Raw genomic sequence first — 61,059 nt, forward strand, 5'->3', positions numbered from 1 at the left:
GCTCGGGGTTACTTTTCAGCAGTAGGGGTCGGGCTTTGGGCTAGGGTTTGGTCTAGGGTTAGGGTTCAGGTTAGGGTTAGGGTTAGGGTGTTCGTGTTTGGGTTAGGTTTAGTGTGGGTTAGGGTTAGGGTTCAGGTTTGGTTAGGGTTAGGGTTAGTGGGTTCTGGTTTGGGGTTAGGGTTTGGGTCAGGGTTCAGGTTATGGTTTGGCTTCGGGTTAGGGTTAGTGCTAGGCTTAGGGTTAGGGTTCGGATTCGGGTTCGGATTTGGGTTAGGGTTCGGGGTTCGCTGTTCGGGCTAGGGTTCGTGTTCAGGGTTCGGGGTTCGGGTTAGTGTTAGGTTTAGGTTTAGGGTTAGGGCTCGGGTTGGGCTTCAGGTTAGGGTTCAGGTTAGGGTTAGGGTTTGTGTTGGGGTTGGGGTTAGGTTTAGGGTTACTCTTGGGGTTAGTGTTAGGGTTCGGGGTTAGGGTTCAGGGTTAGGGTTATGTTTAGGGCTAGGGTTTGGCTTAGGTTTCTGGTTCAGGGTTACTTTTCGGGGTTAGGGTTCGGGCTTCGGGGTTCGGGCTAGGGTTAGGGCTAGGGTTCTGGGTTAGGGTTAGGGTTTTGGGTTAGGTTTAGGGTTTGGGGTTAGGGTTCGGGGTTAGGGTTTTGGTTAGGGTTCGGGTTAGCATTAGGGTTCGGGTTAGGGTTCGGGCTAGCGTTAGCCTTCGGGTTAGGGTTAGGGTTATCAGGTTCGGGTTTGGGGTTAGGGTTTGGGTCAGGGTTTAGGTTGTGGTTTGGCTTCGGGTTAGGTTTAATGTTAGGCTTAGGGTTAGCGTTAGGGTTTGGGCTAGGGTTAGGGTTAGGATTCAGGTTAGGGTTGGGGTTATGCTTAGGGTTGGGGTTGGGGTTAGGTTTAGGGTTACTCTTAGGGTTAGGGTTAGGGTTAGGGTTCGGGTTTGGTTCGGGTTAGGGTTAGGGCGTTCTGGTTTGGGGTTAGGGTTTGGGGTTAGGGTTTGGGTCAGGGTTCACGTTATCGTTTGGCTTTGGGTTAGGGTTTGTGTTAGGCTTAGGGTTAGGTTCTGGGTTAGGGTTAGGATTCGGGTTCGGATTTGGGTTAGGGTTCGGGGTTCGCTGTTCGGGCTAGGGTTAGGGTTAGGGTTAGGGTTAGGTTTAGGGTTAGGGCTCGGGTTGGGCTTCGGGTTAGTGTTCAGGTTAGGGTTAGGGTTTGTGTTGGGCTTGGGGTTAGGTTTAGGGTTACTCTTAGGGTTAGTGTTAGGGTTCAGGGTTAGGGTTCGGGGTTAGGGTTCGGGGTTAGGGTTATGTTTAGGGCTAGGGTTTGGCTTAGGTTTCTGGCTCGGGGTTACTTTTCGGTGTTAGGGTTCGGGCTTTGGGCTAGGGTTTGGTCTAGGGTTAGGGTTCAGGTTAGGGTTAGGGTTAGGGTGTTAGTGTTCGGGTTAGGTTTAGTGTGGGTTAGGGTTAGGGTTCAGGTTTGGTTAGGGTTAGGGTTAGTGGGTTCTGGTTTGGGTTTAGGGTTTGGGTCAGGGTTCAGGTTATGGTTTGGCTTCGGGTTAGGGTTAGTGCTAGGCTTAGGGTTAGGGTTAGGATTCGGGTTCGGATTTGGGTTAGGGTTCGGGGTTCGCTGTTTGGGCTAGGGTTCGTGTTCAGGGTTCGGGGTTCGGGTTAGTGTTAGGTTTAGGTTTAGGGTTAGGGCTCGGGTTGGGCTTCAGGTTAGGGTTCAGGTTAGGGTTAGGGTTTGTGTTGGGGTTGGGGTTAGGTTTAGGGTTACTCTTGGGGTTAGTGTTAGGGTTCGGGGTTAGGGTTCGGGGTTAGGGTTATGTTTAGGGCTAGGGTTTGGCTTAGGTTTCTGGCTCGGGGTTACTTTTCGGTGTTAGGGGTCGGGCTTTGGGCTAGGGTTTGGTCTAGGGTTAGGGTTCAGGTGAGGGTTAGGGTTAGGGTGTTAGTGTTCGGGTTAGGTTTAGTGTGGGTTAGGGTTTGGGTTCGGGTTTGGTTAGGGTTAGGGTTAGTGGGTTCTGGTTTGGGGTTAGGGTTTGGGTCAGGGTTAGGGTTAGGCTTAGGTTTAGGGTTAGGTTTGGGCTTCAGGTTAGGGTTCAGGTTAGGGTTAGGGTTTGTGTTGGGCTTGGGGTTAGGTTTAGGGTTACTTTTGGGGTTAGTGTTAGGGTTCGGGGTTAGGTTTCGGGGTTAGGGTTATGTTTAGGGCTAGGGTTTGGCTTAGGTTTCTGGCTCGGGGTTACTTTTCAGCAGTAGGGGTCGGGCTTTGGGCTAGGGTTTGGTCTAGGGTTAGGGTTCAGGTTAGGGTTAGGGTTAGGGTGTTAGTGTTTGGCTTAGGTTTAGTGTGGGTTAGGGTTAGGGTTCGGGTTTGGTTAGGGTTAGGGTTAGTGGGTTACGGTTTGGGGTTAGGGTTTGGGTCAGGGTTCAGGTTATGGTTTGGCTTCGGATTAGGGTTAGTGCTAAGCTTAGGGTTAGGGTTAGGATTCGGGTTCGGATTTGGGTTAGGGTTCGGGGTTCGCTGTTCGGGCTAGGGTTCGTGTTCAGGGTTCGGGGTTCGGGTTAGTGTTAGGTTTAGGTTTAGGGTTAGGGCTCGGGTTGGGCTTCAGGTTAGGGTTCAGGTTAGGGTTAGGGTTTGTGTTGGGCTTGGGGTTAGGTTTAGGGTTACTCTTGGGGTGAGTGTTAGGGTTCGGGGTTAGGGTTCAGGGTTAGGGTTATGTTTAGGGCTAGGGTTTGGCTTAGGTTTCTGGTTCAGGGTTACTTTTCGGGGTTAGGGTTCGGGCTTCGGGGTTCGGGCTAGGGTTAGGGCTAGGGTTCTGGGTTAGGGTTAGGGTTTTGGGTTAGGTTTAGGGTTTGGGGTTAGGGTTCGGGGTTAGGGTTTTGGTTAGGGTTCGGGTTAGCATTAGGGTTCGGGTTAGGGTTCGGGCTAGCGTTAGCCTTCGGGTTAGGGTTAGGGTTATCAGGTTCGGGTTTGGGGTTAGGGTTTGGGTCAGGGTTTAGGTTGTGGTTTGGCTTCGGGTTAGGTTTAATGTTAGGCTTAGGGTTAGCGTTAGGGTTTGGGTTAGGGTTAGGGTTAGGATTCAGGTTAGGGTTGGGGTTATGCTTAGGGTTGGGGTTGGGGTTAGGTTTAGGGTTACTCTTGGGGTTAGTGTTAGGGTTCGGGGTTAGGGTTCGGGGTTAGGGTTATGTTTAGGGCTAGGGTTTGGCTTAGGTTTCTGGCTCGGGGTTACTTTTCGGTGTTAGGGTTCGGGCTTTGGGCTAGGGTTTGGTCTAGGGTTAGGGTTCAGGTTAGGGTTAGGGTTAGGGTGCTAGTGTTTGGGTTAGGTTTAGGGTTAGGGTTAGGGTTAGGGTGTTAGTGTTCGGGTTAGGTTTAGTGTGGGTTAGGGTTAGGGTTCGGGTTTGGTTAGGGTTAGGGTTAGTGGGTTCTGGTTTGGGGTTAGGGTTTGGGTCAGGGTTAGGGTTAGGCTTAGGGTTAGGGTTAGGGTTGGGCTTCAGGTTAGGGTTCAGGTTAGGGTTAGGGTTTGTGTTGGGCTTGGGGTTAGGTTTAGGGTTACTCTTAGGGTTAGTGTTAGGGTTCAGGGTTAGGGTTCGGGGTTAGGGTTCGGGGTTAGGGTTATGTTTAGGGCTAGGGTTTGGCTTAGGTTTCTGGCTCGGGTTTACTTTTCGGTGTTAGGGTTCGGGCTTTGGGCTAGGGTTTGGTCTAGGGTTAGGGTTCAGGTTAGGGTTAGGGTTAGGGTGTTCGTGTTTGGGTTAGGTTTAGTGTGGGTTAGGGTTAGGGTTCGGGTTTGGTTAGGGTTAGGGTTAGTGGGTTCTGGTTTGGGGTTAGGGTTTGGGTCAGGGTTCAGGTTATGGTTTGGCTTCGGGTTAGGGTTAGTGCTAGGCTTAGGGTTAGGGTTCGGATTCGGGTTCGGATTTGGGTTAGGGTTCGGGGTTCGCTGTTCGGGCTAGGGTTCGTGTTCAGGGTTCGGGGTTCGGGTTAGTGTTAGGTTTAGGTTTAGGGTTAGGGCTCGGGTTGGGCTTCAGGTTAGGGTTCAGGTTAGGGTTAGGGTTTGTGTTGGGGTTGGGGTTAGGTTTAGGGTTACTCTTGGGGTTAGTGTTAGGGTTCGGGGTTAGGGTTCAGGGTTAGGGTTATGTTTAGGGCTAGGGTTTGGCTTAGGTTTCTGGTTCAGGGTTACTTTTCGGGGTTAGGGTTCGGGCTTCGGGGTTCGGGCTAGGGTTAGGTCTAGGGTTCTGGGTTAGGGTTAGGGTTTTGGGTTAGGTTTAGGGTTTGGGGTTAGGGTTCGGGGTTAGGGTTTTGGTTAGGGTTCGGGTTAGCATTAGGGTTCGGGTTAGGGTTCGGGCTAGCGTTAGCCTTCGGGTTAGGGTTAGGGTTATCAGGTTCGGGTTTGGGGTTAGGGTTTGGGTCAGGGTTTAGGTTGTGGTTTGGCTTCGGGTTAGGTTTAATGTTAGGCTTAGGGTTAGCGTTAGGGTTTGGGTTAGGGTTAGGGTTAGGATTCAGGTTAGGGTTGGGGTTATGCTTAGGGTTGGGGTTGGGGTTAGGGTTAGGTTTTGGGTCAGTGTTTGGGTTAGGTTTATGGTTAGGGCTCGGGTTAGGCTTCGGGTTATTGTCCCGGGTTAGGGTTGGGGTTAGGGTCAGGGGATAGGGTTAAAGTTAGGGTTAAGGGTTAGGGTTCGGTTTAGGGTTAGGGGTTAGGGTTCAGGTGAGGGTTCAGGTTAGGGTTTGGGTTCGGGTCAGGGTTCAGGTTAGGTTTAGGGCTAGGGTGTTAGTGTTCAGGTTAGGTTTAGGGTGCGTTTGGGTTAGGGTTCGGGTTTGGTTAGGGTTAGGTTTAGGGCGTTCTGGTTTGGGGTTAGGGTTTGGGGTTAGGGTTTGGGTCAGGGTTCACGTTATCGTTTGGCTTTGGGTTAGGGTTTGTGTTAGGCTTAGGGTTAGGTTCTGGGTTAGGGTTAGGATTCGGGTTCGGATTTGGGTTAGGGTTCGGGGTTCGCTGTTCGGGCTAGTGTTAGGGTTAGTGTTAGGGTTAGGTTTAGGGTTAGGGCTCGGGTTGGGCTTCGGGTTAGTGTTCAGGTTAGGGTTAGGGTTTGTGTTGGGCTTGGGGTTAGGTTTAGGGTTACTCTTAGGGTTAGTGTTAGGGTTCAGGGTTAGGGTTCGGGGTTAGGGTTCGGGGTTAGGGTTATGTTTAGGGCTAGGGTTTGGCTTAGGTTTCTGGCTCGGGGTTACTTTTCGGTGTTAGGGTTCGGGCTTTGGGCTAGGGTTTGGTCTAGGGTTAGGGTTCAGGTTAGGGTTAGGGTTAGGGTGTTAGTGTTCGGGTTAGGTTTAGTGTGGGTTAGGGTTAGGGTTCAGGTTTGGTTAGGGTTAGGGTTAGTGGGTTCTGGTTTGGGGTTAGGGTTTGGGTCAGGGTTCAGGTTATGGTTTGGCTTCGGGTTAGGGTTAGTGCTAGGCTTAGGGTTAGGGTTAGGATTCGGGTTCGGATTTGGGTTAGGGTTCGGGGTTCGCTGTTTGGGCTAGGGTTCGTGTTCAGGGTTCGGGGTTCGGGTTAGTGTTAGGTTTAGGTTTAGGGTTAGGGCTCGGGTTGGGCTTCAGGTTAGGGTTCAGGTTAGGGTTAGGGTTTGTGTTGGGGTTGGGGTTAGGTTTAGGGTTACTCTTGGGGTTAGTGTTAGGGTTCGGGGTTAGGGTTCAGGGTTAGGGTTATGTTTAGGGCTAGGGTTTGGCTTAGGTTTCTGGTTCAGGGTTACTTTTCGGGGTTAGGGTTCGGGCTTCGGGGTTCGGGCTAGGGTTAGGGCTAGGGTTCTGGGTTAGGGTTAGGGTTTTGGGTTAGGTTTAGGGTTTGGGGTTAGGGTTCGGGGTTAGGGTTTTGGTTAGGGTTCGGGTTAGCATTAGGGTTCGGGTTAGGGTTCGGGCTAGCGTTAGCCTTCGGGTTAGGGTTAGGGTTATCAGGTTCGGGTTTGGGGTTAGGGTTTGGGTCAGGGTTTAGGTTGTGGTTTGGCTTCGGGTTAGGTTTAATGTTAGGCTTAGGGTTAGCGTTAGGGTTTGGGCTAGGGTTAGGGTTAGGATTCAGGTTAGGGTTGGGGTTATGCTTAGGGTTGGGGTTGGGGTTAGGTTTAGGGTTACTCTTAGGGTTAGGGTTAGGGTTAGGGTTCGGGTTTGGTTCGGGTTAGGGTTAGGGCGTTCTGGTTTGGGGTTAGGGTTTGGGGTTAGGGTTTGGGTCAGGGTTCACGTTATCGTTTGGCTTTGGGTTAGGGTTTGTGTTAGGCTTAGGGTTAGGTTCTGGGTTAGGGTTAGGATTCGGGTTCGGATTTGGGTTAGGGTTCGGGGTTCGCTGTTCGGGCTAGGGTTAGGGTTAGGGTTAGGGTTAGGTTTAGGGTTAGGGCTCGGGTTGGGCTTCGGGTTAGTGTTCAGGTTAGGGTTAGGGTTTGTGTTGGGCTTGGGGTTAGGTTTAGGGTTACTCTTAGGGTTAGTGTTAGGGTTCAGGGTTAGGGTTCGGGGTTAGGGTTCGGGGTTAGGGTTATGTTTAGGGCTAGGGTTTGGCTTAGGTTTCTGGCTCGGGGTTACTTTTCGGTGTTAGGGTTCGGGCTTTGGGCTAGGGTTTGGTCTAGGGTTAGGGTTCAGGTTAGGGTTAGGGTTAGGGTGTTAGTGTTCGGGTTAGGTTTAGTGTGGGTTAGGGTTAGGGTTCAGGTTTGGTTAGGGTTAGGGTTAGTGGGTTCTGGTTTGGGTTTAGGGTTTGGGTCAGGGTTCAGGTTATGGTTTGGCTTCGGGTTAGGGTTAGTGCTAGGCTTAGGGTTAGGGTTAGGATTCGGGTTCGGATTTGGGTTAGGGTTCGGGGTTCGCTGTTTGGGCTAGGGTTCGTGTTCAGGGTTCGGGGTTCGGGTTAGTGTTAGGTTTAGGTTTAGGGTTAGGGCTCGGGTTGGGCTTCAGGTTAGGGTTCAGGTTAGGGTTAGGGTTTGTGTTGGGGTTGGGGTTAGGTTTAGGGTTACTCTTGGGGTTAGTGTTAGGGTTCGGGGTTAGGGTTCGGGGTTAGGGTTATGTTTAGGGCTAGGGTTTGGCTTAGGTTTCTGGCTCGGGGTTACTTTTCGGTGTTAGGGTTCGGGCTTTGGGCTAGGGTTTGGTCTAGGGTTAGGGTTCAGGTGAGGGTTAGGGTTAGGGTGTTAGTGTTCGGGTTAGGTTTAGTGTGGGTTAGGGTTTGGGTTCGGGTTTGGTTAGGGTTAGGGTTAGTGGGTTCTGGTTTGGGGTTAGGGTTTGGGTCAGGGTTAGGGTTAGGCTTAGGTTTAGGGTTAGGTTTGGGCTTCAGGTTAGGGTTCAGGTTAGGGTTAGGGTTTGTGTTGGGCTTGGGGTTAGGTTTAGGGTTACTTTTGGGGTTAGTGTTAGGGTTCGGGGTTAGGTTTCGGGGTTAGGGTTATGTTTAGGGCTAGGGTTTGGCTTAGGTTTCTGGCTCGGGGTTACTTTTCAGCAGTAGGGGTCGGGCTTTGGGCTAGGGTTTGGTCTAGGGTTAGGGTTCAGGTTAGGGTTAGGGTTAGGGTGTTAGTGTTTGGCTTAGGTTTAGTGTGGGTTAGGGTTAGGGTTCGGGTTTGGTTAGGGTTAGGGTTAGTGGGTTACGGTTTGGGGTTAGGGTTTGGGTCAGGGTTCAGGTTATGGTTTGGCTTCGGATTAGGGTTAGTGCTAAGCTTAGGGTTAGGGTTAGGATTCGGGTTCGGATTTGGGTTAGGGTTCGGGGTTCGCTGTTCGGGCTAGGGTTCGTGTTCAGGGTTCGGGGTTCGGGTTAGTGTTAGGTTTAGGTTTAGGGTTAGGGCTCGGGTTGGGCTTCAGGTTAGGGTTCAGGTTAGGGTTAGGGTTTGTGTTGGGCTTGGGGTTAGGTTTAGGGTTACTCTTGGGGTTAGTGTTAGGGTTCGGGGTTAGGGTTCAGGGTTAGGGTTATGTTTAGGGCTAGGGTTTGGCTTAGGTTTCTGGTTCAGGGTTACTTTTCGGGGTTAGGGTTCGGGCTTCGGGGTTCGGGCTAGGGTTAGGGCTAGGGTTCTGGGTTAGGGTTAGGGTTTTGGGTTAGGTTTAGGGTTTGGGGTTAGGGTTCGGGGTTAGGGTTTTGGTTAGGGTTCGGGTTAGCATTAGGGTTCGGGTTAGGGTTCGGGCTAGCGTTAGCCTTCGGGTTAGGGTTAGGGTTATCAGGTTCGGGTTTGGGGTTAGGGTTTGGGTCAGGGTTTAGGTTGTGGTTTGGCTTCGGGTTAGGTTTAATGTTAGGCTTAGGGTTAGCGTTAGGGTTTGGGTTAGGGTTAGGGTTAGGATTCAGGTTAGGGTTGGGGTTATGCTTAGGGTTGGGGTTGGGGTTAGGTTTAGGGTTACTCTTGGGGTTAGTGTTAGGGTTCGGGGTTAGGGTTCGGGGTTAGGGTTATGTTTAGGGCTAGGGTTTGGCTTAGGTTTCTGGCTCGGGGTTACTTTTCGGTGTTAGGGTTCGGGCTTTGGGCTAGGGTTTGGTCTAGGGTTAGGGTTCAGGTTAGGGTTAGGGTTAGGGTGCTAGTGTTTGGGTTAGGTTTAGGGTTAGGGTTAGGGTTAGGGTGTTAGTGTTCGGGTTAGGTTTAGTGTGGGTTAGGGTTAGGGTTCGGGTTTGGTTAGGGTTAGGGTTAGTGGGTTCTGGTTTGGGGTTAGGGTTTGGGTCAGGGTTAGGGTTAGGCTTAGGGTTAGGGTTAGGGTTGGGCTTCAGGTTAGGGTTCAGGTTAGGGTTAGGGTTTGTGTTGGGCTTGGGGTTAGGTTTAGGGTTACTCTTAGGGTTAGTGTTAGGGTTCAGGGTTAGGGTTCGGGGTTAGGGTTCGGGGTTAGGGTTATGTTTAGGGCTAGGGTTTGGCTTAGGTTTCTGGCTCGGGTTTACTTTTCGGTGTTAGGGTTCGGGCTTTGGGCTAGGGTTTGGTCTAGGGTTAGGGTTCAGGTTAGGGTTAGGGTTAGGGTGTTCGTGTTTGGGTTAGGTTTAGTGTGGGTTAGGGTTAGGGTTCGGGTTTGGTTAGGGTTAGGGTTAGTGGGTTCTGGTTTGGGGTTAGGGTTTGGGTCAGGGTTCAGGTTATGGTTTGGCTTCGGGTTAGGGTTAGTGCTAGGCTTAGGGTTAGGGTTCGGATTCGGGTTCGGATTTGGGTTAGGGTTCGGGGTTCGCTGTTCGGGCTAGGGTTCGTGTTCAGGGTTCGGGGTTCGGGTTAGTGTTAGGTTTAGGTTTAGGGTTAGGGCTCGGGTTGGGCTTCAGGTTAGGGTTCAGGTTAGGGTTAGGGTTTGTGTTGGGGTTGGGGTTAGGTTTAGGGTTACTCTTGGGGTTAGTGTTAGGGTTCGGGGTTAGGGTTCAGGGTTAGGGTTATGTTTAGGGCTAGGGTTTGGCTTAGGTTTCTGGTTCAGGGTTACTTTTCGGGGTTAGGGTTCGGGCTTCGGGGTTCGGGCTAGGGTTAGGGCTAGGGTTCTGGGTTAGGGTTAGGGTTTTGGGTTAGGTTTAGGGTTTGGGGTTAGGGTTCGGGGTTAGGGTTTTGGTTAGGGTTCGGGTTAGCATTAGGGTTCGGGTTAGGGTTCGGGCTAGCGTTAGCCTTCGGGTTAGGGTTAGGGTTATCAGGTTCGGGTTTGGGGTTAGGGTTTGGGTCAGGGTTTAGGTTGTGGTTTGGCTTCGGGTTAGGTTTAATGTTAGGCTTAGGGTTAGCGTTAGGGTTTGGGTTAGGGTTAGGGTTAGGATTCAGGTTAGGGTTGGGGTTATGCTTAGGGTTGGGGTTGGGGTTAGGGTTAGGTTTTGGGTCAGTGTTTGGGTTAGGTTTATGGTTAGGGCTCGGGTTAGGCTTCGGGTTATTGTCCCGGGTTAGGGTTGGGGTTAGGGTCAGGGGATAGGGTTAAAGTTAGGGTTAAGGGTTAGGGTTCGGTTTAGGGTTAGGGGTTAGGGTTCAGGTGAGGGTTCAGGTTAGGGTTTGGGTTCGGGTCAGGGTTCAGGTTAGGTTTAGGGCTAGGGTGTTAGTGTTCAGGTTAGGTTTAGGGTGCGTTTGGGTTAGGGTTCGGGTTTGGTTAGGGTTAGGTTTAGGGCGTTCTGGTTTGGGGTTAGGGTTTGGGGTTAGGGTTTGGGTCAGGGTTCACGTTATCGTTTGGCTTTGGGTTAGGGTTTGTGTTAGGCTTAGGGTTAGGTTCTGGGTTAGGGTTAGGATTCGGGTTTGGGTTTGGGTTAGGGTTCGGGGTTCGCTGTTCGGGCTAGTGTTAGGGTTAGTGTTAGGGTTAGGTTTAGGGTTAGGGCTCGGGTTGGGCTTCGGGTTAGTGTTCAGGTTAGGGTTAGGGTTTGTGTTGGGCTTGGGGTTAGGTTTAGGGTTACTCTTAGGGTTAGTGTTAGGGTTCAGGGTTAGGGTTCGGGGTTAGGGTTCGGGGTTAGGGTTATGTTTAGGGCTAGGGTTTGGCTTAGGTTTCTGGCTCGGGGTTACTTTTCGGTGTTAGGGTTCGGGCTTTGGGCTAGGGTTTGGTCTAGGGTTAGGGTTCAGGTTAGGGTTAGGGTTAGGGTGTTAGTGTTCGGGTTAGGTTTAGTGTGGGTTAGGGTTAGGGTTCAGGTTTGGTTAGGGTTAGGGTTAGTGGGTTCTGGTTTGGGGTTAGGGTTTGGGTCAGGGTTCAGGTTATGGTTTGGCTTCGGGTTAGGGTTAGTGCTAGGCTTAGGGTTAGGGTTAGGATTCGGGTTCGGATTTGGGTTAGGGTTCGGGGTTCGCTGTTTGGGCTAGGGTTCGTGTTCAGGGTTCGGGGTTCGGGTTAGTGTTAGGTTTAGGTTTAGGGTTAGGGCTCGGGTTGGGCTTCAGGTTAGGGTTCAGGTTAGGGTTAGGGTTTGTGTTGGGGTTGGGGTTAGGTTTAGGGTTACTCTTGGGGTTAGTGTTAGGGTTCGGGGTTAGGGTTCAGGGTTAGGGTTATGTTTAGGGCTAGGGTTTGGCTTAGGTTTCTGGTTCAGGGTTACTTTTCGGGGTTAGGGTTCGGGCTTCGGGGTTCGGGCTAGGGTTAGGGCTAGGGTTCTGGGTTAGGGTTAGGGTTTTGGGTTAGGTTTAGGGTTTGGGGTTAGGGTTCGGGGTTAGGGTTTTGGTTAGGGTTCGGGTTAGCATTAGGGTTCGGGTTAGGGTTCGGGCTAGCGTTAGCCTTCGGGTTAGGGTTAGGGTTATCAGGTTCGGGTTTGGGGTTAGGGTTTGGGTCAGGGTTTAGGTTGTGGTTTGGCTTCGGGTTAGGTTTAATGTTAGGCTTAGGGTTAGCGTTAGGGTTTGGGCTAGGGTTAGGGTTAGGATTCAGGTTAGGGTTGGGGTTATGCTTAGGGTTGGGGTTGGGGTTAGGTTTAGGGTTACTCTTAGGGTTAGGGTTAGGGTTAGGGTTCGGGTTTGGTTCGGGTTAGGGTTAGGGCGTTCTGGTTTGGGGTTAGGGTTTGGGGTTAGGGTTTGGGTCAGGGTTCACGTTATCGTTTGGCTTTGGGTTAGGGTTTGTGTTAGGCTTAGGGTTAGGTTCTGGGTTAGGGTTAGGATTCGGGTTCGGATTTGGGTTAGGGTTCGGGGTTCGCTGTTCGGGCTAGGGTTAGGGTTAGGGTTAGGGTTAGGTTTAGGGTTAGGGCTCGGGTTGGGCTTCGGGTTAGTGTTCAGGTTAGGGTTAGGGTTTGTGTTGGGCTTGGGGTTAGGTTTAGGGTTACTCTTAGGGTTAGTGTTAGGGTTCAGGGTTAGGGTTCGGGGTTAGGGTTCGGGGTTAGGGTTATGTTTAGGGCTAGGGTTTGGCTTAGGTTTCTGGCTCGGGGTTACTTTTCGGTGTTAGGGTTCGGGCTTTGGGCTAGGGTTTGGTCTAGGGTTAGGGTTCAGGTTAGGGTTAGGGTTAGGGTGTTAGTGTTCGGGTTAGGTTTAGTGTGGGTTAGGGTTAGGGTTCAGGTTTGGTTAGGGTTAGGGTTAGTGGGTTCTGGTTTGGGGTTAGGGTTTGGGTCAGGGTTCAGGTTATGGTTTGGCTTCGGGTTAGGGTTAGTGCTAGGCTTAGGGTTAGGGTTAGGATTCGGGTTCGGATTTGGGTTAGGGTTCGGGGTTCGCTGTTTGGGCTAGGGTTCGTGTTCAGGGTTCGGGGTTCGGGTTAGTGTTAGGTTTAGGTTTAGGGTTAGGGCTCGGGTTGGGCTTCAGGTTAGGGTTCAGGTTAGGGTTAGGGTTTGTGTTGGGGTTGGGGTTAGGTTTAGGGTTACTCTTGGGGTTAGTGTTAGGGTTCGGGGTTAGGGTTCGGGGTTAGGGTTATGTTTAGGGCTAGGGTTTGGCTTAGGTTTCTGGCTCGGGGTTACTTTTCGGTGTTAGGGTTCGGGCTTTGGGCTAGGGTTTGGTCTAGGGTTAGGGTTCAGGTGAGGGTTAGGGTTAGGGTGTTAGTGTTCGGGTTAGGTTTAGTGTGGGTTAGGGTTTGGGTTCGGGTTTGGTTAGGGTTAGGGTTAGTGGGTTCTGGTTTGGGGTTAGGGTTTGGGTCAGGGTTAGGGTTAGGCTTAGGTTTAGGGTTAGGTTTGGGCTTCAGGTTAGGGTTCAGGTTAGGGTTAGGGTTTGTGTTGGGCTTGGGGTTAGGTTTAGGGTTACTTTTGGGGTTAGTGTTAGGGTTCGGGGTTAGGTTTCGGGGTTAGGGTTATGTTTAGGGCTAGGGTTTGGCTTAGGTTTCTGGCTCGGGGTTACTTTTCAGCAGTAGGGGTCGGGCTTTGGGCTAGGGTTTGGTCTAGGGTTAGGGTTCAGGTTAGGGTTAGGGTTAGGGTGTTAGTGTTTGGCTTAGGTTTAGTGTGGGTTAGGGTTAGGGTTCGGGTTTGGTTAGGGTTAGGGTTAGTGGGTTACGGTTTGGGGTTAGGGTTTGGGTCAGGGTTCAGGTTATGGTTTGGCTTCGGGTTAGGGTTAGTGCTAAGCTTAGGGTTAGGGTTAGGATTCGGGTTCGGATTTGGGTTAGGGTTAGGGTTAGGGTTAGGGTTAGGGTTAGGGTTGGGCTTCAGGTTAGGTTTCAGGTTAGGGTTAGGGTTTGTGTTGGGGTTGGGGTTAGGTTTAGGGTTACTCTTGGGGTTAGTGTTAGGGTTCGGGGTTAGGGTTCAGGGTTAGGGTTATGTTTAGGGCTAGGGTTTGGCTTAGGTTTCTGGTTCAGGGTTACTTTTCGGGGTTAGGGTTCGGGCTTCGGGGTTCGGGCTAGGGTTAGGGCTAGGGTTCTGGGTTAGGGTTAGGGTTTTGGGTTAGGTTTAGGGTTTGGGGTTAGGGTTCGGGGTTAGGGTTTTGGTTAGGGTTCGGGTTAGCATTAGGGTTCGGGTTAGGGTTCGGGCTAGCGTTAGCCTTCGGGTTTGGTTAGGGTTATCAGGTTCGGGTTTGGGGTTAGGGTTTGGGTCAGGGTTTAGGTTGTGGTTTGGCTTCGGGTTAGGTTTAATGTTAGGCTTAGGGTTAGCGTTAGGGTTTGGGTTAGGGTTAGGGTTAGGATTCAGGTTAGGGTTGGGGTTATGCTTAGGGTTGGGGTTGGGGTTAGGTTTAGGGTTACTCTTGGGGTTAGTGTTAGGGTTCGGGGTTAGGGTTCGGGGTTAGGGTTATGTTTAGGGCTAGGGTTTGGCTTAGGTTTCTGGCTCGGGGTTACTTTTCGGTGTTAGGGTTCGGGCTTTGGGCTAGGGTTTGGTCTAGGGTTAGGGTTCAGGTTAGGGTTAGGGTTAGGGTGCTAGTGTTTGGGTTAGGTTTAGGGTTAGGGTTAGGGTTAGGGTGTTAGTGTTCGGGTTAGGTTTAGTGTGGGTTAGGGTTAGGGTTCGGGTTTGGTTAGGGTTAGGGTTAGTGGGTTCTGGTTTGGGGTTAGGGTTTGGGTCAGGGTTAGGGTTAGGCTTAGGGTTAGGGTTAGGGTTGGGCTTCAGGTTAGGGTTCAGGTTAGGGTTAGGGTTTGTGTTGGGCTTGGGGTTAGGTTTAGGGTTACTCTTAGGGTTAGTGTTAGGGTTCAGGGTTACGGTTCGGGGTTAGGGTTCGGGGTTAGGGTTATGTTTAGGGCTAGGGTTTGGCTTAGGTTTCTGGCTCGGGGTTACTTTTCAGCAGTAGGGGTCGGGCTTTGGGCTAGGGTTTGGTCTAGGGTTAGGGTTCAGGTTAGGGTTAGGGTTAGGGTGTTCGTGTTTGGGTTAGGTTTAGTGTGGGTTAGGGTTAGGGTTCAGGTTTGGTTAGGGTTAGGGTTAGTGGGTTCTGGTTTGGGGTTAGGGTTTGGGTCAGGGTTCAGGTTATGGTTTGGCTTCGGGTTAGGGTTAGTGCTAGGCTTAGGGTTAGGGTTCGGATTCGGGTTCGGATTTGGGTTAGGGTTCGGGGTTCGCTGTTCGGGCTAGGGTTCGTGTTCAGGGTTCGGGGTTCGGGTTAGTGTTAGGTTTAGGTTTAGGGTTAGGGCTCGGGTTGGGCTTCAGGTTAGGGTTCAGGTTAGGGTTAGGGTTTGTGTTGGGGTTGGGGTTAGGTTTAGGGTTACTCTTGGGGTTAGTGTTAGGGTTCGGGGTTAGGGTTCAGGGTTAGGGTTATGTTTAGGGCTAGGGTTTGGCTTAGGTTTCTGGTTCAGGGTTACTTTTCGGGGTTAGGGTTCGGGCTTCGGGGTTCGGGCTAGGGTTAGGGCTAGGGTTCTGGGTTAGGGTTAGGGTTTTGGGTTAGGTTTAGGGTTTGGGGTTAGGGTTCGGGGTTAGGGTTTTGGTTAGGGTTCGGGTTAGCATTAGGGTTCGGGTTAGGGTTCGGGCGAGCGTTAGCCTTCGGGTTAGGGTTAGGGTTATCAGGTTCGGGTTTGGGGTTAGGGTTTGGGTCAGGGTTTAGGTTGTGGTTTGGCTTCGGGTTAGGTTTAATGTTAGGCTTAGGGTTAGCGTTAGGGTTTGGGCTAGGGTTAGGGTTAGGATTCAGGTTAGGGTTGGGGTTATGCTTAGGGTTGGGGTTGGGGTTAGGTTTAGGGTTACTCTTAGGGTTAGGGTTAGGGTTAGGGTTCGGGTTTGGTTCGGGTTAGGGTTAGGGCGTTCTGGTTTGGGGTTAGGGTTTGGGGTTAGGGTTTGGGTCAGGGTTCACGTTATCGTTTGGCTTTGGGTTAGGGTTTGTTTTAGGCTTAGGGTTAGGTTCTGGGTTAGGGTTAGGATTCGGGTTCGGATTTGGGTTAGGGTTCGGGGTTCGCTGTTCGGGCTAGGGTTAGGGTTAGGGTTAGGGTTAGGTTTAGGGTTAGGGCTCGGGTTGGGCTTCGGGTTAGTGTTCAGGTTAGGGTTAGGGTTTGTGTTGGGCTTGGGGTTAGGTTTAGGGTTACTCTTAGGGTTAGTGTTAGGGTTCAGGGTTAGGGTTCGGGGTTAGGGTTCGGGGTTAGGGTTATGTTTAGGGCTAGGGTTTGGCTTAGGTTTCTGGCTCGGGGTTACTTTTCGGTGTTAGGGTTCGGGCTTTGGGCTAGGGTTTGGTCTAGGGTTAGGGTTCAGGTTAGGGTTAGGGTTAGGGTGTTAGTGTTCGGGTTAGGTTTAGTGTGGGTTAGGGTTAGGGTTCAGGTTTGGTTAGGGTTAGGGTTAGTGGGTTCTGGTTTGGGTTTAGGGTTTGGGTCAGGGTTCAGGTTATGGTTTGGCTTCGGGTTAGGGTTAGTGCTAGGCTTAGGGTTAGGGTTAGGATTCGGGTTCGGATTTGGGTTAGGGTTCGGGGTTCGCTGTTTGGGCTAGGGTTCGTGTTCAGGGTTCGGGGTTCGGGTTAGTGTTAGGTTTAGGTTTAGGGTTAGGGCTCGGGTTGGGCTTCAGGTTAGGGTTCAGGTTAGGGTTAGGGTTTGTGTTGGGGTTGGGGTTAGGTTTAGGGTTACTCTTGGGGTTAGTGTTAGGGTTCGGGGTTAGGGTTCGGGGTTAGGGTTATGTTTAGGGCTAGGGTTTGGCTTAGGTTTCTGGCTCGGGGTTACTTTTCGGTGTTAGGGTTCGGGCTTTGGGCTAGGGTTTGGTCTAGGGTTAGGGTTCAGGTGAGGGTTAGGGTTAGGGTGTTAGTGTTCGGGTTAGGTTTAGTGTGGGTTAGGGTTTGGGTTCGGGTTTGGTTAGGGTTAGGGTTAGTGGGTTCTGGTTTGGGGTTAGGGTTTGGGTCAGGGTTAGGGTTAGGCTTAGGTTTAGGGTTAGGTTTGGGCTTCAGGTTAGGGTTCAGGTTAGGGTTAGGGTTTGTGTTGGGCTTGGGGTTAGGTTTAGGGTTACTTTTGGGGTTAGTGTTAGGGTTCGGGGTTAGGTTTCGGGGTTAGGGTTATGTTTAGGGCTAGGGTTTGGCTTAGGTTTCTGGCTCGGGGTTACTTTTCAGCAGTAGGGGTCGGGCTTTGGGCTAGGGTTTGGTCTAGGGTTAGGGTTCAGGTTAGGGTTAGGGTTAGGGTGTTAGTGTTTGGCTTAGGTTTAGTGTGGGTTAGGGTTAGGGTTCGGGTTTGGTTAGGGTTAGGGTTAGTGGGTTACGGTTTGGGGTTAGGGTTTGGGTCAGGGTTCAGGTTATGGTTTGGCTTCGGATTAGGGTTAGTGCTAAGCTTAGGGTTAGGGTTAGGATTCGGGTTCGGATTTGGGTTAGGGTTCGGGGTTCGCTGTTCGGGCTAGGGTTCGTGTTCAGGGTTCGGGGTTCGGGTTAGTGTTAGGTTTAGGTTTAGGGTTAGGGCTCGGGTTGGGCTTCAGGTTAGGGTTCAGGTTAGGGTTAGGGTTTGTGTTGGGCTTGGGGTTAGGTTTAGGGTTACTCTTGGGGTTAGTGTTAGGGTTCGGGGTTAGGGTTCAGGGTTAGGGTTATGTTTAGGGCTAGGGTTTGGCTTAGGTTTCTGGTTCAGGGTTACTTTTCGGGGTTAGGGTTCGGGCTTCGGGGTTCGGGCTAGGGTTAGGGCTAGGGTTCTGGGTTAGGGTTAGGGTTTTGGGTTAGGTTTAGGGTTTGGGGTTAGGGTTCGGGGTTAGGGTTTTGGTTAGGGTTCGGGTTAGCATTAGGGTTCGGGTTAGGGTTCGGGCTAGCGTTAGCCTTCGGGTTAGGGTTAGGGTTATCAGGTTCGGGTTTGGGGTTAGGGTTTGGGTCAGGGTTTAGGTTGTGGTTTGGCTTCGGGTTAGGTTTAATGTTAGGCTTAGGGTTAGCGTTAGGGTTTGGGTTAGGGTTAGGGTTAGGATTCAGGTTAGGGTTGGGGTTATGCTTAGGGTTGGGGTTGGGGTTAGGTTTAGGGTTACTCTTGGGGTTAGTGTTAGGGTTCGGGGTTAGGGTTCGGGGTTAGGGTTATGTTTAGGGCTAGGGTTTGGCTTAGGTTTCTGGCTCGGGGTTACTTTTCGGTGTTAGGGTTCGGGCTTTGGGCTAGGGTTTGGTCTAGGGTTAGGGTTCAGGTTAGGGTTAGGGTTAGGGTGCTAGTGTTTGGGTTAGGTTTAGGGTTAGGGTTAGGGTTAGGGTGTTAGTGTTCGGGTTAGGTTTAGTGTGGGTTAGGGTTAGGGTTCGGGTTTGGTTAGGGTTAGGGTTAGTGGGTTCTGGTTTGGGGTTAGGGTTTGGGTCAGGGTTAGGGTTAGGCTTAGGGTTAGGGTTAGGGTTGGGCTTCAGGTTAGGGTTCAGGTTAGGGTTAGGGTTTGTGTTGGGCTTGGGGTTAGGTTTAGGGTTACTCTTAGGGTTAGTGTTAGGGTTCAGGGTTAGGGTTCGGGGTTAGGGTTCGGGGTTAGGGTTATGTTTAGGGCTAGGGTTTGGCTTAGGTTTCTGGCTCGGGTTTACTTTTCGGTGTTAGGGTTCGGGCTTTGGGCTAGGGTTTGGTCTAGGGTTAGGGTTCAGGTTAGGGTTAGGGTTAGGGTGTTCGTGTTTGGGTTAGGTTTAGTGTGGGTTAGGGTTAGGGTTCGGGTTTGGTTAGGGTTAGGGTTAGTGGGTTCTGGTTTGGGGTTAGGGTTTGGGTCAGGGTTCAGGTTATGGTTTGGCTTCGGGTTAGGGTTAGTGCTAGGCTTAGGGTTAGGGTTCGGATTCGGGTTCGGATTTGGGTTAGGGTTCGGGGTTCGCTGTTCGGGCTAGGGTTCGTGTTCAGGGTTCGGGGTTCGGGTTAGTGTTAGGTTTAGGTTTAGGGTTAGGGCTCGGGTTGGGCTTCAGGTTAGGGTTCAGGTTAGGGTTAGGGTTTGTGTTGGGGTTGGGGTTAGGTTTAGGGTTACTCTTGGGGTTAGTGTTAGGGTTCGGGGTTAGGGTTCAGGGTTAGGGTTATGTTTAGGGCTAGGGTTTGGCTTAGGTTTCTGGTTCAGGGTTACTTTTCGGGGTTAGGGTTCGGGCTTCGGGGTTCGGGCTAGGGTTAGGTCTAGGGTTCTGGGTTAGGGTTAGGGTTTTGGGTTAGGTTTAGGGTTTGGGGTTAGGGTTCGGGGTTAGGGTTTTGGTTAGGGTTCGGGTTAGCATTAGGGTTCGGGTTAGGGTTCGGGCTAGCGTTAGCCTTCGGGTTAGGGTTAGGGTTATCAGGTTCGGGTTTGGGGTTAGGGTTTGGGTCAGGGTTTAGGTTGTGGTTTGGCTTTGGGTTAGGTTTAATGTTAGGCTTAGGGTTAGCGTTAGGGTTTGGGTTAGGGTTAGGGTTAGGATTCAGGTTAGGGTTGGGGTTATGCTTAGGGTTGGGGTTGGGGTTAGGGTTAGGTTTTGGGTCAGTGTTTGGGTTAGGTTTATGGTCAGGGCTCGGGTTAGGCTTCGGGTTATTGTCCCGGGTTAGGGTTCAGGTTAGGCTCAGGGGATAGGGTTAAAGTTAGGGTTAAGGGTTAGGGTTCGGTTTAGGGTTAGGGGTTAGGGTTCAGGTGAGGGTTCAGGTTAGGGTTTGGGTTCGGGTCAGGGTTCAGGTTAGGTTTAGGGCTAGGGTGTTAGTGTTCAGGTTAGGTTTAGGGTGCGTTTGGGTTAGGGTTCGGGTTTGGTTAGGGTTAGGTTTAGGGCGTTCTGGTTTGGGGTTAGGGTTTGGGGTTAGGGTTTGGGTCAGGGTTCACGTTATCGTTTGGCTTTGGGTTAGGGTTTGTGTTAGGCTTAGGGTTAGGTTCTGGGTTAGGGTTAGGATTCGGGTTCGGATTTGGGTTAGGGTTCGGGGTTCGCTGTTCGGGCTAGGGTTCGTGTTCAGGGTTCGGGGTTCGGGTTAGTGTTAGGTTTAGGTTTAGGGTTAGGGCTCGGGTTGGGCTTCAGGTTAGGGTTCAGGTTAGGGTTAGGGTTTGTGTTGGGGTTGGGGTTAGGTTTAGGGTTACTCTTGGGGTTAGTGTTAGGGTTCGGGGTTAGGGTTCGGGGTTACGGTTATGTTTAGGGCTAGGGTTTGGCTTAGGTTTCTGGTTCAGGGTTACTTTTCGGGGTTAGGGTTCGGACTTCGGGGTTCGGGCTAGGGTTAGGGCTAGGGTTCTGGGTTAGGGTTAGGGTTTTGGGTTAGGTTTAGGGTTTGGGGTTAGGGTTCGGGGTTAGGGTTTTGGTTAGGGTTCGGGTTAGCATTAGGGTTCGGGTTCGGGTTCGGGCTAGCGTTAGCCTTCGGGTTAGGGTTAGGGTTATCAGGTTCGGGTTTGGGGTTAGGGTTTAGGTCAGGGTTTAGGTTGTGGTTTGGCTTCGGGTTAGGTTTAATGTTAGGCTTAGGGTTAGCGTGAGGGTTTGGGTTAGGGTTAGGGTTAGGATTCAGGTTAGGGTTGGGGTTATGCTTAGGGTTGGGGTTGGGGTTAGGGTTAGGTTTTGGGTCAGTGTTTGGGTTAGGTTTATGGTTAGGGCTCGGGTTAGGCTTCGGGTTATTGTCCCGGGTTAGGGTTGGGGTTAGGGTCAGGGGATAGGGTTAAAGTTAGGGTTAAGGGTTAGGGTTCGGTTTAGGGTTAGGGGTTAGGGTTCCGGTGAGGGTTCAGGTTAGGGTTTGGGTTCGGGTCAGGGTTCAGGTTAGGTTTAGGGCTAGGGTGTTAGTGTTCAGGTTAGGTTTAGGGTGCGTTTGGGTTAGGGTTCGGGTTTGGTTAGGGTTAGGGTTAGGGCGTTCTGGTTTGGGGTTAGGGTTTGGGGTTAGGGTTTGGGTCAGGGTTCACGTTATCGTTTGGCTTTGGGTTAGGGTTTGTGTTAGGCTTAGGGTTTGGTTCTGGGTTAGGGTTAGGATTCGGGTTTGGGTTTGGGTTAGGGTTTGGGGTTCGGTGTTCGGGCTAGGGTTAGTGTTCAGGGTTCGGGGTTCGGGTTAGTGTTAGGGGTACGTTTAGGGTTAGGGCTCGGGTTGGGCTTCAGGTTAGGGTTCAGGTTAGGGCTAGGGTTTGAGTTGGGGTTGGGGTTAGGTTTAGGGTTACTCTTGGGGTTAGTGTTAGGGTTCGGGGTTAGGGTTCGGGGTTAGGGTTCGGGGTTCGGGTTGTGTTTAGGGCTAGGGTTTGGCTTAGGTTTCTGGCTCGGGGTTACTTTTCGGTGTTAGGGTTCGGGCTTCGGGGTTCGGGCTAGGGTTAGGGCTAGGGTTCTGGGTTAGGGTATAGGGTTTTGGGTTAGGTTTAGGGTTTGGGGTTAGGGTTCGGGGTTAGGGTTTTGGTTAGGGTTCGGGTTAGCATTAGGGTTCGGGTTAGGGTTCGGGCTAGCGTTAGCCTTCGGGTTTGGTTAGGGTTATCAGGTTCGGGTTTGGGGTTAGGGTTTGGGTCAGGGTTCACGTTATCGTTTGGCTTTGGGTTAGGGTTTGTGTTAGGCTTAGGGTTAGGTTCTGGGTTAGGGTTAGGATTCGGGTTTGGGTTTGGGTTTGGGGTTCGGGGTTCGCTGTTCGGGCTAGGGTTAGGGTTCGGTGTTCGGGGTTCGGCTTAGTGTTAGGGTTAGGTTTAGGGTTAGGGCTTGGGTTGGGCTTCGGGTTAGGGTTCAGGTTAGGGTTAGGGTTTGTGTTGGGCTTGGGGTTAGGTTTAGGGTTACTCTTAGGGTTAGTGTTAGGTTTTAGGGTTAGGGTTCGGGGTTAGGGTTCGGGGTTAGGGTTATGTTTAGGGCTAGGGTTTGGGTTAGGTTTCTGGCTCGGGGTTACTTTTCGGTGTTAGGGTTCGGGCTTTGGGCTAGGGTTTGGTCTAGGGTTAGGGTTCAGGTTAGGGTTAGGGTTAGGGTGTTAGTGTTCGGGTTAGGTTTAGTGTGGGTTAGGGTTAGGGTTCGGGTTTGGTTAGGGTTAGGGTTAGTGGGTTCTGGTTTGGGGTTAGGGTTTGGGTCAGGGTTCAGGTTATGGTTTGGCTTCGGGTTAGGGTTAGTGCTTGGCTTAGGGTTAGGGTTAGGATTCGGGTCCGGATTTGGGTTAGGGTTCGGGGTTCGCTGTTCGGGCTAGGGTTCGTGTTCAGGGTTCGGGGTTCGGGTTAGTGTTAGGTTTAGGTATAGGGTTAGGGCTCAGGTTGGGCTTCAGGTTAGGTTTCAGGTTAGGGTTAGGGTTTGTGTTGGGGTTGGGGTTAGGTTTAGGGTTACTCTTGGGGTTAGTGTTAGTGTTCGGGGTTAGGGTTAGGGTTAGGGTTTGTGTTGGGGTTGGGGTTAGGTTTAGGGTTACTCTTGGGGTTAGTGTTAGGGTTTGGGGTTAGGGTTCGGGGTTACGGTTATGTTTTGGGCTAGGGTTTGGCTTAGGTTTCTGGTTCAGGGTTACTTTTCGGGGTTAGGGTTCGGACTTCGGGGTTCGGGCTAGGGTTAGGGCTAGGGTTCTGGGTTGGGGTTAGGGTTTTGGGTTAGGTTTAGGGTTTGGGGTTAGGGTTCGGGGTTAGGGTTTTGGTTAGGGTTCGGGTTAGCATTAGGGTTCGGGTTAGGGTTCGGGCTAGCGTTAGCCTTCGGGTTAGGGTTAGGGTTATCAGGTTCGGGTTTGGGGTTAGGGTTTGGGTCAGGGTTTAGGTTGTGGTTTGGCTTCGGGTTAGGTTTAATGTTAGGCTTAGGGTTAGCGTGAGGGTTTGGGTTAGGGTTAGGGTTCAGGATTCAGGTTAGGGTTGGGGTTATGCTTAGGGTTGGGGTTGGGGTTAGGGTTAGGTTTTGGGTCAGTGTTTGGGTTAGGTTTATGGTCAGGGCTCGGGTTAGGCTTCGGGTTATTGTCCCGGGTTAGGGTTCAGGTTAGGGTCAGGGGATAGGGTTAAAGTTAGGGTTAAGGGTTAGGGTTCGGTTTAGGGTTAGGGGTTAGGGTTCAGGTGAGGGTTCAGGTTAGGGTTTGGGTTCGGGTCACGGTTCAGGTTAGGTTTAGGGCTAGGGTGTTAGTGTTCAGGTTAGGTTTAGGGTGCGTTTGGGTTAGGGTTCGGGTTTGGTTAGGGTTAGGGTTAGGGCGTTCTGGTTTGGGGTTAGGGTTTGGGGTTAGGGTTTGGGTCAGTGTTTGGGTTAGGTTTATGGTCAGGGCTCGGGTTAGGCTTCGGGTTATTGTCCCGGGTTAGGGTTCAGGTTAGGGTCAGGGGATAGGGTTAAAGTTAGGGTTAAGGGTTAGGGTTCGGTTTAGGGTTAGGGGTTAGGGTTCAGGTGAGGGTTCAGGTTAGGGTTTGGGTTCGGGTCACGGTTCAGGTTAGGTTTAGGGCTAGGGTGTTAGTGTTCAGGTTAGGTTTAGGGTGCGTTTGGGTTAGGGTTCGGGTTTGGTTAGGGTTAGGGTTAGGGCGTTCTGGTTTGGGGTTAGGGTTTGGGGTTAGGGTTTGGGTCAGGGTTCACGTTATCGTTTGGCTTTGGGTTAGGGTTTGTGTTAGGCTTAGGGTTAGGTTCTGGGTTAGGGTTAGGATTCGGTTTGGGTTAGGGTTAGTGTTAGGGTTAGGGTTAGGTTTAGGGTTAGGGTTAGGGTTAGGGTTAGGGTTCGGGGTTAGGGTTAGGGTTAGGTTTAGGGTTAGGGTTAGGGTTAGGGTTAGGCTTAGGGTTAGGGTTGGGCTTCAGGTTAGGGTTCAGGTTAGGGTTAGGTTTTGTGTTGGGGTTGGGGTTAGGTTTAGGGTTACGCTTGGGGTTAGTGTTAGGGTTTGGGGTTAGGTTTCGGGGTTAGGGTTATGTTTAGGGCTAGGGTTTGGCTTAGGTTTCTGGCTCGGGGTTACTTTTCGGTAGTAGGGGTCGGGCTTTGGGCTAGGGTTTGGTCTAGTGTTAGGGTTCAGGTTAGGGTTAGGGTTAGGGTGTTAGTGTTCGGGTTAGGTTTAGTGTGGGTTAGGGTTAGAGTTCGGGTTTGGTTAGGGTTAGGGTTAGTGGGTTCTGGTTTGGGGTTAGGGTTTGTGTCAAGGTTAGGGTTAGGCTTAGGTTTAGGGTTAGGGTTGGGCTTCAGGTTAGGGTTCAGGTTAGGGTTAGGGTTTGTGTTGGGCTTGGGGTTAGGTTTAGGGTTACTCTTGGGGTTAGTGTTAGGGTTCGGGGTTAGGGTTCGGGGTTAGGGTTATGTTTAGGGCTAGGGTTTGGCTTAGGTTTCTGGTTCAGGGTTACTTTTCGGGGTTAGGGTTCGGGCTTCGGGGTTCGGGCTAGGGTTAGGGCTAGGGTTCTGGGTTAGGGTTTAGGGTTTTGGGTTAGGTTTAGGGTTTGGGGTTAGGGTTCGGGGTTAGGGTTTTGGTTAGGGTTCGGGTTAGCATTAGGGTTCGGGTTAGGGTTCGGGCTAGCGTTAGCCTTCGGGTTAGGGTTAGGGTTATCAGGTTCGGGTTTGGGGTTAGGGTTTGGGTCAGGGTTTAGGTTGTGGTTTGGCTTTGGGTTAGGTTTAATGTTAGGCTTAGGGTTAGCGTTAGGGTTTGGGTTAGGGTTAGGGTTAGGATTCAGGTTAGGGTTGGGGTTATGCTTAGGGTTGGGGTTGGGGTTAGGGTTAGGTTTTGGGTCAGTGTTTGGGTTAGGTTTATGGTTAGGGCTCGGGTTAGGCTTCGGGTTATTGTCCCGGGTTAGGTTTGGGGTTAGGGTCAGGGGATAGGGTTAAAGTTAGGGTTAAGGGTTAGCCTTCGGTTTAGGGTTAGGGGTTAGGGTTCCGGTGAGGGTTCAGGTTAGGGTTTGGGTTCGGGTCAGGGTTCAGGTTAGGTTTAGGGCTAGGGTGTTAGTGTTCAGGTTAGGTTTAGGGTGCGTTTGGGTTAGGGTTCGGGTTTGGTTAGGGTTAGGGTTAGGGCGTTCTGGTTTGGGGTTAGGGTTTGGGGTTAGGGTTTGGGTCAGGGTTCACGTTATCGTTTGGCTTTGGGTTAGGGTTTGTGTTAGGCTTAGGGTTTGGTTCTGGGTTAGGGTTAGGATTCGGGTTTGGGTTTGGGTTAGGGTTTGGGGTTCGGTGTTCGGGTTAGGGTTAGGGTTAGGGTTAGGGTTAGGGTTAGGGTTAGGGGTTAGGGTTAGGGTTAGGGTCAGGGTTAGGGTTAGGGTTAGGGTTAGGGTTAGGGTTAGGGTTAGTGTTCAGGGTTCGGGGTTCGGGTTAGTGTTAGGGGTAGGTTTAGGGTTAGGGCTCGGGTTGGGCTTTAGGTTAGGTTTCAGTTTAGGGCTAGGGTTTGTGTTGGGGTTGGGGTTAGGTTTAGGGTTACTCTTGGGGTTAGTGTTAGGGTTCAGGGTTAGGGTTCGGGGTTAGGGTTCGGGGTTAGGGTTGTGTTTAGGGCTAGGGTTTGGCTTAGGTTTCTGGCTCGGGGTTACTTTTCGGTGTTAGGGTTCGGGCTTTGGGCTAGGGTTTGGTCTAGGGTTAGGGTTCAGGTTAGGGTTAGGGTTAGGGTGTTAGTGTTCGGGTTAGGTTTAGTGTGGGTTAGGGTTAGGGTTCGGGTTTGGTTAGGGTTAGGGTTAGTGGGTTCTGGTTTGGGGTTAGGGTTTGGGTCAGGGTTCAGGTTATGGTTTGGCTTCGGGTTAGGGTTAGTGCTAGGCTTTGGGTTAGGGTTAGGATTCGGGTTCAGATTTGGGTTAGGGTTCGGGGTTCGCTGTTCGGGCTAGGGTTCGTGTTGAGGGTTCGGGGTTTGGGTTAGTGTTAGGTTTAGGTTTAGGGTTAGGGCTCGGGTTGGGCTTCAGGTTAGGGTTCAGGTTAGGGCTAGGGTTTGTGTTGGGGTTGGGGTTAGGTTTAGGGTTACTCTTGGGGTTAGTGTTAGGGTTCGGGGTTAGGGTTCGGGGTTAGGGTTATGTTTAGGGCTAGGGTTTGGGTTAGGTTTCTGGCTCGGGGTTACTTTTCGGTGTTAGGGTTCGGGCTTTGGGCTAGGGTTTGGTCTAGGGTTAGGGTTCAGGTTAGGGTTTAGGGTATAGGGTGTTAGTGTTCGGGTTAAGTTTAGTGTGGGTTAGGGTTAGGGTTCGGGTTTGGTTAGGGGTCCGGTTAGTGGGTTCTGGTTTGGGGTTAGGGTTTGGGTCAGGGTTCAGGTTATGGTTTGGCTTCGGGTTAGGGTTAGTGCTAGGCTTTGGGTTAGGGTTAGGATTCGGGTTTGGATTTGGGTTAGGGTTCGGGGTTCGCTGTTCGGGCTAGGGTTCGTGTTCAGGGTTCGGGGTTCGGGTTAGTGTTAGGTTTAGGTTTAGGGTTAGGGCTCGGGTTGGGCTTTGGGTTAGGGTTCAGGTTAGGGTTAGGGTTTGTGTTGGGGTTGGGGTTAGGTTTAGGGTTACTCTTGGGGTTAGTGTTAGGGTTCGGGGTTAGGGTTTGGGGTTAGGGTTATGTTTAGGGCTAGGGTTTGGCTTAGGTTTCTGGTTCGGGGTTACTTTTTGGGGTTAGGTTTCGGGCTTTGGGATTCGGGCTAGCGTTAGGGCTAGGGTTCTGGGTTAGGGTTAGGGTTTTGGGTTAGGTTTAGGGTTTGGGGTTAGGGTTCGGGGTTAGGGTTTTGGTTAGGGTTCGGGTTAGCATTAGGGTTCGGGTTAGGGTTCGGGCTAGCGTTAGCCTTCGGGTTAGGGTTAGGATTATCGGGTTCGGGTTTGGGTCAGGGTTTAGGTTGTGGTTTGGCTTCTGGTTAGGGTTAGTGTTAGGCTTAGGGTTAGCGTTAGGGTTTGGGTTGGGGTTAGGGTTAGGATTCAGGTTAGGGTTCGGGGTTAGGGTTAGGCTTCGGGTTAGCGTTAGGGTTAGGTTTAGGGGTTAGGGTTAGGGTTAGGGTTAGGGTTAGGGTTAGGGTTAGGGTTCGGCTTAGGGTTCCGGTTTGGGTTAGATTTCGGTTTAGGGTTCTGGTTAGGGTTCGGGCTGGGTTAGGGTTCGGGTTTGGGTTAGGTTTCAGGTTAGGGTTTGGGTTCAGGTTAGGGTTTGGCTTAGCTTTAGGGTGTTAGGGTTAGCGTTAGGGTGGGTTGGCGTTAGGTTTAGGGTTTTGGTTAGGGTTAGGGTTAGATTTAGTGTTAGGGTTAGGGTCAGGGTTAGTGTTAGTGTTAGGATTAGGGTTCCAGTTCTTTAAGTTATGGTTTGGGTTTGGTTTATGGTTCGGGTTCAAGTTTGGTTTAGGGTTGGGGTTATGTTTAGGGTGGGTTAGCGTTCAGGTTAGTGCTCATGTTAGGGTTAGGGTTTTAGTTAGGATTTCGGTTAGGGTTAGGGTTCGGGTTAGGGTTCGGGGTTCGGTGTTCGGGCTAGGTTTAGGGTTAGGGTTCGTGGTGAGTGTTAGTGTTCGGGATTCAGGTTAGGGTTCGGGTTGGTGTTTGGTTTAGGTTTAGGGTTCGGGCCCGGGTTAGGCTTCGGGTTAGGGTTCAGGTTAGGGTTAGGGTTTGGGTTGGGGTTCGGGTTATGTTTAGGGTTATGCTTCGGGTTAGTGTTAGGATTCGGGGTTAGCGTTCGGGGTTAGGGTTATGTTTAGTGCTAGGGTTTGGGTTAGGTTTCTGGTTACGGTTAGGGTTCGGGTTAGGGTTCGGGTTCGGGTTAGGGTACGGGGTTCGGGTCAGGGTTCAGGTTAGGTTTAGGGCTAGGGTGTTAGTGTTCAGGTTAGGTTTAGGGTGCGTTAGGGTTCGGGTTCGGGTTTGGTTAGGGTTAGGTTTAGGGGGTTCGGGTTTGGGGTTCTGGTTTGGGGTTAGGGTTTGGGTCAGGGTTCAGGTTATCGTTTGGCTTTGGGTTAGGGTTTGTGTTAGGCTTAGGGTTAGGTTTAGTGTTAGGATTCGGGATTGGGTTTGGGTTAGGTTTCAGGGTAGTTTTCGGGCTAGGGTTAGTGTTCGGGGTTCGGGCTATGGTTAGTGCTCGGTGTTCGGGTTTCGGATCAGTGTTAGGGTTAGGTTTAGGGTTAGGGCTCGGGTTGGGCTTCGGGTTAGGGTTCAGGTTAGGGTTAGGGTTTGTGTTGGGCTTGGGGTTAGGTTTATGGTTACTCTTAGGGTTAGTGTTAGGGTTTGGGGTTAGGGTTCGGGGTTAGGGTTATGTTTAGGGCTAGAGTTTGGCTTAGGTTTCTGGTTCAGGGTTACTTTTCGGGGTTAGGGTTCGGGCTTCGGGGTTCGGGCTAGGGTTAGGGCTAGGGTTCTGGGTTAGGGTTCGGGTTCTGGGTTAGGTTTAGGGTTTGGGGATAGGGTTTGGGGTTAGGGTTTTGGTTAGGGTTCGGGTTAGCATTAGGGTTTGGGTTAGGGTTTGGGCTAGCCTTAGCCTTCGGGTTAGGGTTAGGGTTATCGGGTTCGGTTTTGGGGTTAGGGTTTGAGTCAGGGTTAGGGTTAGGGTTAGGGTTATGGTTCGGGATGGGGTTCAGGTTCGGATCAGCATTAGGGTTGGGGTTCGGGTTAGGGTTATTTTTGGGGTTAGGATTAGCGTTAGGTTTAGGGTTTGGGTTAGGGTTCAGTTTAGTTTTAGGGTTTGGTTTGGCGTTCGGGTTAGGGTTTGGTATTCGGGGTCAGGGATCGTGTTAGGATTTGGTGTTATGGTTAGGGTTAGGGTTAGGGTTTTGGGTAGGGTTAGGGTTAGGTTTATGGTTCGGGTTAGGGTTCGGGTTGGGTTAGGTTTACAGTTCACGTTCTGGTTTGGGTTAGGGTTCGGGTTTGTGGTAGGGTTGGGGTTATATTTAGGGTTAGTGTTCGGGTTAGGGTTGGGTTTGGGGTTGGGGTTAGGATTGGGGTTGGGGTTCGGGGTCGGGGTTCGGGTTAGGGTTTGGGGTTATGGTTCGGGTTAGTGTTAGGTTTTTGGTTAGGGTTAGGTTTCGGGTTGGGGTTAGGGTTAGCGTTAGGGTTTGGGTTGGGTTAGGGTTAGGGGGTTAGTGTTAGGGTTAGTGTTAGGGTTTGGCTGTGGGTTGGGGTTAGCGTTAGGGTTAGGGTTAGGGTTCCGGTTAGCGTTATGGTTCAGGTTAGGGTTCGGGTTAGGGTTCGGTTTGGGTAAGGGTAGGGTTCGTGTTAGGAATTGCGTACACAAATGAGATTTGCATAATGGGTGCCAGCAGATGAAATAATGTGACTTCACTTTTGTGTGCACTTTTATGTTAGCGACATACGAGCCAGAAAACTCATTGAAAATACAAATCTGATGCAGGGCTAAATATTTAAATTTTAAAAAATATTCTTTGCTGGAAAACAAAGGGACACGCCACAACTTTGGCATGAACTTTAGCTCAGCTAACTAGTTCTTCCATGCAGTTGAGAAGTAAGATGATGAATATAATTCAATAATCAAAATTGTCAGTGCTCATAGTTATTTGTGATGTGGATCTGAGATGGACAGAGATGCCTTCTAGGTGTGATGCAACTGAAGTTTTAACTGATAAAAATTCTTTTGAGATGCTTTTAAAATGGAACATGAAAACTCGTGTCCAAGAACTCCAGTTTTAAGTGCAAATGTTATCACTTCTGGTGCAAATTTTCAGCCTGTCTGATGAATAATCTTTATACTTTAGCCACTGGATAAAAAATACAGCATGTAATTGTGACTTGCCATTATGGGTTGCTATTACATATGCACAGGAAAGATAATAAACAACATTTTAATGCAAAGTATCTTTAAGTCCTGAAGCATAAAATCTTTAATAATAATAATAATAATAATAATAATAAAAGTAAATCTTAATAAATATAAGAATTCTCAAAAGCTCAAATGAAGATACCTTCAACTATTTCTACACAAATATTCTATTTGAGTTAAAGTTCTTATCTCCCAGACTGCCCAGTTAAAGCCAAAACTAGAAAAAACAAAGATTGTAGCTAGATCACTTTTCTGCTGTTGCTCAGACAAAACTTGTGCTTGAAAATGGTTGTGCTCCAAAAATGAAATTCATGTATGACTCTTACCTTTGCTTCAGCCTGAGAGGCAGAACTCTCCATTGCTTCAGTATGGCAAGGATTTTAGTGCTTGTCATTAGGGCTGGTTTTCATCTCCTCAAAGGCACAAGTAAAAATCTTTGAATGTGAGGAGCCCAACCCATGAAACTTAACATTGTTACCTTAAATTTGCTATTCCTGCACTGCTGCTTTCATAGGTCACAGAGCTGTGAAAATCAAGAAAACTGTAAGTTAACTGGTGGGATGGGGGCACACACATCCCATAACCACCAAGCCATATGTAACTGCAGAAAACTGCATCTAGCTACTCTGAAATACTTCAGAATACTTATAAAAAATGATTTCATGCTATCCCAGGAGTATGCAATACTCTAATACTGGCAACATAAATATGTTGTGTTATTGGGGAGTGGCCAGCTATCTGTATTAGAATGTTTTTTTTTAAAAAAAGGTATCATCAGATCTTAAAAAACAAACCAAACAAATGATTTTATTATATGGTACATGTTACTATGCCTTCTTTATAGAATTTTAACAATCTAGTGAAGATAATTAAGTTTTAGTTGCTGATACATCCTCATTCAATAATTTAGATTTTAGCTAGCAGCTTTCACCGGTGTTTGGCCTGAAATCATTCACATTAAACAAATCTCTGGGCAAAGGATCTGCCAAAGCTATAGAACAGAATATACAGAGCAGTTTCAGGAGCAGAAGACTGAGGGAAGCTTTGTTTTCCACCTCTTGTGAGTACCTCCAGGATCCTTCTGTGTCCCATAAATCCTACCTAGACAGCAGGGGTCATGTTTGTGTGGTACAAGTGGAGGGGCCAAACAAAACAAAACTGAAACTCTGCCACTATAGGTTCTCCCCAAAGTAGGGGCAGTAGCTTAAATCTGCTTTACAAGCACTGGTTTTGTCAGCTCTCTGGGAACTTGAAAATATTGTGAGGCTTTCATTACTTTAACAAATTTTGCCTAAATTTGGCCAACAGTGGTTGTAGAATGCTAGACCAATAAACAAGCAACTTCAGCAAAAAGTTTTATTTCCCAGAGGACAATAATGCTAAAAGACAGTAAACAACTTGGTTTTGCCCAAACTGGGCTCAAAGCAGTTGTTGCTCTGAAAGGGATGAAAGCAGATTTAACAGAAACACAACTTCTGTTGTAGACAAATGAAACATTTGACACTTGTGGCCTAAAAATTCTGAGGTAATAAAACTGAAAAATGATGAATTACAGATGTGAGTAAAAATTCTGTAGCTGCAGATAGCTGGATGGAAGAATGAAACCATGCTGAGTCACGAGAGGCTATTTCAGAACTTGAGTTTGTGGGTAATGAAGTAGTAATTCAAGAAGATGAAAGGAGGTATGCTAAAATGCTTTGTCAGAGTCAGTAATGATGTAAAGGACTGTAAGTGGACAAAGGACATCACTACCTGAAAAGATACTGGAAAAACCTAGCTACTCCCATTATGTGGGGAACAAGCTTAAACACAAATGTTAGAGAAGGTTTTCAGAACCATTTTTTTACTATGTTGATTTTTGGAACTAAGAATGCCTTAAGTGCAGATTAACAGACTTTCTAATACAAGCTGAAATCTGACGTGGCACCAAGAAGGTGCCCAGCTTCTTGTTACAGGACTGTGCTACGTTGCCATCAACTCATCTTTGCCCACTTCTCCTACAAGCCATGCATCAGTCCCCTATGGGCTGTGCTTTCTGAGTCAAATAATGAAATCCTTACTTTCTTTTGCCTGATCTGTTTCTGCCTTACTGCTCTTATCAGCCACTGTCAAAAGGAAGTTAATTTAGTATAGTTTGCTGCTTTCTCTTAAAACAGCTCTAATATATCCCCTCAAAACTTACTACCCAATACTTTTATATGCAATCTGCTGCATTTTTTTAGCATTACCCACCTTCTTTTTTCTTGTCTCTACTTCAGTTGTGAAGGGATTTTTGGACAGGGTTTGGCTTTATTACATTTCATAACTTCCCAGCACCTGGCATTAGAGAATTCTTCGTTAGGATCTGTAGATGTAACTGTAATACTCATAAATAAATAGTCAGAAGTAGCTAAAGGGCTGAAGTAAAATCTCTGTCAATTTTAGAGCTGAGAGCTCTGAATCACATGCATGTGATTCCTCTGTAGGTACCTGAATGTACTGTGGTAAATGTTTTGGGTTTCTTTTCTGTCTTCAAGCCTCATTTGTAGCTACATTCTCTCATGGGATACGAACAAATTCTGTGGACTTCATTGGGAATTATTCCTACTCTGCAAGTGGAGAGCAGAGCCCATGACTGGACTGAAGCCAGCGTTCTTTAGAAGTTCACATGCCTTCTATTTGCTCTCTAATTTAGACTCCTTCTGACCAAACAAAGGGAGGGGGGAGAGGAATGAAAAATAGTAGCACCAGTGTCAGTAAAAAATTCGAAGAGTTAACATAACATGATGTAAACTGTTTCATCTGTTCTTCCTACTTGCCTATTTTAATCAGAAATTAGTAAGTAGAGCTTATATTCACTGAACTTGAAGAATGCTAATGGGATGTCTGCATCATGTTGTACCCAGAGTACTTATGCCAGAATAGGAAAGCCTTTAATTCTGTAATTCTCTGAGGCAAGAAAAGCTTTCTGAAGAGTTACTTTAAATTTAAACTCTCATTCTAATGTTAGGCAGCCTGTTGGATCTCCGAGTTAAAAATTGCTTCAGCTTTAGTTACTAGAGCCAGATGTAACATTGACCTTAAATGGTAAAAGCTCCCAAGAGTGAAAGAGAGGCTGGCCCGAGGGGAAAAAGAGGAATAACTGAAGTTTTAGGTAAGTAATCTCTATAACCAGGAATAAGCTCTTTTTCAGCCGTGAAAGAGAACGGAACCATATTTCCTCCTTAAAGGTACAGTACTTTGTTGTTATGATAACGAGGAGCTGGTTCTTTACCTCTTCTCCCCCATCCTCTTCAAATTCTACCTCTTTGCCAGATTTTAGCTGCTTAAAAACTGGGTGTAGTCAATAAAAGCTCGTTCTTCTTGCAAACTGGTTGGGACTATACAAGAATGAAAAAGCTGTGTTAATTATATTGAGACCTGATTAATAAAGGTATGTAGTCAGTAATTCGAGACAACCTGATTCACAGATACTGCATCTGTATTGTGCTAAGCAAGAGAGAGTCTTAGTTAGGATCAATACGTTACAGAGAAACAGATAAGTTTTCTCTCTCTCTCTTTTTTTTTTTAATTGTATGACTTTCCTTCCCTCATGCTTTTAACAATGCTGGAGGGGTTCATGTTGGTGGATTAACTACTTGTCTGGAACTTATCTTTTAAAAAGGCATTTCCAGAGCCATTTCTTTATACAGTCTGTGTTTGGGTTTAATCCTGTTAGATGTAAATTAAGACCACAAAGTTGTGTTTAATTGAAATGCTGTACAGAGAAAATCAAACATCTTCAAATGTTAAAGCATGTTTCCTTTAGTATAGAAAAATCTCATTATTTGCTTTTCCTGATATTTTGGTTTTCAGTTTTATCTATGCTATTTGGTAGGTACCCTGCACTAAAGTGTATTTCATTTTCTTGACAAATTAAAACACATTTTTGTCTTACTAATGTGTATGTTAAGGTCTTTTGCTCCAGACAGCAGGATGTAAACAACATGAAAGAATGAGGTCAGTGCAAGGAAGTGATAGCTGAAATTGAAGACTTAGGTTTCTGTTACTAACTCATATTAGTAACAACTTGTGTTAGTGAGTTGATTTTTCAAATCTGCATAGCACGACTTCAGCTGGTGAAAAATTCTCTGCAATCAGTAGTGAATTTCCATCTTTACAGAGTGATCAGAGCATAGTGTTTAGTTTCTGCTATACAAAGATTGGGTGAATTTAGAGTTTTGAGTGTAGACAGCATTCTTGTGAGTGCTGACAGTTACTGCACCTATATTTCATATGGTAGGTGTTGTGTACTCTTTAGTGAAAGTTTACTTCATCCAACTTCAAGAGACTGTGATAAACGAATCTTATTTGTTAAAGCATTTCAGACCTTGTTGCAAAACTTGTAATAGCTTTCCTTTTATTTTTCTCTGGACTATCATGAGTGAACACCTCAGTACTTTTAGATTAAACTTCTAGCTGACCTTCATGTTTTAAATCAACAATTACATCCCAGATCAACAATTATACCACACTTGGAGCTTAATAATCTAATGATACAACTCATAGAAATCTAAGTTTATTAAAACAGTGGAAATTAAGAATCAGTCCAGTATATTAAATGTTGAATACTGAGGGTCCTTGCTCATATAATATTCTTCTATTTCTGGCCTCCAAAGACCCTTGTTCTGATTTGTTGGTCTTGAATGCGTTACTTTACTTGTGATGTTTTATGCAACCCTTCAGCTTGTGCAAGGATGTATAACTTTAGATGGTATTCTAGAAGGTGCTTAAGTTTCCATAACTTATTTTTAACAGTGCATAAAGGCTAGACACTAGTCTAACTCCTCCAAGTCTGAATCAAGTATATATTTCTAATATATCTTGTAGTACTTCAACAACTATTGTTCTTATTCCATACAATTCTTTTTTATTTTGTAACTTAGAATATATAATAAAGTACCTATGTATAAATTGTTCTTCAGTAAAGATATTATGATGACAAAAGTGTAATTTAATAAAAAATGTACAAGTTTCTTATTTGTGCGTAGTGAATATTGTGTTAACATCAGCACTGATAAGTACCTAGGATTTTAATTGTATTTAACTCTTAGAAATCCATCTGCTTCACATTCTTCTGGATTAAGTTCTAAATTGTCTGTGGGCATGAAACCTGTACACCTCCCTACCTCCTATGTTTTTATATGTCAGGGTCAGTTTTCATAACTATAGTCCTATTTATTTGGGACCAAAACACTGGAAATTAAGAATTATCTAACAGCCAGATTCATAACTCCAGTGTTTAGCTCCAGCCTCTTCCATCCTCTTTTCAATCAGTCTCCTTCCTGACAGCTTTTCAGGATAGTTTGGTGTCAAATAACTTTTTGAAAAGTTACTTAAGACAGACTACGGCAAGTGAGGTATAGGGAGTTGGTACTGGGAGAGACAGATGTGAAAGCTTCTCCTTTCAAGGGTTGACATGTACGTTCATCACACGGAGTTCTTCTGCCTCATCTATTTGCTGTTCTTAGAGAAGAGGGTAAGTCCAGGAAAAAGAGGCATCAAATGGCTTGTGAGTAGAAGGGGAAAGAAAATCCTTGCTGTTTCAAGGTTTGTGGGCTGTTTAAAGATCTGGGGGATTTGTGGGCAGAGAGATCTCTTTGCTGTCTTAACTTGCAGCCTTCCTGTAAACTAAGCAGAAGAATTTTCTTGTGATGTGCTCTCTGTGCTTCCTTTGAAAAGTGGGTCAAAGAGATGTTTTGGATCTCAGTATCACTGACAGAAAGGAAATCTGAGTGGGTGATGGATCTCTGTAGGCTTCTAAACTAGTGACTCCAGACATGAATTACTGCTTATGTACATGTGTAGAGCTGTTGTGGAGAGCTAAGACTGTGACTGTTATGGTAGAGCTTTGAAATAACAACTCAGTTTCCCTCCCTGGAAAGTAGGTCCTAAGGATTCTGAAAAGGAGAGGGATTTGTTATTTAGAGCAAGAGGGCTTGTAACCCCAGGTTTTGATGGAGAGTTTGGGCTCTAACAGCATCTCTGGATTTAATCCTCTAATCTACATAGGTAGATGTAATGGGTATTTTGCTTTTTATTTCTGTTCCTTTAGGTTAGTTTCAATGTGTCTATCGTTAATTTTAAAACCTCAAAAAATAATTTGAGAATTAAATTTTACTTAGGAATTGCCAAATTTATTAAATATCTAAAAGATTGAAACAACAAAACCAACACCAAAGACCACACACACCCCTATTTCATAGCTGAAATCGAGAATGCCTTACCATCTGCTAGAACTTTCACCTGTCCTTAAAATGTGCAAAACACAAAGTCTTTAAGTATCACAAGTAATCAGGGGCCTGTAGACATCTGTAGAGATCTGTGGGTTTGGACAAGTAAGGCCTGTAGAATGTGATCTTTCTTTACGCTAACGCAAATTGCAGGGAGAGGGGAGGATGAGAGGAGCAGGGAGGGAAGCATGCAAACCTGCCAGCTGATGTAAGTCAAGTGAATATGTAAACCTGAAAGTCTTTTCCCCAGCTAAAGCCTATTCTGTTGTGTTTTGTCATGGTGCACATTCATACTTTAGAACCACTGCTGTCCCCTAATTTACATGTAAATATGCCTGGTGATTGTCCAAAGAGAGCTGCTATCTCTTGGCTCTAAAACACAGTCCGCTGGACTAGTTACTGTGATTTGTGCAAAGAGCAAAGCGGTTGAAAAGTTGATATAAGAAACAGTGGTGGTGGGGAAAGCCTTTTATGTAGGAGTTGCACACTCTTTTCTTACCCACTGTAATGAGTTGCATCCTGGAAATGAATGCATGAAAGAAATTCTGGGCTGCTGGGGCAAGTACAGCAATTGCTTTGGGGTAAGGACCTGCCTTCTGAGTAAAATTATTGCTGTTTATATAATTCTGCAGAATGTTTTGTAAGGCTGAAGTTATACATGGGGAATTTGGCTCCGAGCCTTTGCTTTTCAAATCATCAGCAAAGTTTCCATTGACTTCAGTGTTGCCAGTTGAGGCACTTAGTGAATACCACAAAGGTAAAGACTCTGTCAGTTGGGACAATCCAAGAAGGAGAAGCAGGTCTATTTTCACCCATCTTGTTTTGGACTTAATTTGCACTAACAAATTACAAGATCTGTAAAATGATATATTTTTCTGAAATTTTGAAAAAGAAAAATCCTCTATTTCATTTTTAAATATTCTCCCAGTTTCTCTGAAATGTTTCTTTTAGAAGGAGGTGCATTTATACAGGTAGTAGAATATAATAAGGTCTCATATATCAATTGATGTTTCCTATTAAAACTTCCAAACTTGTGTTGAACTGTGCTGTAACTGCTGAACAGAAAAATCAAAATTAAAGTGTCTGGCCATAAGTTGAAGGAGAGCTTGTGGAGAGGAAGGGAAATAATTTAACAATGTATGAAAACGGCTTCCCAATTTCAGTTGCAGAATTTCCCATTTTTTTCTTTATAAGTAGCAAATGAAAGTGTCTGACCTCTGGGCTCATGAAAATACAGTAACATGATTAGGGGCCTAGTTGGAGTGGGGGTGGAGTTTGTCCCAGGAGGAGGTGCTAAGTCAGGCTGATGTTCTGCACATCACCTCAGACTGGAAAAGCCTTGGAAGCAAACCTATCCCTTGTGCCTGGGTCCCTTATGCCAGTGTAGTGGTGTCCATCATCCAGACTTCTCTGAGGGCTGTTGCAGTTAAAAACTTACTCCTATTCTTTGACAGATACAGTTATCAGCATTGCTCTAAAAGCTGGTTTTAGTAAGTGCAATAGTCCGTGGAGCAGACTGTCAAAAACCAAGCAGATTTATCAGAATTCCCAAGTATCTTAGGAATCTGAAGCAAGATTAGGAAGGCTAGAAAACTACTCAATGCATTAAGTAAAAATATCTGTAAGGGACAGGAGAAAGAATTTGTGGGATATATTCTAAAACCTCAACATGTAAAACTCAGTTTTTATCTGCATGTTGAGCTTTTGGGATCTGTTTGAAATCTCTTCTGCATTAAACACAGCATTAAAATGTCCCTTTCAAAACTCATATATTATGTGCTAATGGAATAGAGTCACTGGAGTATTAACAACCTTGTACCCTTATAAGAAGCTCTTGATATTTCCTGTTGGATTAATTTTTTTGAAAGACTTTGACATTTCTTGTTTAACAGATTTTAAATGTTTTCCTTGGTAAAATGGCAGACATCAATCATCTCACTCTCTACAAGGCTGACATAAAGTTGTAACAGAAAGGTGAATAATACCTAAAGATCCCCCAGGAAATCTGTCCTGTTGCTGTTTGATATTTCCCTGTCTAGTAATGTGTTCAGAAATTACTTTAAATACAAAGTGGTGATTTTACCAATCACTTTAGGAATTATGCAAAAATTAAGGACCCAGAGGAAAAATACTGCACACAAGAAAAGTAGCCTGGGCTACATTGGGAAGAGTGTGGCCAGCGGGTTGAGAGAGGTGATCCTGCCCCTCTACTCAGCCATACCTGGAGTGCTGTGTCCAGTTCTGGGCTCCTCAGTACAAGAAAAACAAGGAGCTACTGGAGAGGGTCCAGCAGAGGCCACAAAGATGATGAGGGGTCTGGATCATCTCTCTAATGAGGAGAGGCTGCAGGAGCTGGGCCTGGTTAGTCCAGAGAAGAGAAGAAAGACTGAGAGGGGATCTCATTAATGCTTATAAATATCTCAAAGGCAGGTGCCAAGAGGATGGTGCCAGACTCTTTCCAGTGGTACCCAGTGACAGGATGAGGAACAATGGCCGTAAACTGAAACACAGGAAGTTCCACCTCAACATGAGAAAGAACTTCTTTACATTGAGGGTGTCAGAGCCCTGGGACAGGCTGTCCAGTGAGATCGTGGAGTCTCTCTGGATGCATTCAAAACCCACCTGAATGTGTGCCTGTGTCGCTGCTTCAGTTGACCCTGCTTTGTTTGGGAGGTTGGACTGGGTGATCTCCAGAGATCCCTCCTAGCCCTAATTATTCTGTGATTCTGTGATTCTTATTATGAAAATGATGAGTTGTATTTCCTTAAACCATGTAGCAGGTCAAACTCCCTTCTTGTAAATCACTGTTGCTGTTTGGATTGTGTGGAGCTTTGCTCATATGCATGAGCTAAGTGTCTGTCTCAGCGGATTTTGATCCCTCCTGGGAATCTGGCTCCACTTAATATGAAGACAATTTCCCCTTTTCTGTTTCTTAACAGGCAAAGATCAGAGTTGATGGACATTTTTCCCTTCAGAGCAGGACTTGGTGAATTTCTTGTACAGCTTTTTACAAAACAGGCACAGATCCACCAAGTTTTTCACCTGATTTTATTCTGGAGGTGGTAGTTGCTGATATGCTTTCTCAGAACAAAGTCTCTTAAACTCACAACGAAAACCTTGCAACTCATGATATATCTTACACTCATCTGTCAGCTTATATGATTCAGAAATTGTGAAGCTGGGAGGTTTTTGCTTCCTTTTGAAGGTGGGTACTGTACAATCATCCTGTGTACTTATCTTCTGAGCATCTGCTTGGAAAATAAAACAACGTGCCATTTTGACATCCAAGAAAGTGCTATAAAAAGTCTGTTGCTATGTTTAAATGCCTACACTCCGTTGCTATAGCAATAAAAATATCAGAAATGATGTACGAATTGCCACAGTGCATTACCAGTCCTTTCCTGGACAGGGAGATTGTGGGACTGACAATGTGACAGAGGTGCTCTGTGTATTGGAGAGCAGAGTTGCCCCATAGTTCCAGGTGCCCTGTGGTGTCACCTGAGAGCAAAATGTGTCCTAAGTGTGTGAATCCCAAAGTGGCTGGGTCAAAGGGGGCAGTTGGATCCATACTTAATTCAGTTGCTTCTTCTTGACTTGTATGTTGAATATTTAGACCAAGTTCCCATTTCTCTGCAAGACAAGCTGCTGAAAATGTTGACCTTTCTCTAAATTCCTTCAGTCCCATGATAGCAAGTGTGAAAATCAGCTTACAGACTGTATCAGCCTGTGTAGATTTTTCCTCCCTGTAATATCACAGTGGTCAGTGTGAAATGCCCTTGTTCCTGAGGCAGTTATGGGAACCCTGCTATTCAAAAGAAAAGAAATGAAATAGTAGCTAATGGAATCTTTAACATCTCTCTGGGGCTCAAAGCCTTGAACATTCAGTTGCTTCTCAAAGAGAGCAGGAAATTCAACTTCCTTCATAAAACATAGCGAGCAGAGGAAAGCATGTTATTTTGGCAACTGTAAGTTTGGTTATGGAATTGAATTATTTCCTCAGACATTTCTATGGCGTGTTCTCTTGTCTCCCGAGGAGTGTTAGAGGAAAGACTTGGAGAAATTGGAGCCTTGTTTGAAAGCAAAATAACTGGTTCTCTTTATTCCAATTAGCTTGAAGAATCCTCAAGGTTCAGATGAGGTTGGCTCAAATTGCAGAACAGGGTGCAGGTCAGTATGCATATGCTGATCCACAGCAATCACATAATTGTTTCAAGTATTTTCTTTAACATACTGTTAGAAGTCCAGTTGAGAGGTCTGATATCAAGAATGTATCAGTGGTAGAAATACATATTTTAAATTTTTGTTTCAGCTGTTAGTTATTGATTAATGCTCTCATTCGGGGGTGTTATAAACATGTAAATGAAGTGATTCTTAGAGGCAACTATGATACTCTGTAGTTTGAAGGCACACTTAAATTATGCAGTACCTCCAAGTACGTTTGGGCTTTTTTATTTTTGTAAAAAGACTGAATAAACTACTGCCATGTACATGGATCATAGCTTTTCTCAAAATAAGGGTTGCAATGTTACATACATAGTTGCACCCCTCTCATTTCTACTAGCTTGTTTTTGCAATCTCATTACAGTATTTTTCTATAATGAATCTTGGGCATCTTTGGGATTTAATTGTAATGTTTCAATTTTGGTTTTAAGTGTTGAAAAATGTGACCATTTGTAGCTTTACAGCTGCACAAACTCCCATGAGTGTGGAAGCGTTTCTCTCTCTAAACCTCTATGGGGATTCTTTGTTTACTTTCCTTCTCAGCTCTTCCACAAGGAGTACTGGACCATCACCTGAGTTTATACTTAAACAAAAATGTCAACAGCACTGACTGTGGGTTTGGTTTGTTGGTTGTTGATTGGTTTCGGGGGGTTTTTTTTACAGATCTAATAGGGGAGTCCAAATGTTAGATCCATAAATATTTATTGGTACTTGTTTGCTCAAGTCCTGTGTAATTAAAATTCCAAAGGTTATCCTTTTGTGTCAAGCCAGGGAGATGCTTCTGTGGCTGCACATAACGTGCCTGTAAAACCAGCACATCTGTGCTTCATTTACAATATTGTAGCTTTTACTTTTGAGAATATGCGGTCACATGAATAACCCAATTGGGGAAAGGGAGAAGACAACAGAGGAGATGTGTGGAACTTAAAAACTGTCGCTTTTATTTTTCATGACATTGTCAAATACTTGAAACAAAGAAACCTGATTTCCCTTAGTACTGTGTCTATAACGCCCTCACCACAGTTGTTATGACATCAGTTTATTCTGTATTTCTAAGATATCCTTTATAGTCTCTGTTTCGGATGCTATACATCTGAACTTGCATCTGTCATGGAAATACAAACTGCCTGGTATCCACCAGCTCCTGCATCAGCTTGGCTTAAAACTCATCACCAGCTTATGGTAGTGACGGGGGAGGAGGGAGAGCTGAACAGACAACATAGCCATGTAAGTTTTTTTCTAGAGAAAAAGTATTATATGGCTAATGATGAGACATTTCTCATTATATGTTGTCCACTTCTTTAAGTGTTAGCTATGCATTTATCCTTTCAAAAATCTATTTTTGGTATTGTTTTCCTTGGAATAAAAATTATGTTGTTTTTCTGGTTGTCAGCCAACTATCTTTTCTCCTTCTTCCCTGCCCTCCCTTCATTCCCCCCCAGTACCCTTTGAACTTGTCCAACTTGTTGAATTTGGCAGGAGAGGACTGCAGAAGCATTATGCTCCTACAAGTGAAAATCAGTGGTGTGGTAAGAGAGGAGAGACCCAGCTTAGTGCTGCTAAGAGTAAAGGCTCCACTGTGAGCTGAAATTATCACTGATCCTGCTTCATCTGCCAGCTGGCAACCTGGCATGTGCAAAGCTTAAAACCAGGCACAGCAAATGCTGTCTCTTGGCTCTCCAGACTGGCAGGAGACTAGGAGACAACTAAGCTTGCTATGAGGGAGATAAGACACAAAATCATCAAAATAAAATACCCAATGAACAGGTTTTGATAATTCAGCTGCTTAGAAACAGCTCATTTCTTAATGTAGGGACACACAGGTAACAAAATGCTCTGTTTGTGCACTGCTATCTTTATTTTGGAAAAATTTCATAAATGTCTGTGAGACAGATTGTGAAAGCTGCGGGCTGATAACTCCTGTGATTTCACACCAAGTTCTAATAGTTGGTGGCAGTCCACGTGTTTATCTGCTTTCCAAAGTGGAGCAGAGCACTATTAGTTTGTAAGACAGACCCTCATCTCTTTTGCAGATTTTTCCATCGAGGCCGCAATGCCTAAGAGGAAAAGATCTGAGGTTTCTGAAGTCTTTGGGAACAGGCTATAGACTCTGCTTAGCCTGCTCTTTAGGCATGTCAGTCAGGTTCATGGGAATGTTGTCAGTGGACAGGTTCTTCCCATGGCAAGTAAATGTCAGCCATCTGGCTAGAGGCAGCCATTCTAATTAGACTTTCCTTGTGCAACAGATGTTTTGAAGCTCAGCCAGGGAGAGGAAAGTAATACCCAGAGACTGTGGCCCTTATCTGCTTTCTGGTCATTTAAAGAAGGCAACTGGGGCTCAGGATTCTCTTCCCTGAAAATTTCCTTGCACCTGAAGCAGTTTCTCCACCAATTATGTCCTTTTGTGTATGTTCAAGGTCACTAGGCGAGCTCTAAGGCTGACAAAACTCCAGGAGTTCCACATCACAGACACTGATCACTTGATCTCACTAATTTACATACCCTTTAAATCACCTGTCATAGGTTTAGGTGTTTGGGTTTTTAATATATAGCAAAATACTGGTCTCTTTCTTTGAAGATTACTCAAGAGTATGCAGATATTGGGTTTATGGATGAGGAATATTTTTGTTCTTCTCGGGTTTTTTTAAGTAACATTGGGAAAACCAGCAACACTAAACAGATGCTCACAGAATGAGAGATAGTGATCCTGTTAAAGAAATCCCCCCCCTGTCTTCAGCTCACTTCAGAAATTTCTAAAGATCCTTTTTGTTGAAGTAAACTTCAGTAAAAAATGGCAGAATGTGATCTCACTTGCTCTTAAGCAAACTGACTGAATACTTTGTTTCTGTTACTCACTGATTTGTTATTCTATGATTATTTGAAAGAAATTAATCTGTAGTAACATCCTGTTCTCTTTCTTTGCCTGATCATCTCTTTGGAAGGGGTTGTTCATTTCGCTTGAACTAACAAAAAATCCCGTCCTTTTCGATCTAGATAGTACTAAACTTGTTTCTTTATGTTTAAAACAGGAAGCTCGTGCCTACAGCATTCCAGCCATCAGCCTGCTGAATCTTCATTATCCTTTCTTCACCTGTGCTGCAGGGCACTATGCTGACCATGAGAATTCCAGACCTTAAATTCCTCTGATAGGTAATAAGCTTTCTGGTTGCATTTTAGATTTTACTTCTGTTATTTGAAGCAGTTGGGCTAATTTCTCATTAGTGGGTCTCATCCAGTGCAGTGATGAGGAGCCCTGTACATAGGAGAGTTGCACAGGTCACTTGTTATTCTGATAATTTTTAACACATTTCAGTCTTTTTCTTTTTTTTGTGTTGATTATCCTATATGTTGCCCATTTGCTAGTTTTTGAATTAAATGCTGCTTTATAAACAATTTTAATTAAACTGTTCAGTAAAAATTATGGATGGAGTCATAGATAAGAAGATATGAAACCCTAAGAAAATGTTTCTGGAAGATAAAAATAATTGTCGGATTGCCAAATTAATATCCAAAAAGCTGTATCTTTGTCCATAACTATCAAACATTATTCCACTGAATTGGATGCTCCACCTAGATGGATGTTCATAAAACTCAGGATGGAACTGTGCATTCTTGGTGACTGGAAGTGCAGTGTGGTTCAGGTATGTGACGAAAGTGAGATTTAGTTCAAAAGTGCAAGAGATGAGACAGTTGCTATTGGATAGCCCAATGAGTTTTACTACAGTGAATTTAATAATTTGGATCCAGCCTGAAGCAGCATTTATCCCACAGTACCAACATCTGATAAACAGTTCAGGTGAAGAAGCAGGACTCAGTGGCCAGTTTCACTTAAGTGCATTGGGGAGCGATCATTTCTTCTTCACAGTATAAATCTTTGCTCTATTGGCAAGTATTTGCTAGAAAGTGGTGAAGAATTACACTCATAGTGTTTTGAGTGTTCTGAGGTTCTTAAATAGATCTTTTGAAAAACAAAATGCAAAAAAAAAATCATCTTTCCCAAAATATTTGTAGGATATAGTGAAAGATGTATCATTATACAGTGAAGAACCAGATCACTTGAAGAGGTTAGAACTGAACTGTTTTATCCCTCACTTTCTTAAGCACATGGTTCCATTATTTTCTGCTGCATTTGTGCTATGAGATAATGATTTAAATGGGTGAAATTTCAATGTTCTGGCCAGTTAAAAAGATGGAATAATGTACTAGTGCAAAGCATATTCAGCATGTTTTCAACGTTTGGACCTTCCTCAGGAATATTTACCCATCATAGTAAGGGCTGCAGCTGGGTAGCTTTGTGAGAGTCAGTTGAATGAGTAACTTCTGCCTGTCTTTGCAGAGTAAGCTGACTAGAAAAGTTGTGTGACTTTGTAATGCCTGACTTTTGGGTTGGTGTAGTTGGAGAAATACGAATGAAGACAGAGTATGAACCTAATGAGTGAACTGAATAAAATTCCATTACTCCACCCTGCTTCAAAAAATGAAGAAAATTAAATCTTAATGCCAAAAGCACTAATATTGTGTAATTGGTAACTCTAATGTTGAATATTCATGAAGCTCTGCAGTATGTTCACTTAAGGAACTGATTGTAATTAAAACAAGTTGTGAGATTAAAATTTGCTTTTTGCTTCACCTCAGTACAAAATCACAACACATATTTAGAATTGAAGTGGGTTTTTTCTTTCGTGTGTATGATAGAAAAGTGTGGTGCCATTCACTCAGGTTGGCAAATAAATTGTTATGGAAAGTACTGTAGTTGCCCTGTTTGTTTATCTTCTAGATTCCATTGTTTCTTCAGAAAATAATTTCTGATTTAACTGGATAATGAGAATTTTAGGAAAAAAATCATAGCTAGCTCTGACTTTAAATTTAAATATTTCCTTTAACAAAAGCACATAAATGGCATGTTCAGTTAGTAACTTTATCCTCTTCGTTCTGTAAAAGTATATTTTTTTGTTTTCAACAAGGTCAAAAACATAATACTTGGAGGGAACACTTAGAAAATTAATTTGTAGGTCATCTTTAAGTTCCATGGAAATTAAAATAAACATTGTTCTATTGTTCTAACTAAGAAACATTAACAACAACAAAAAAGTTTGTGTTGGAAAAAATATTTACATTCCTTAGAAACATGTTCAACACAATTTGACATCATCTTATTTGCAGAGATCAAACGGTATCATTGGTATTAATTTATCTTTAGATAGATTTAAGTTATTTTTTGCATAGATATAGGCATATATTTTGTTTGTTAAACTAGCTTGGCAATTGTTATTTGTTTGTAGTCAGTTGTTAGGTATAAAGAAGAAATTAAGGGAAGGTGTGAAAAAAGATGAGTAGAACATACATTAAATGTTTCTAGAAAACCTAGAAACTCTAGTTCTAAGTTCTAGCTTTCTATTTCTCTCTTATTTCTTTTGATCTGTGAGGAAAAATATTGGGAAGATGATTTCCTAATTACTGCAGCCTGGGATTTGGATAAAAGAGAACATTAATAAAGAGAATTAAGATTTTTATTCTTAAGAATTTAATTTCTTAGCCAATATAATTAAGAAGTAAGAGAAGGATAGAAGTTGTCTCTCTTCAGCTCACTATTCCTTCCACTGTCTCAAGCAATTTTTTTAGAAGGTAACCTGAAGTCACTTCAGGAAAGGCCATTATTTGAAAAAAAGTTAATTTTAACCTAACAAAGTTTGTCTCCCTGGGCTTCCCTGTAGTCATCTGAGAAGAGAGAGGTTCCTGCAGAATGCAATTCAGAGAGCCTAAATGAAATTTCTGATTTTAGGACAGGAACTTAAGTTGATTCAAAAACAAACAAAAAACCCAAACCGACCAACCAAACAGAAAACTTCAGGAGACGGATGGCCTTAGGCCAAAGTGGGTCCTCAGAAAAGGCTTTATACATAATATCATGCCTCTCAATCTGTTGAAGGCATGTGGTATTGTTAATAATATAGTATTGAAGATGATGTACAGAATGAAATAGGTCTAGGCTCTTCTTCTTCTTTTGATCCTTCCCTGCAGAGAACATCAACTTTGGTGTTACTGGTTTTGGTAGGAACACTTGAAAGAAATCTCAGATCAGCATTTAGCAACTGTATCCAGCCGCATGCAAACTGATGAATCCTTGAATGAAAACAGCAATTCCAGTTGACTAGTAAAAGCAGGCATTTGCATTGTCCGTGAGACAACAATTGCTTCCTCGGCTTACCAAGTTTTGATTGCTTTATATCAACTCTAATAGCTATGATAGGACTAATGCAATAGGACTAATGCAAAGTTAACGGAATTGATGAAGAGACACAAGTAAACTAGATAAAGTTTCATAATGGGTAACAAATCAATGCCTAAGGTAAAACTGAGCTTGAGAGCTTCAACGGGAAGAGGGATGCTGAGGTGAAAATTTGGATTTTGGGTGTTGGAAGAACTGTTTTTCATGTTCCTTTACTTATCTGTACACCCAGGATTTGATATAGGAAACTTTACTGGCCTAGTCCTGTCCTGCAAGCCATAAAATGGGAGGACAAGGTGTGACCTGGTAAAGTTAAAGGCATAATAGCGTTGCAGCAAAACAGCACAGGGAAAACTTGCAGGTTTAGAGGCAAACAAAATGTACAGTTTGTCTCTTCAAAGTAGAGACTGAAAGCTTTGATTGGAAGTTTATCTCTTTCTGTAGTGAGTGGAAGCTTCAATTGTGCTTTGTGGAAAAGAAAGCAGATTTCTTACGAAGTTTGCTATAGAAGAATTAAATGTAGTTTGTTTTGGTCGTGTGCATCTATGATGGAGAATCCAGCAATAGTGAGTGAAAACCTAGAATGATATATATATTATCTCCTTGTTGTTAAAGCAACCTTATTGTGGAATTTCTGTTATAGATTCATGTAGTAGGCTGAAACCTACAAACCAAACCATGGCAATTCAGTTTGCTAGGTACACAAGGGAAATAATACTTCCAGTGTGAAATAACTTTTAGAGTTGTGAAGTCAAGTGGCCTTTTTCAAATTTTTAGTATCTCAAGAGAGACGATCGTCCACTGTATCTTAGACCAGTCTTATATTTTGGTTTTTTACATTTCTTTGCCTAATAAAACCTGATATTTATACTGGCTGAACCAGTAAGAAATACTAGTAAGAAATGGAGAAAAAGAAGAGATACTTCAAGCCTCTATCCCAGAAAATAGATTTATTCCTACTGCTATAGATTCTGTGAGAGAAAACCAGTGGGAGTGCAAGAGCATCTTAAGACATTCCGCCAGTTTGTACCATTGATTTGAGCCGAGATTATTCTCGTGGTTTTTCTGACTCAGCCACACGTGAGGCTTTTGGACCAGGAGTGTAGGCAGTGCTGTACAGCTGAATGTATGTGACAGGGAGAGGTGTCATCTCAAAATAAAAAAGACACATTTTTGCCATCCAGGGTCCCTTTCCCACAAAGGGTTGGGCATGTTGATCTTTCAAGGCCCCTTCCAACCTGGGCTGTTCTGTGATTCAGTGATAATAAGTAGGAAAAAGATGGAGAACAGCAATAATACTTTGTAAAGTAAATAAAACGTTGCAAAATAAGTGGTGTATAAACCTTCATGCCGGTCTCAGCTTCTTGATTTTCTGGGAGAGGAAGTTTCTATCTTGGTTTGCACCTATGTCTTCTATTAAAAGGTATTGAAGTCAAATGGGATTTTCTTCACACAGGCAAAAAATTGGGAATGTCATTTTGTGTGTGTGCAAGCAGATGTGCCTGTATGTGTAAGACTGCAAAGTTTGAAAAGTGCTGCTTTACTGTCATTTCTCCTGTGAAATTGAATTCTTTCTGTATGATGCATCTTAAAGAACTGAAAACACTTTCAGGGGCCTGCCACCCAAATAGCCTCTTAAAAACATCTGAAGATCTAAAACATGACAAAGCAGGGAGATGCCAGACATTCTTCAGCCTGAGATATGTTTACTTCTTCCAGGAAGCTTCTTAGGAATCCAGCACAGTATCGTCCTGGATCTTAATCCTGGCTGTGATCTTAGCATGTACTGTTTGTATTAACTAGAAAAATATATTAAAAAGTCCTTTTCTCCCATTGCTTTCTTCTGCCTGTTGCTCTGTCCATCTCTGTCTTTGCATTGCCAATTACTCATGATGGACAAAAAGGCACTTTTCCTTTGTTTACTTTGTCGCAATCAATTTCTTTTAGAAATTGGAGCTTCTTCCACCAGTGAACATAAGGGCTGCACATCCAGGTCTTGCAAACCGTTCATCTGATCCCACATAAGGATCATGTTCATGCTATTCCAAAAGCAGAAACCTTCTTTAACACTCACTGTTTTCAGCCATCTGCAGCTCAGGCCTTTCCAGGTCCAGGAGCTTTACAGGATTATCACTGTACCTCTCCTCTAAATGCATCTAATCTCTGTTTGAACTGAATTACTGTGTCTCCATTCTTTTACAACTTCCTTTAGTAACAAAATCAATTATTTAATTGTATACTGTTGTGAAGGGACTTCTTTTCTACTCAAACCATTGCCTAATAACTGCTTTTGACATCCTTATCCACATGTACTGTGAGCAATTGTGAGCAAATAATTAATAGACGACCTTCTTCAGTCTATTCATCATTTTCTAATCTGTTTCTATCCAGAAGTGTCTTTTTTGCATGGAAACCATTTGCAATTTCTGACCACTCTTTCTTCTATGAATCATTTGGTTTTAAGTTGTTGGGGTTTGTTGCTGTTTTACTGGGGGGGGAAGGTGTTCTTGTTTTGTTTGGGTTTTTGGTTTTTTTGATATGTGACTAGAACTGTTTTAAAGTTTTGGGCTCATATTCTATACTGTTTTCAGCTTTTTACCAGTAATTCTTAACATTTTTTCCTTTTTGGCTGCTGCTGAATGCTATTTTCAGAGAACTATTCAAAATTACTCTACTCTCTTTCCTGACTTGTAAAACATAATGACTCTTATTTAGCTAAGTGTATTCTACATTTGTTTTTTTCTCATGTGCATTGATTTGCCTTTTTCACCTGACATTTTATTATTCAGGTGCTCAGTATCCCATAAACTACCTTGGCTGTCTTTAGATCTGATTTTCCCATCTTGTCTTTAATCATGTGTACAGATCCACTTTTCCAGATTCTTCATGACTATGTTGAACACCTCTACCTGTGGAAGTGTAATCTCTGCAGCACACAGAGCAACTTCTGTCCTTTATTTTCTTCCTTCAGTTACAAGAGGTATTTCTCTTTTGTCCTGTTAGAGCAGTTTCCTTAAGATGCTTGGTAAAAAATTTTGACAAAACCTCTGTTTGAAAAATACACGTGCCTGTATTAAAATGCATGTTGATTTCTGTAAAGGCATTTAATGAAATAGCAAAGTTTAGATTGCTGGAAAGTCCTGTATTAATTTATCATTCTTGTATCTGGATCTATTTAGTAATAAAATATTACATTGATTTCTTATCTAGGACAGTTATTATCTAAAAGTTAGGAACTAGGATGGAAGTCTTAAGTGATAACAAAATTATAAAGCAGTAAGTCCCTCAAATCATTGTTTTGTTTGGGCAGAAAAACAAAGCAGCTCAAGGTCAACATCAAAATATTGAAGGAGGTGTTTGGAAAGAATGGGTATCCTTCATACTGTGTGCCTTTATCTCAGTCTCTTTAAGGCTTTTTATTTGCCTTCCACTACCTCAGGTAGATAATACACAGCTTTTTGTCTTGGCTTTTTCCAGAATGTTGTCCAGAGGCACTCTAAAAGCCCAAAACCTTGATTAACAATAAAACTTTCGAAGAATTGGTATTTCAGCATCTCTTCTATTAAAGATTAGTTTTATCTATGTAGATCTGTGGTACTGTTAAAATTACAATGAGTTCCTATATCTTCTTTTAAGAGGTATTTTCTAAATACTTTACCTGGTTTTGTATTTTTTATTTCATAATATATTAGAAGCACTGAATCTTTTTCATTCCACAATTTTTCTACAACCATTTTAAAGTTTTAATGTTGGGTCCCATTACTTTAATGCAACCTTGTTTATTTTATTTGATATAAAGAAAGAAAAAAAAGTTCAGGTAATGAATCCTAATGTATGCAGACTGCATACTTATTGTATACAAATTGTTTCTAAATAGGCAAATACAGCATGCCATTTTGACTCATCATATATAGAGTTATAAAATTAGCATAACTAGATACACATCACAATTTCTTAGTAATGACAATTTAGCAATACTGAGTTCTGGCATAGCTGATAAAGTGCAGTGAAAGAGAGCTAAGGTCCATTTAGCTCAGTATCAAGGTACAACTGATGCTCCTTTCCCACTTTGTCTCCTCGCTCCTCTTCCAGGAGATATCAAACTCTCAGCAGCTGCAATGGAACAGGAGATATTGCACAAACTCAGTCATTTGCACCAGGGCTAAACTGCTGGTTGTGAACTGAGGGACTGAACTGCAATTCCATGCCTTATTCACTGCTCTTACTGCAGACAGGGAGCGCCCTGAAAGAAACAGACAATTGCAGTAGGTCTGATATTTCTGTGGCAAATCTTGACCCATGGCATGTCCAGGAGTTTTTTCAAATTCTCATAGAATATGAGTAACTCTGCTCCTTTTATGCCCTTCTCACATCCCCTATTTTCATTTTAGGTTTTGAGGTAAAAATGTCAAAAGTATATAAAATGTAACCCCCAAAGCACAGAATTCTCTTTGCCTGCAGAAGTAGTTCTCTGGTATAAGCTCATCTCTTTCCTAGGGCCTCCATGTGCACAACACTGCTAAAACCATACCAAATTAGTGTGGATTTTTTTAGATGTTGATGAGATTGTGCATAAAGCTGGTACATTATTTTTTTGGATCAGCTCCTGGATATAATCAGGAATGGAATGGTGTTGGCTAAATAATTTTATCAGGGAAAGATTTTGACAAAGGACATGAGGAACATTTTGCTACATTTGGCTTGTGCTATTCCAGAAGAGCAGAGCTGTTGTTTTCCTCAAAGCTTTTTTCTGAACTGTCTACTTACCCAGAAAAATGCAGGGGTTTGGTACAGTATGTGCCAGTCAATGCATAAAAATTCCTTTTTTGTTATGATAGCTTTGATTTTTTTATTAAATTTCCTAGTCCTGGGTTTTGAGGAACAATCACTGAAAATGGCAGAAATACGGTCAGCAAACTATGTGTTCTCAGAGTGTTGTATATGGTAGCCCTCTAAAAGAAAAAGAGAAATTATCTTTCTTACCATGTTTTCTAGAAGATGCAAGCCAATAAGGATAGTTTCCCAATTAGAATGCAAATTGTAAAGCTCCTGAATCTAGAATTTAACAAGCAGCCAAAATAGGCCTCCTTTTCTTCCTGCTGAGAAGAGTTTAAGAGGAATTATGTACTTCATTCACTTAAATCATCAAAGGTAAGCTTTGATGTTGCACATTTGGAAATGCTGACTTCAGTCTAGCCCATATGCAGAATACATCTGTATTTCCTTAAAGTGAGGAAACCAGAAGTAGATGGTTAAATTCTCCTTCAGGTCCCCAGTGTTAATACCTGGAAGACAAAGTCAAATGGAATGGTTGTGGTGCTTTTGAAGTGGGTGGTGTAAGAGAACATTTAATTCTTTACTTTTAAGGACACCTCAAAAATAAAAGGTTGACTTGTCCTTTTTTTACTTTTTAGCATTACTATGTGCTCCCAGTCCTGAGATTCTGTGGGTAGAGACTTTGTGTGATGCAGTGGAAAGGCAGCTCTGGAGTTGGTTTGGGTTTGTTCGGTTGGATTTCTTGGTACTAGCAATAATCCCTTGTCCCTCATTTTGGATTCTGATGGCGTGCAGAACTTCAAGAACACAGGAAATGGGGACTTGCTTCTCTTTTCTCACAAAAACCTGCTTGCTTTCATTTTCAGACCATCCTTTCTGCAAATCTCTTTTTTCTGAAGTGATAAAGCAGTATGCTTTCTCCCTTTCCCTCATATTAAAATAAAGAGCTCAGGTTGAATTTTCCTGAAGCTACCTCATCTGTGTGTCAAATAAGGACAAAAAAAGGCAAATTATTTACCCTATAGTTTTGGCCATGGATTCTTGACTGCAACCACTGGGAAGTCTCCTTCTGGCCACATAGAGTTCAGGCCATGTAGCTGTTTCGGGAATCTAAGAGCAGGAGAGAACCATGACACTTCTCAAGTCAGAGATGCAGCCAGAGATTACCCGAGAGAGGCTTGCAAGTGCTACCTGAGGTTAAGTCTCCCTTTTGGGATACTGGTATTTTCAAGCTAGGAACAGTAGGCAGAACACTAATCAGATGAAGCATCTGTGTAGTCAGTCAGTTGTACTGGTAATATGATGCACTGCTCTGCTAAAAGTTTCAGTCACAACTCAGCTGTCCTCAGTCTTTTGATTTCAAGGCTTTGTTTGCGTTGGGAGTTTGGAACATGCACCGATTCAGATCAGAAATCTGAGCAAAGTATGAAAAACCACTGTGTGGGCTGCTTGCAAAAGGGTTCATCTCACTAAGTTCACCAAATGTTATTTATGACTGAAGTTTATCTCAGTGCTGTGGCTGTGTTATAAAATAACCTTTTAAAGAATGCAAATTAGTATTTTACTCTGTAAGATATAAGAACAGCTATGTCATGAGCATGCCTGGTGAAAGAGTCTCTGTGCTAACAGCTTGTTTCTGTATGATGTGTGCAGTTTGGGGCATTTATTTTACCTCTGTCTTAATTACTACATCATCCTGTCTAATGCAACACCTTTGCAGCCCTCAATACTGCCTCAGTAAGCCCAATTAGCAAAAGAGGGACTCTGAGGAATTTGTTGCTGATTCATCATGTGCCTCATTGGTGGATCATCCAATCCAATATATTGCTGACTTGGCCAGTAAAGTGCACGTGGCATATCTTTGCTAAATGCATCAGTAGCAAGGTGATCTTGCTGTCTCTGAATATTGTGGGTCTTAGCTTTTAAATACCAGTACAAAAAAACCCAAAAAAAATTTAAAAAAAAAATCAAGCTTCATCCAAGCTACTGAAAGTCTGCCTTTACATAGTACATAAGTTGAACTGTGCTGTAAATATGCTGCCTGTTCCTATCACACCTTCTAAAAATTAAATTTAAATTTAAAACAACATCATTTGTGAATGCTTACTGTAAGAACTTCATAGTGTGAAAATAACACTATGTGACTACATCTGAAGGGTTCTTGTCAGGGTATTTCTAATGTGGTCCCAGAAGTGTACTGTCAGTAGCAAGGAATAACACAGCACACAGAAAGCTGCAGATGATTCAGCAATACAGGCAGAAGACCTTCTGCAAATTGTGTTTGCAGAATCTTGTATTGCATTAATAGATCTTTTGAGAAAGAAAGGGCTTTTGGCTCCAATTCTGCATTGACACCACACCTGAATCACACACTGAGGACTTCCTCCCCCACTCCACCTCTTTGGAGGATACTGAAATTGAACAATCATCCTTTGCATATTATTATTATTATTATTATTATTATTGCTGTTGCTGTTCCTGTTGTGCCTATTTTTAGAGCTAGATATTGATAAGAGAAATTAGTCTTGCTGCTGGCTTCAAAATTGTGTCTGTTTCCAGGAAAAAAGCTTAAAAGGTGGCATTACAAGATGTTACTGCTTTTTCACACTTCTACATCATATGCTGGCAGGAAGGAAGAGGTGACATGATGAGCTTAGCTTTTTCACAGACAACTAGGCCTGCAGATTTAATGTGTACTCTAGGAATAAAACTGGACTTTTTCTAGCAAAAGCAACAATACTTGTGACCTAATATGCAGCATCCCTAGATCCAAGTTGGGACATTATAACCTGGATGAGTGAACTAGCACATCTGTGGAAGAAAAATAAGCAGTCAAAGTCCACACAATGGCTGTTTATTTGAATAAGATGATATTCTAGTTATTCTTGTCCTGGTATACATCAATATTTGAAAAAAAAAATCAACAGACTAGGATCCATAATTCTTTTCTCATAAAAAGGAAGTGAAACACATTCATGCTCTTTCAACGTGTTCATTTTTGCAATGCAAAAATAGGTGTCCATGTATCACTAAAGTAAGCAAATGTGAATCTGATCCAGGAAGCATAAAGTGGGAATAAAATGCTTGTTTTGCTGCTTTGCCATTTATCTGTGTAAGATGGAAAGCCAAGTATAATCTCCCTGCTTGAAAGCCCACAATTGCATTCTAGATCCCAAAGAAAGCTATTTAGTGTTGGTTTGTTCAACAAAGTGTGCCCTCTGGGATTACCCTTCGTGACTGGGAAAGAAAGAATTTTGTTTAATTTCTTCATTTGGAAAATTTTTTGCTTGACGAGTAACAAGACTCCTGGGTCACTAAGCAATAGTGTTTGACCCTGATTGCCTTCAACTTATTTGTGTTCCTAAGTCAGGCCTTTGGTAGTTGTTTTTTTCAAATTATACAAAGTTGATATCCTGCTGCCCTGCAAAGCAGAATAATTTATAGAATATTTCTATGTAGAAATTGCTTTCAAAAATTTTACTTCATGTAGAAACCTTAAGGTTTTTCTTAGAAAAGGATGAATAGACACCAAGGAACACTAATTTTTTTTCCTGTAATCTTATTGGTCTCCCCTCCACACAAACATATTTGTTCTCTTTTTACATTGACTAAGAATATTGTGAAGTGGCAATTTGAGAAAATATCGTCTCAAGCTCCCACCTCTGCCTACACCATAGACAAAAATAAATGTGTAACTAGAATGTGATGTATAATACATGCAGCCCAGACAGCAGAAACATACCCAGGTTTCTCCAAATCTGTGAGAAGGAGTAGAAGAAAGAAACCCACGTGGCTCTGTGACTGAATACATGATGCTCATTTAGGCAAAGCCTGTTGAGTGGTATTATTATCTCCTGGTGTTTTGAACGGTACAATTTCTGTTGGGTGAGTTATCAGTGCAAAGGTCCTCCATCAGAGGGGTCCTTCAGCACCACGCAACAAAGAGTAGCACTGCCTCCTGAATGAATTTTCTTTGAAATAGTAAGTTGTCTAGGAGGAGGAAGAGAGCAACATTTTTTACTCACATATAATTTGTTGTTGTTGTTGTTATTTTATCCTATTTAAGGTCACTGCCTTATGTTGTAACAGGCCTTTTTCCAGGTACTTCCTAGCTCTGGGTTTCTTTTGAACCGCCCTCCTGAAAGACACTTAGTGTACTGTTCTCCCACTCTTATCTTCACACTTTCTTATGTGCTGTTCCTTATGCTTAGAAATCCTTATCCTCCGTGCCAAATATCCTCCCACTCTATATTCACATTCTTCCTTTAAACTGCATTTCCTTAAAGTCTATCAAAAATAATCTGCAAGTTAAGAAATACAGCAACTACGCCTTGAGATCTGACAGTCTTCTGATCATCAGATTTGCCACTGTTGGCTGAATTCTTTAATTTATGCATAATACTGAATAAATCAGGGATTCATTTTTCCTTAATATCACATGTACTGTCTTTATCACTATTTAAAATCTTATTTTTAGAATTTTAATTTTATTTTAAAATACCCCAAAGTTCATCCCAACTGGTTTCCTAGAGGCCACCTAGCTGAACAGTGCTTCTTGTTGGCTTGTTCTTGCTTTTCTAGCTGAAAGTCCACTGATGGATAAAAAAATGAGGTCAGTAAGACATCCTTCTCATAAGAGAGCTGAGTCCAGTATCTTAGGTACAGATTCAACCAGATAAAACTACCATTTTGGAGTTCTGTCTTAAGAATATTTGTTCAAAGAAAAGCCCCAGAATGAATAAAAACTACAAATGAACCAGAACTTTTTTTTTTCTGAACTTGTATGCAATTCTTAAAACCATTTGTTTTCACAGGGAGTTAGTGCTGCTTATAACCTCCTTTCTTTACATTTTTTTTAGTGCTAGATAAAGAAACCCTGAAAAGAAAAAATTTGCATCCAAAACAGAGTAATTTATAAAAGTTTTATTTATGCAACATTAACTCCTACTTGCCCCCCCCCAAAAAAAAAAAAAAAAAAAAGTGTCATTGGGAAATTTTCAGGCTGCCTAAAATAGGCTTACCTTAAAAGAAATACCTTTTTTTAAAATCTGGGTCTACTAGTCTAAAACGCTCATGAAATACTGCTCCTCAGTGTTTCTAAAATATGTACATTCTTCATCTGTTTGCTGATTGTCTGCAGCATAAAATTCAGCCTAGGATTCTTGCAAGGAAAAAAACAGGGGTTGTAAGCCACTCCTCCAGATGCTTTGCTGCAAGAGAAGTAAATCTAATCACTGACTGCTAACAAAACATAAACTGTAAAAACATTGCTAAAACAAATGAAGCTGACATTTTACAGGAAAAAAGTGCTATTTTCAAACACAGTTATGATCTTTTAGTAAGTCTGAAATTTCCATTTAGCTATGTCAAAGTGATTGCCTGTGAGCAAAATCAGGTCCAATTGCTTTTTCTCTTAATGTATCAAGGAAAAGCTAAAGCTGGGACCAGAATGGATCCTTCAGGAGTTAAATACAGAACTCTCAAGAAAACATTTTCCACTAAACTCTTTCAGAGTTAGTTTTCAGATTTCTTTAAACTCTGATGTAAATTTTTTATTACATAACCAAACCAAATGCCTTGCTGGTCTTGTTGGACCAGCATCACCTTTCACCTTCAAATGTCTTGGTTTTCAAGTCTCAGCAGTGTCATGACTACCCATTACTGGAGATATTCTCCCAGGATGCAAATCAGGCTGGACATGCATCAAAACATTTTACTTTCCACCTGACCTAGCTTTTCCTTTCTCTCACTCAAGCAGGTTATTGAAAACCATGCAGTTTTATGTGTTCCTGAGCTATGAGGAAAACAGGAAGCAGAAAAGGAGATTCTTTCCTGTCATGCTGTTCTGTAAATCAAGTCCTACGTGTGTAGCTTGTAGTTCAAAGGAAGTCTGTAACCACTGAGTTTGAGGGAAGGTTTTTAGAGGTTTTATTTTCCTTCAGCTTTTGCTAGTTTCTTCCTATAAAATATTTTTGTGCCAGAATTATTCACATTTATCCCTTCTCTCTGAGGCTGCAACCTGGAAGTGTTCTGATTGTCAAGAAGTATTACTTAAGTAGCTCAGGATTTAATCTCAATGCTCAGGAATTAATCTCAGAATGAGAACAGATCCTTTGAATTCACACAGTGGTTGCATATACACTTTGCATGCCCCAGTGGAATTGTTCTGTATCGTATAAAGAGAAACACCACTTTTTCTTCCACATTTTACCTTGTACAGTTGTATGGATGTTTGTGTGGGTAGGACTCTGGTCATTAAGGTCATCACAGAGGTGCCCTATATTAGTCCTGGGGCTATGGCTGTGGTTCAGTGAACTGGCTGAAGCAGGACCTTAATATCTTACAAACTTGAGTAGTTAACATGAAAAACCACTCTTTTGTAAGTGATGAAAAATGAGATACAGTAGGAAACTACTAGTCGATTTTTTTCCTGTGTTGCAGACAATAGAGAAAATGTCTTCCAATTTCCATGTAGGACCTTTTGTCACATAGGGCAAGAATGTACATGAGTCAGCTTTAGTTGTGGGGCTTTTTTTCCTTTTCCCAGTGAATGTTCCTATTATACAAAGATCTTGGAGTCCTAATGCAAAATTTCAAAGTATTTCTATTAAGATATTCTGGATCTGGTTTTAGGGGGTTTGTTTATTTTGTTGTCTTGTAGTTTGAGGTTTTAAAAATTTTTGGTGATGGCTAATGTATGCCAACACACTGTGTATTTTAAGCTGTAATCATGCTTTTTCTTTGAAAACACTTCTGTGGTACAAACATAAGAAAAACACCCTGTTTTGCTCAGACTTTGTTTGAAGTTTACTGGGTTTAAATACTTAAAAAGCTGCAAAACCTAACCCAAATGTTATGTGAATCCCATATGTTTTTACAGCTACACAAAAAGGAGTGCAAAAAGATACCTTTCTATTATGGCAATGTCTGACAACCACTTTGCAGGGCAACAAAGAAACAAGTTACAAAAAGCCACTCAGAATTGTTCAGCTGCGTCCATGAGCAAGCAACTCCCGTTGTTGACAAATGAGTGTTGCTTGACTTGACCTCAGGCAGCACAAGGTCAAGAAATATTCATAAAATGCTTTCTTAACTGTTTACTTCCGCTCTTTTTTGTGTACTCTTGCTGTGATGTGACAGAGCATTTAGGGTCAAGTGCCAAGCTATCAGTGGAGATGGAGTAAAGCACCTTTCTCTGAGCCTTCGCTGACACAGACTCAGCCGTGACTCAGCCAGGGGAAGTTAACTGATTATACTTAACTTTCTCTACTATGGTAAAATGAGTTGCAGAGAGAACACACTGAAAGCCAAGGGCCTCTAAATACTTTTCCCTTTTATGGAATAGAGCTCCCAGATCTCCATTTCCTGGAGATTGTACTCTAAGCCTACACAGTGGTAAAAGAAAGTTCTGTGCATTCACTGATCTATATCTGACTACAAATTTGAGCTCAGGGGATCATTTTTTTCCTAACTATTTTAAGTAGTAAGTTTATAATAACAGACCAAAATGTTAAAAAGCACTCCATCCTCTCTTTTATTTCTTTTTCGTACTTTTTTTTCTTTAGATTATCTCCTCTTCGTGTGGGAATGAGCAGAATTTAGTGAATAGGTCAGGTAATTTGTTTGTGTTTTTTTAACTCATTTTGTAGGTGCACAAGGCTCGTGCAGACTGAGATTGTGGATCTTCACCCACATCCACTCTACCTGTGACCTGTGAGTTAATCTCTACAAGCATTTAATTTTAAAATATAATTTTGAAGCTCTTGCAACTTCTGAAAGAATGGAGTTTTGGGGGAGATAATTTACTTTGATAAAACGCTACAATAATGTCATGACATCCTTTGATAAGATAGAGGCAGGCCCGACAGAGCTTGATCAATGAAGAAAAAACCGAAATAGAAATAATAGGATCTTGCAATTATCTCAGTGCCTAAAATGCTAATATATGCTCATGCACCTTGACTGTTTTTAAAGTGCAGGTGTATTTTTTTGTCTCTCCTTTCAGTGTCTTCGGGGCCAATAATTACAGGTGTTTCAGTTGGTACCTCAATGTATTTTTAACATATCATTTCCTTCTTTGACTGAAACAAGTTTGTGCTTGTGGAAATGAGATAAAGCTGGCAGAGCTAATGATTCCAAAGGCTATTCAGCTGGCAGATGAGCCAGGCTTAGAACCAGGCTAGTCATGTTCTCCACACTCTAGCTCAGGGTTTTGTAAGGCTGTCAGCTGGTTTTGTACACAGAGGTGTGAATTTCTGTAAACTCCAAGGCTACACTCTTCCCTAATGCTCTGCTGAAAAAGAAAAAATGTACCTTCCAGTGACAGAAATTTTCCAAGGACATTTCTTTATTTTCTATCTACATTTTTGACATCCAGGCAAGCTCCTCTAATTCTTGTAGAGTGCTCTCACAAAGCCCTCTATTTCTATGCATTTTGATGCCACGTGACATTTACTGGTGCTGTTTTTGTTGCCCAACTAAAAAGGCATAAAGTCACTTCAGCAGTGATGGAAGAACATTTATTCACATTTAAGTTTCCATCATTTCTAAACCTTTGCCTTTCCTACCAGTACCAGAAGGCAGTAATTCATCAGAAGATGGCAGAACTCCTTGCAGAGCGTGGTATATCCATTTGCATTTACAATATGTGATGTTTGTGCTGGGTAAGCATCATAAAATCTTTAATAAATCCGGACTACTGATTTTAAGAACACTGCAGAGGTTAAAAACTAAGCTTTTAGACTGAAAAATTAATAATTTGGGAGTTCCAAATCATATAGTTTATTAACTGAACTACATCCTTATACTGAAATACCAATATGTAGTAGCCCTCACTTTGGCAGTGTACTGGACTGCAGCTGTGCAGTTGAGGTGTGCAAAGATGGTGTTTGTTTTAAGAAGCTCAAGAATATGAATAATTATGTGCAAGCTTTCACTGCTGCAATATAGTCCTCAGCACCGGGGTTTTCTGGAGTGGTATCAGGAAAAAATGGAAAGTCAGAAGAAGAAATTTTCCTACTGATCAGCGCAGAGATTTGAAGCTTATTCCTATTTGCAAGATAGCTCTGTAAGGAAATCAGAGTAGGGTTATAATTGTGTTAGAGACAGCCTGAACTCAGTCCACTCCAAATCTGGGGGTTGTTAAGGTGGCATAAGTTCATCTTTCTATCCTCCATTTTCCCTTGGCTGTACTTTCTGTGCTGCATCTCTAGGACAACACCGCTCAGGATTTGTCCCTTTCTATTCTTAGACAAGCCGGCTGATTTGTTTCTTTTTCTTTTAAAGTTTCTTGCTTTTTAAATCTGAAAAATGAACAGAAACTCGATGTGCTTAATAGCTCTTTCTTGTTTCAAGATAATTTGCATTACTTTTTTAAGTTTAGTATGTACAAAAGACTCAGCTAAGACTGGGAATAAACCACTTTGGTGCAATAGCTTCTACAATTCCATGTAGGACTGCAAACATGCTTTGGCCATGACTCGAAGCATTCCTGATTTTTCCGGCCCAGCATTCTGTTGGGTTGAATGTATCAGAACCATAATAAATTCACAAGGCAAACACTAAGAGGAATTAGATAAACAGCCAGATTTATATATCTTCTCTTTTTTCTTGTTGTTGTTTTTTATTTGAATTTGAGTTCTTGCAAACTCAATTTGCATAGGATGCCAGGATTTTGTTACAGAGATGAAAAGCAAGTCCATGTCACTTTTTTTAGTTACCTTGCTTCCATAACATCTTCATGTTTTGCTAATAGTTGGTGGCTGTTGTTTGATACAAAAATATTTAATTGTTGAAGCACACAGATGTTCAGTGCTACTGCTATCTGTCTAATCTCTGTGGGGTTATTCAAATACATGTACTCATAAATACCTGTTTTCCATCATATTAGGAACTTTAAATATGTTTTCCTTAATAACCATTTTTAAAGCTTTTTATTCATTGGAAGTTTCCTAATAAAAGCATGGGTCTTAGCTGCTTCTGTAGTCCAAATTTTTCACACATTTTGTAGGTTTTGCAACACAGATTTTTTTCTGTGAGAGCTGAGGTGAGGCACTTGTCACTACTGAGACTGCTTCAGTATTTCTTGTGAATGGTTTTGCCTCTTTTTCCTTTTTTTTTTTTTTAAAGCAACAGATGTATTTTGACAAATGTAATTGGCAGTGTCAATAAACCGAATGTTCCTGCATACCTTTCTTTGCCCACCCCTGAAATGGAAGGGAGAACTGTAGCACGTTAATTTACAATGCAGTAGCCAGCAGTCCCTAGTGCAGGCACCAGGTGGTCTCAGCTGTGTGTGTGTGACCCGCAGGCACCGCCGGGGAGTGCAGTGATGAGGACACTGATGTATTGATGAGGACAGTTCCCTGATCCCTGGGCAGGTGTCAACAGTAAGTATTGCAACCCATCCACTGCCACTCTAAGGACTGATTTGTGCTTTGCGCTGCTGATCCTCAGACTTTGGTACAGGCTTTCATGCTGATGTTATCCTTGTGAATGCAGTGCCTCCCCTTGATACTAATAATGAGAATTTTTCAGCTAATAGGTAGTGATTTTTTTTCCCCCTCTTTGGGCATCTCTGCTGTTTTGCTTCAGAAGTGTCTTGCACCCTGTTGTCTTGTGCAGAGGTGCACCAAGTCTTTGCACAATTCACCTTAGTCTGGCTCTTGCTCAAAGAAAGAGTGCCACCCTCTGGGGTTCCAGTTTTGGTCCTCTGAGATCTGAGATCATGCTCTGTAGCATTAAGACTATTAGTTACTAAAAGGCATATTATGGAAGAGATGACTGAGAAGGGACCTCAGCAAAGTCTGTAATATCTGAAGGGATGTGCCAGAGGATGGATACAGACTCTGCTTGGTGGTGCTGAGCAGTAGGACAAAAGGCAAAAACTGATGCACAGCAAGTTCCACCTGAACATGAGGAAAAACTTCTTCACAGTGCAAGTGACCGTGCACTGGAACAGATTGTCTGGAGAGGGTATGCAGTCTCCCTCACTCAAGTATTCAAGAACTTTCTGGATGCAATCCTGTTCCATGTGCTCTAGGATGACCCTGCTTGAGCAGGCAGGTTG

General features: G+C 44.0%; 1 long non-coding RNA gene across 1 annotated transcript; it reads left to right on the forward strand.

Moving 5' to 3' along the window:
• Positions 1-42,013: 42,013 nt before the first annotated feature.
• Positions 42,014-60,375, forward strand: LOC309573939. The gene is made up of 3 exons (XR_014226477.1): positions 42,014-42,136; positions 57,641-57,704; positions 60,301-60,375. It is a non-coding gene; the product is annotated as an uncharacterized lncRNA (long non-coding RNA).
• Positions 60,376-61,059: the final 684 nt, after the last annotated feature.

Source organism: Coloeus monedula, assembly GCF_965178545.1.
Source record: "Coloeus monedula genome assembly, chromosome: 6".
Lineage (NCBI taxonomy): Eukaryota > Metazoa > Chordata > Aves > Passeriformes > Corvidae > Coloeus > Coloeus monedula.